General features: G+C 41.8%; 2 protein-coding genes across 8 annotated transcripts in view; both read right to left on the bottom strand.

The window, feature by feature from the left end:
- LOC111146711 (leucine rich repeat containing 6) overlaps nucleotides 1–14,815 on the bottom strand; it is a 73,616-nt gene extending 58,801 nt beyond the window's left edge. The window contains exons 1-3 of one of the 2 annotated variants that reach the window (XM_022502380.1): nucleotides 14,691–14,815; nucleotides 5,059–5,226; nucleotides 1,160–1,237 (exon numbers count right to left, since the gene is read on the bottom strand). In XM_022502380.1, coding sequence (XP_022358088.1) covers nucleotides 1,160–1,237; nucleotides 5,059–5,226; nucleotides 14,691–14,700 — 256 coding nt within the window. In that variant the 5' untranslated portion in view covers nucleotides 14,701–14,815. The remainder of the gene's footprint in view (nucleotides 1–1,159; nucleotides 1,238–5,058; nucleotides 5,227–14,690) is intronic. The other variant, XM_022502379.1, reaches the window with a different exon arrangement.
- Nucleotides 14,816–35,545: 20,730 nt separating this feature from the next.
- LOC111146654 (transmembrane protein 71) lies at nucleotides 35,546–65,680 on the bottom strand. Of its 6 annotated transcripts, none has more exons than XM_022502295.1 (10): nucleotides 65,421–65,680; nucleotides 63,991–64,066; nucleotides 62,713–62,773; nucleotides 60,715–60,924; nucleotides 59,057–59,229; nucleotides 46,506–46,679; nucleotides 42,519–42,594; nucleotides 38,875–38,936; nucleotides 38,713–38,773; nucleotides 35,546–35,662 (listed from the first exon to the last, which is right to left on the bottom strand). In XM_022502295.1, exons 2-10 carry the CDS (start codon nucleotides 64,028–64,030, stop codon nucleotides 35,647–35,649), a joined length of 873 nt encoding a protein of 290 aa, XP_022358003.1. In that variant the 5' UTR covers nucleotides 64,031–64,066; nucleotides 65,421–65,680; the 3' UTR covers nucleotides 35,546–35,646. The 6 variants fall into 6 exon arrangements, with proteins under 6 accessions (XP_022358003.1, XP_022358002.1, XP_022358006.1 ...); XM_022502294.1 differs by having other exon boundaries at nucleotides 65,484–65,538; XM_022502298.1 differs by lacking the exon at nucleotides 46,506–46,679 and having other exon boundaries at nucleotides 63,985–64,066; nucleotides 65,484–65,538.
- Nucleotides 65,681–68,996: the final 3,316 nt, after the last annotated feature.

Genomic DNA, 68,996 nt, shown 5'->3' with positions numbered 1-68,996 from the left:
TGTGTGTGTGTGTGTGTGTGTGTGTGTGTGTGTGTGTGTGTGTGTGTGTATCACATTTTCTTTATCCCAAAAATACATTGGTTCCTTCTTTTGTGTGATAAATTTGAGATGCACTAGATAAATTAAATGTAAAAAAATATAATAATTAAAACCAGAATATAGAATATGTTTATATTCATAAACTATAAAGAAAAAAGACTGATAAAGTTGAGTATACTAAAATGTAAGACTTCTGAACAGTATTAGCATCATAACTGGAACAAAAGAAAAGTAGTCGACTCAAGACAAAATATACATACATAAAGGATTAATATCTTGAATGTATTAGAGCACATTTTAAAAAAAAGATAAATCAATAGAAAAATGACCAAAAAATATGAAATACAAATACTCAATAAAAATCAGAAGGATATGGACATTCAATAATAGTGAGATGCAAATTTTAAAAATTATTTGATAACAATGTCTTCCCATTTAAAAAAAAAAGATTGCTTATAAAAAGTATTAGTGAGCTTGAGTACAAATGTTGTCACATGGACTACCAGTACAAAAGTAAATTAATACAACCTTTTCGGTGAAAATTTTGGCATTATTTTTCAAAAGGTGTATATTTAAACCCAGGAATTCCATGTCTAAATGTCTGTCCTATAAAAAAAAAAAATACACATGCACACAGATTGAATTGTAAAAGAATCCTCATTGTGGACATGCTTATTATAACAAAATGCTAGAAACCACCCAAATGTCCGTCTGCAGAAAATTTGGGAGATAAATCGGTGTGCCACCATTCTGGTAGAGAGCCCCCACATTTCCTGGATATCAAAGAACAAGGTAATTTCATAGACGAAATCAATTTTCAAAACAATACTCATAGTATGATCCCATTGATACAAAGCAAATGAAACAAAACTACCTTCTACCCTTGGGAAGGAAGCTGGGTTAGGAGGGGTGAAGTGGACTTCCATTTTCAAATTTATGTACCTTGTTATTGTTTGAATTTTTATCACAAATATTTTTATCACAAATATTTAAGTCTTTTGTTAATAAACAAAAGACTTAAATATTAATTTGAAAAGTGTGCCTATTAAGTGATGCTGTTTAAATTTAGTTGTAAGTCTCAATTTTAATTCATAATAAAATATCGGAAGAAAATTCTTACCTTCCAAATTTTCAATTTTTTCGATGTTGTTTAAAGCTAAATTCAAATATTCAAGTTTCTTGAGTTTGCCAACATTTTCTAAAATATACAAAAATATAATTAATTAACCTTCAAGATAAAAGCTATTTTTACATAATCTGCTGTGAAAATGATATCAGGAATCTAAGCATTAGTATGGTTATCAAAACCATGTTGCTTTTCACATCTACACCAGGACATTAGACATTGTTGGTTGCCAAGTGCAGCATCATTTCTTCCTCCATCCTTCCTAACAGAACACACTTCTGCTCTTGTCTCTAGCCAGTTCTAACTCCGGGGAGTTTGACTTAACCAAGCTGGGCCAGTGCAATAGCAGGTCCCTTGCAAAGGACAGCTCAGGAACCTAGGCTTCAGCCAGCCAGCCCACAGCCATTTCCTGGCAGCTAAGTGATGGAGAAGAACACATGCACATCAATGCTCCCAGTCAAATGAGAGGCATTGATCTATTATACCCCATGCCTGGGGACTGCCTTTTCCTTTCTCCCGCTGGATGTGAAAAAGGAAGAAAGTTATATCCTAATTGCTACCAGAGTCATCCCGCAGACATGAGGAAACCGGCTGTAGGATGGAGCCCATACTGGGACTGGTAGAGCAGAAAGAAGGAATTACCCAACATTTAAAAACGCTAATAATACCATAGCTAATATTGTCGAGGCCTTATTATATGCCATGTACTTTTCTAGGCATTTTGCATATAAGACATCATTTCATCCTTATAATATCCCCAAGAGGTAAAAATTACTGTTGGCTCCCTTTTACAAATAAGAATACCAAGGTGCAGAGACTTAACCCACTTGTTCAAGATTAAATGGTAAAGCCAGGAAATTTGACTCCAGAGCTTGGCACTAAATCATTACACTACACCCTAAAAGAACAGTTCTTTCTAAGAGGATATGAATGTGGGGAACCCTGCTAGGGAATGTGCATGGAAAGGACCCCTCACTTAAATAATTCTCCTTCTGCCCATTTTTCATTGATATGAGGAAGATCAAACAGGATGGCTATGGTCATCATCACCCTTACCATCGTTACATTTCATTTAAAATTTATAAAATATCATGTATTTGTTCACATAGACCTAAGAATAACACTTCACCTCCGAGCCTCAGTTGACTCATTTTCTAAACTGAGGATTTTAGAATAAATTACTAACATCTCTCTCAGCAATTAGATGATTTTAAGTAATCCTGATGTTTCTAGAAGGTTCTCCAGGCGACACCTGAGCATTCAATCGTCAACAGATATGTGGAGCTCTATGTGCCCAGGATTATGACCAACAGAGTGTGCAGTCTGTACCCTGAACAAAAATATCTACATTTTTATGTTATTATCGTTAAAATTGCCAGCCTACAATAAAAGACCTGTTCCTTCCCCACATTTGTTATATGTATATCCCTCTAAATGTGAAAAGAGTCTTTTGGTAGGAAAAAAAAAATTGTTTGGGAAGGATTTCTTAAATTATCCCTCAAGAATAATGAGCCAAATTGGTCAGGAAAAAAAAAATGGCTCTACAGATAAAAATGTACAGCGCCTGTTGGACGCAGGAAGGGAGTCTGCCAAACCATGGTTCTAGCCCAAACCACCCGGAAGCAGTTCTCACCAATTGCTATCACCAGACCCACAGACTTGAGGTGGACCAAAGTCATCCCCCAGTGTAAGTGGCTCTGCTCTTACCTCTAGGCCTTGGGCTCCCTGGGAAGCCGTTACAAACGCAGATTTGGGGAACCCGCCCCCACAGGTTCAATCAGTGGGTCCGGGATGGGGTTGGAGCCTCACTTTAACAAGACCCTGGAAGGTCCTCAGCTCAGACTTGGTGCAACAGTAAGCTAGCACGGCCCTGCCTCCCACCACCACCTGCCAGCCCATCTGCATCTCCCAGCGAGGAAGAGTTTTAGGAGAGCCAACTATTCGGCAAACTTCTACCTCAATGGCACCAGAGCAAGTGTGAATCCTAGAGAAACACTTTTGCTTGCTAAATGAGCGCCTGCATGCCTATGGGTGGAGCGGCACTGAAAAATCCCATTATTAGGATTAAAAAGAGTGTTTAATTTAAGAATACTTTGGAAGCAAAAATTTAAGCTTTCTCGCAGCTCTGAAAAGGCCTGAAATACTATGCTACTAATTAGTAATTGTGACGGACCCAGCTGTGGAGATTAAAATTTCGGGAACTCTTTTAGATCTGTACAATTAGGACAGCTCGTTAATGCCCCCTTGCATAAAAGCTGGTGGTTTTCTGTAACAGTCTTTTTAATTGAACAATATGCCAGAGTTTCTAATTTCTGGTAAAGTGAAAGATGCCGAAAATAATTATCTGAAGAAATATAAAGAATTGTAATAAATTTTCAAAAAAAAATAATGCAAATTCTAGGCTTTTTGCAACACGAGGACCAATTTTTAATTATCCGCCAAACCAGGGGCAACCACCTCCACAGGGTTTCTTACCCTCAGGGATGAGATCTCAGGGGTATCAGGGATCTCCTATCCCTCAGAGTCTCTCAGGGCTACTAAGGCTGTGGGCGGGGAGTTCTTTCTTGTGGGGCCGTCCTTGCACTACAGGAGGGTTAGCAATGTCTCTGCACAGTATAGGTGGTCGCACACCCCCTCTCCCCCCAACACACTTGTCACAACCAAAACAGTCTCCAGAGGTCGCCAAGCGCCCTGTTGAGAACCACGGCACATCACAAGGGCAAGTTCAGACACAACCTAAAAGCTGACCTCTGGCTCCACTGCCTTGGCCCACAGGGGTTGGAGTTCTTCTGCTTCCTAGACCCTAAGCCCATCCCCTTTCCCCCAGCTCCCGCCCCTACCTCCATGTGTCTAGCCTGGATAAATGACAGGTTTAACAGCAATGGTAGCAGCTATCATCTGAGGGACGGTTTCTCGTATGCACCGCAAGGCTAAGTGACCTCACCTAATTTCACACAATCTTCAGCGGCTGAGGGAGGGATCAGGCTCATCAGGACCTGTGCCTCCTCTTGCCACTAAACTACAGGTTGCTCTTCTGAGTGTGGGAAATGCTCCTGTATCTGGTGGCAGGACACCCTCGGAGTGACTCCATAGGCCTCCCTTCTCTCCACCACTTAATTCTTTGTTCCCCATGGAATTGTGGGGCAGCCCCACCTGGCTGATGGATGAACTGGGAGAAGGAACTAGGCATGGCCAGCCACACCCCTACCCCCTTCTCTGGCTTCTGGGGTCTCAGGGCCCACATACTGCCGAACCTGCATGCGGCCAGGTGGACAGATGAAACTTAGGGCAGTTTTAGGAAGCCCTTTTGGCTGAAGGCTAAGCCACTTTCTCCAAAAGGTTTTGTCAGTTTAATGCTGATGTTTTGATCCGTCTACTTGTCATTTCATTCAAACTGGAGCAGTGAGCAGGGGTGTAGGTGTGGAATCCCTTTGATAACTCATACACAGCACAAAGCCTTGCACATCCACGTTCGCCATAACCACGGCAGAACCAGCCACCCCAGGGAACCTCTAAATATGGTCTAACTTGCACACAACGCTTCGGTTCCATGGACCAATACAAAACTATGACGAATGCCTGGACTCTATTCCACTTTCAGACTTTGACAAAACCAGGCTATAAATGAGCAGGTCAACAATCATGCTCCCACCCTTAAGGGCCCCTTGCGTCTCCTCAATGGCATCCCTAGCGACCCTTGGGCAAGGGGACTGAGCAGCGTGGGAGCCCCAGGAGAGGGTCCACGCACAGCTTCCGGGAGCCGCCGTGTCTATTTCCCCTATATGGCTCCTTTTCACCCAGGTTGTCTTCTTCTAAGAATCATACTGCCCTCCCCAAAGTTCTCCCATTCAAAATGTCAAAGAAACTGTGAGCACAAAATCCTGAAGACTCACCAATTTTTCCAATGAGGTTATTTTGAAGATAGAGGATTTTTAAATCCCGGCACCATGTGTCAATGTGTTCTAGCCTTTCTATTTCTTGCTGATGCAAGGAGAGTTCCTCCAGGGAAAAAATTACACAGTCATTGTGTTCGGCATTCCGTCTAATAAGATCTTCTGTGACTGAAAGAAAATTTGTTACGTATTACATCTCCATCCTGTGCACATCGTGAGATTATTACATTAACAGTTAGAGGTCAGTCCTCCAGGACCCAGGGATTTTCAAAGGGGGGAGGAGAACAAAGAGGTGCTGCCTCCTGCTGGGGACACCTTGGTGAGTCAGAGAGCTTTTGTCTTTTTTTTTTTTTTTTTTTTTTTTGCACAGGGTCTACCTACATTTAGCTGTCTGGACCGGGACAGAATGGGAGGGTAATGACCATGAGAATGTTGATATGGAATCCCATGGTGGTATCACGTTGAACTGGATGAGACCCACTAAGTAGACCAAGACAGGAAGACTTGGACAGAGTGGCAGGGTCTGGCTGCCAGAGGGCAAAACTAGGAAGGCACTGCCCACCATTCAGTAAGGAAAGGTCCATTCATTCAACTGACATTTATTAATCTCACTAAAGGTGAAGAGAAAAGAGAGAAGCACCCTAGATATTGCACTGTGATCTTATACAGCAGCTACCCTGTGGTCTGTCTCCAGGAGGAAGAAAAGGAGCCATTCTCAGGAGGAGGGTGAGGAGAGTCTCTGGCCCTCTGGCAGGAGTGCCCTGCAGCACGGGGGGCTGTCCTGTTAGGGGGGCACCAAGGGGCTGAAGACAATGCCCTGGTCCAAAGTTGGAGCCAAGAGCAAGACAGGAACCCCTTCCTAAGGCACACTCAAGTTAAAGACGTGATAACAGTGGACAAACCCTGTGTTTTCTGGTGCTACTAAAACCATAATTAATTCATTGTAATGTCCACATGTTAGGTGGACAGTGGAACATTGCATGTCCAGCCAGAGAGACAATAAAGATTCATTTATTGCTGCTTATGAGGTGCCAGGCACTGTCTGAAATGCTTTGCGTGTGTTCATATATGAGTATTTACACTCAGCAGATGAGGAACTGAGGCACAGAGAGTTTAAATAACTTGCCCAAGGTCGTGATGGTAAGTGCCAGAGCCGGGTTGGGAGCATAGGAGTCTGGTGTCGACCACCAGCTGTCAGACACTATGCTACACCACCCCAAACAGGAGCAAGGAAGAACGTCTCAGGACGTCTCAGGCTTCCTCAATGGTACAGGTTCCTCTAGCTAAGACAGAGTTCTTTACAGCCCCTCACCTGCCCCACTTCCATGCCTGATCCTGAAAGGGGGAGTTTGCCTTTAAAAAAAAAAAATGTGAAAACAGGTACGAACTCGATCATTTGTGTGCAGCTAGCTGAACCCCTGCTATTTCTGGTGGTAGGAGATAGGGTTGCATGACAGCTCTTTGGAAGAAAGACAGGGGAAGTGTAAAGGTCCAGAGATTCAAATACAGTACATGGGGAATGTCCCTGCTGTTTTAAGCCTTGGCTCAACTAGCTGGCAGAGCTGGCTGCACGCCAGGTCCTGGGGAAGGGCAGGCCAAAGAGGCAGGGAAGGGGGCTAATAGGGCAGTCCTGCCAGCCCCAGCTCATTGGGGGCCTTACTGCCTACTGTTCTCTGCTGCCTCTGGAGGCCATGGCTAGCAGGCAAGCCAGCTTCAGCAGAAAACAACTTTCCGAAAACTAAACCTGTAAGAGAAGGGCATTATAACTACTCTCCACACATCTCACTACCAAAGTTGGTTCTAACAGCTTAAATCAAATGATCATAAATCTATGGGTACAGCCAAGTTGAAGGCACTGCGAAGCTGCTGTGTAAAGTCACATGTATTAGCTGTCTCTGTAATCATCTACAAGAATTCTCTTAGTAAGGATGCGGCAGGGACTGGGGGGTTGGGATGGCACAACCAGTGTTATTTAAGCTACCCTAAGGAAATGCAGGAATTATTCACTACTACAAATAAGACTCTCACTGACCAGCGGGGTATATGTAACTTGAACTATACTAATTCATGGAGTAGGGGGTTGGGTTTTTTATGTCATCAGCCCTGGAGTCAAAGGGACCAGAAGGATGTGTCCATCCAAAGTCCATGCCTTTCCTTCTAGAACACGTCCCAGGTAGAAGAACAAGAGAATTCTCTGCCCAACGGGCCCAAGCCTACCTCCACGCCCGACACTGGCCATTTCTCCAGGTTCATTCCTGAAGATATCCCTACACCCTGGAACATCCAAGGAGTAGCTCTTTTCTGGAAATGTGGATGGGTATGTAGGCAGGAATATCCACCTTCATACAGTGGCTTGAGGGACAGGATAGAGCCAGGAATGGGAAGAGAAGGGAGGGGTGGGCCAGGAGTCAGCTCTCCCCAGATGCCCTGCCCACCCCCCAAGCTCTGGCATGGAACCCAAGGAGTAACTGTAGCCTTTTGAGTTGTCACAAAGATACTCTTGTTGAGGGAGGAAAATGCATTTTATCTGGCAGTTTGATTATAACTTGACACATGAGCATCCATTTTATCCTTTCCCTGGGTCACCAGTTGCCCTGGAAGGCCTGTGGAACATTCATATTGCAGATATAAACCCAAGTTGAATCCCAGAGCAGCTGTCATCTGTAAGTATGGTTCAGTCCGATGTGTTCAGGGGAATTCTGAAAGCATCTTTTTAAAGCATCATAGTGCCCAGCCTGGGACGGCTACGTCAGCATCTGTGCAACCCACTGGGAGTGGCTGGGTCTCAAACACTAAAGGGATCACGGGCCACTCCAGCTCTACATTCTAAGAGGCTTTTCCAATTTGTCCAACCCTAAATAGCCAGCATGTTCCTCTACAGACACCAAATATCCTTCCTATGTTGTCTTGCTACACCTTTCTTAAAATTAAGAAACCTTTTCCACTCTGCTACTTTCTGTGTAATTTGATCATTTTCATGCAATTGTCAACTCCTCCCTTTCAGGGGCATGTAGATATTCGGAAGGAATTACATTGATCTGTATCTCCTAACCACGAGAATTAAGATGATAAAAATCACTATCAGTTAAAAGGGATGGGAGTAGAGGAACCTTTGCATGAATAACTAATTTGCGCGCGCGCGCGTGCACACACACACACACACACACACACACACACACAGGAGAGGAGGGTCAACAGGTGATTCAGCACCAAAGGGAAGCTTGTCCAACAGCAACGTTCTATGCAATTAGGACAGATGAAATAATGGAGATTCACAGTGGAAGGCAGTACTGCAAAAGTCTGGAGCTCCCTTTCCTCAGCTCTTCGAGAGAAACCACTTTCCTGAGCTCTTCTACAGACTCCACTGTGTGGCCCCCCATTTATAGCACTCGGGAAACTGCTGTTCTACGGCACTGCCCACCTGCAATGGCAAACATCATCAAAGAAACAAAGAGTCCCGAGAAAGAAATGTGAAAGACCATCTACGTGGTGGATGGGAATAACAGTGTTCCAATGCTTGTCAACAGGAAAGCATTTTGCAGTTTCATACACCATGTCATCTAGACCAAACTCTCTTTTACTCCCAGGAGCACTGTTCACCTTTAGAAAGTCCTACTCCATATAATACATCACTGCATTGATAAGAAATCATTCCAGGGATTCAAAGCTGCTTTGGAAGCGTTAGGATGTCACCCTAACCCCGTTTCAAGAGAGACGGTATTGCCACGCCTATGAAGTGGCAGAAGAACATGCCTAAGTACTCTATGAAACACAGTGCTTTCACTTCCTTATTTTGGAAAAATTCCAACAGCAAAATCCTGACCCGATCTGGCTCTGAGAAGTGTCTCACCCACAGAGGGCGCTAGCCAAGACCTGCAGGAGTGGACAGAGGCGGAGAAGAACACTGACACTTTAAACACAGATTCATATTTATCTCACTCATTGGAATGGTGCCGAGGAATCCAACCAAAGTTTGAATCAAAACTCACCAGCCAGCCTACGCTTCTTTTCAATGCCGTGGGATGACTGGGTTTTCAATAACTTAAGGGAATGGCAATAAAATGACTCTTTGGGGTGGGGCGAGGAGAAGGGCAGAAGGAGAAGGTTTCTGGAGTACTGGCGGTTGTCAGGCCATGTTTGTTTCTACGAAGCTTTTCAGTGTATTGAGCAAAGTTCTAGAAACTCCCAGAGCCAATAATGAAGTATTCATTCATTCAAGCTTTATACTACTACGTTTTGTAAATAGCTCTCTATCTCTCACTGGGTTCGAATAAAATAGGTAGTGTATATTTAGGGCAGATGTCACAGAATTTGTAAACACCCTGAAATATAACTGTGAAACAGAAATGTAACAGAGATAAAGGGGTGACAAATAGGAGAAGGTCACCTCTTGCAACATTTACTTTTTCTTTTTTTTATTGTTTTCAATGGCCACTTTTAAAAATAGAATTACTCATTCACCCTGCCTTTTGTGACGGACTCGGGTCATCATAACAAAGCACCGCTAGCCATACTAGACCCAACCCAGTGATTCACGTAGAGTGCCATGAAAGAACGTGGGTGCAGGGCTATGGGGCTGTGACAGAAGAACACGGAGAGAACAAGGAGTATAAAGAGGGGAATGATCAGTATTACTGAGTGGCAGGAGGAAGGTCACAAGAGGCACCGCGGAGAAGCCTGTGCTGAGTTTTGAAAGGTGAGTAGGTATTTGTCAGATAAATGGATGAGGAAGGGGTGCTCCAGGCTATGGCAGATGCTCTGTTTACCAGTTTCTCCTTTAAGGGACTGAAGGACTAGTTCTTCTCACTGCTAGGAGTTGTGCCGGCAGACTACCCTCAGCTGCCCACCATCTTCGTAAGTCACGCGGCTGAAAAGACACCTCAATCAACGTTGTGGTCCTTCCCAGGAAAGCCTGTATCCAATGACAGTTGATGTGGGCTCTAAGAGCCCAGCCCTCTCACCCTACTTTGGGAAAATCGAAAGGTCCATTCCCAGTTTAGAGGTCCTTCCGTTTCCAGGTTGGTTAGCTATGGCCTTTGTTAAAATGCATCACAGCCCAGCATCCTTCCCTACCCAGTCTTGCTGCTGCCTTCCCTATCCACTCCACTAACACTCCCTAATGAACCTCCTGCACACTAATCTCCATTGAAAAGTCTACTCCCTGGGGAACCCAACCTGGAAGGGTACACACTGGAAGTGGAATGTGAATGCAGAAGCTAACCAAGATGGGCTTTTGCAGTCAGAGTCTGCTGCCTGAGGGGTGATGGGGACACCACTACCGGTGGGAGGTGGCGCCAGATAGTGTCTGGCACAAGGTAGCTGTGGGATGTTTAACACTTGCACTTGTGTTGCAAAGAGAACTGTGTCAATCTGTCTGGAATACCATAACACAAATACCATCAATTAGGTGGGTTACAAATAAGAAATATTTATTTCTCATAGTTCTGGAGACTAGAAGTCCAAGATTGTGACATGGGCAGATTTGGTGTCTGGGGTGCCTGCTTCCCCACTGATGGGAAGCTCTCATGGTGGAAGGAGCAAGCTAGGTCTCTGGGGCCCCTTTCAGAAGGGCAATAATCCCAAACATTAGGGTTACCCCTTCATGACCTAATCACCTCCCATAGGCCCACCTCCTAATACCATCACTTTGAGGGTTAAGATTTCAACATATGAGGGGTGCCTGGGTGGCCCAGTCGGTTAAGCATCTGACTCTTGGTTTCAGCTCAGGTCATGATCTCAGGGTTGTGAGATGGAGCCCCAGGTTGGGCTCTGTGCTGGGTGTGGTGCCTGCTTAAGATTTTCTCTCTCTCTCTCTCTGCTCCTCCTCCCCACCCTCTCTAGGAAAGAAAGAAAGAAACAAACAAACAAACACACAAACAGAGGGAGGGAGGGAGCAAGAAAGACAGCGGGAAGGAGAGAAAGAGAAGGGAAGGGAAAGAAGGGAAGGGATGAGGAGAGAAGAGAAGAGAAGAGAAGAGAAGAGAAGAGAAGAGAAGGGAAGGGAAGGGAGTGAAAGGGAAGGGAAGGGAAGGAAAAAAGGAGAGAGATTTTGGCATATGAATATTGGGGGACACAAATATTCAACTTATAGCAAATAGGATACTAATGAAAGAGAATCCCCTTGTATGGTGTGACACATCAGGCAGTAGAGAACTATGGGGATAATCATAACTTAAAAACTCAAAGGACAGGGTGCCTGGGTGGCTCAGTTGTTAGGCATCTGCCTTCTGCTCAGGTCAGGATCCTGGGGTCCTGGGATCGAGTCCCGCACGGGGCTGTCTGCTCTGTGGGGAGTCTGCTTCTCCCTTTCCCTCTGCCACTCCCCCTGCTTGTGCACATGTGCTCTCTCTCTTTCTCAAATAAATAAGATCTTAAAAAAAAAAAAAAAACCATTTCTTGATTGGATTATTTGTTCTTTGGGTGTTGAGTTTGCTAAGTTCTTTATAGATTTTGGACACTAGCCCTTTATCTGATATGTCATTTGCAAATATCTTCTCCCATTCGCGACGACGTGGATGGAACTAGAGGGTATCATGCTTAGCGAAATAAGTCAATCGGAGAAAGACAACTATCATATGATCTCCCTGATATGAGGGAGAGGAGATGCAACATGGGGGCTTAAGGGGGTAGGAGAAGAGTAAATGAAACAAGATGGGATTGGGAGGGAGACAAACCATAAGTGACTCTTAATCTCACAAAACAAACTGAGGGTTAATGGGGGGAGGGGGGTTGGGGGGGTGGGATTATGGACATTGGGGAGGGTATGTGCTATGGTGAGTGCTGTGAAGTGTGTAAACCTGGCGATTCACAGACCTGTACCCCTGGGGATAAAAAGATATTATATGTTTATGAAAAATAAAATTTTAAAAAAAAAAAACCTCAAAGGACAGTTGTATTGGGTGTCTGCTGCTGACACAAGTGATAAGGAAAGGCTGGGTATGATTAATTGGTCATTTAAAAAAAAAGCCAGGGTACCATACTGGCAGCATATAAAGAGGTTTGCTTCCTGAAACCAAAGAGTAGACAGGGCAGAGAACAAGGACCAGGACTTAATCATAAGAGGAACATGGACTTCAGGTTCCAGACATGATGGAGTCACAGGGACAAGATTGAACCTCCAGCCTAAAATAACTAAAATCCAGGAAAAAAATATGGAAAAAAAACTGGACATTAGGAAATCCAAAGGGAAATAAGAAAGTATTTTGAACAGAACAAAAAATGAAAAGCCATATCAAAATGTGTGGGATATGGCTAAAACATAAGTTGGAGGAAAATTTACAGCACTAAATGCTTAAAGAAAGGAAAACAGTCTCAAACATTAGCTTCTTCCTTAAGAAACTAAAAACGAATAAATTAAACCCAAAGTAAGCAGAAGAACGTAAATAACAAAGATTATATCAAAACTCAATGAAATGGAAACAGAAACAATTGCGAAAAGCCAATAAAAATACTTTAAAAAATAAAATCAGTAAACTTCTAGCCGACTGAATCAGTGAAAAAAGAAAAGACATAGACTGCCACTATTCGGAATGAAACACATCATACAGATTGTATAGTATTAAAAGGCTAGTAAGAGAGTAATATAAATTTATGCTAATAAATTCAGGAACTTAGATTAAATGGGAAAATTCCTTAAAAGTCACACACTACCAGAGCTCACATGGGAAGACACAGATAAACCAAACAGCCTTGTATCTACTACAGTAATTGAATATGGAGCTCAAACCTTCCCACAAAGAAACCCATGGCACAGATGTCTTCACTGATAAATTCTACCAAACATTTAAGGAAAAATAATACCGAGTATACCCAAACGCTTCTATAAAACTTAAGACAATTTTTAAAAAATTAAGAATACTTCCTGAAATAATTCTACAAGGCCAGCATCACCCTGAGTTCTAAACTAGACAAATACAAGGCCAAGGCTGACCATGGGAGATGCTGTTCTAGACCTGGGCTAACTGATAGAAACTGGGATGTCAGACTCTTGAAACAAGGAAAGCAAGGTAGCATTTAACTTTAGAAGTTAGGTGGACAGATATTTTGATGAGACAAAGCTGGAGTTGTGGCCGGTCGTCCACATCCATGGAGGGCTTTAGAGATGGAGAACAGAACACGACATTCCTGAGGACAATACAGATGGCCGGCCACAAAGGCACAATGCAATCTGTACCAGGATTGATGACTGGAAGGCTAAGGACAATTGCCTCAATAAAAATTCACAATTTCTTGCCGAGTTTCCAGACCTCAGTTTTTGGACCTGAAACTAGGATTGCCACATTTAGCAAATAAAATACTGGATGTCCTGTATTTTTATCTGATAACCCACCAACCAAAAGAGAGGCTGGGTCCCCAAGAGTACAGTATGAGTCCTTTCCAAAAGGACTGATCTCCCTTTACTTGAGTAACAGTGCACTGTGGAAGGGGGAATACCAAATCACGTTGACACTAGCTGGACACAGGGTCTGAGTTGTTATTAATATCTGGAAACACAAAGCATTGCCAAGTATTCTTATCAGAGTGAGAACATGTTAGGGCCGGGTAATAAATGGAATCACGCCGATGTCCAGCTCACAATTCGTTAATCCATCAACAAATGTTGACGAATATGTGGATTGTTTCCATTATTTAGCTACTGTGAAAGCAGGTGCTAGAAATGTTCATACACAAAGTCTATGTGGACAAAGGTTTTCATTTTTCCTTTGTAATGTCTAAGGATTACATGGGTGGGAAACCAAGTTTTCCTTTAATTTTTACTGCTGTTGTTCCAATTTTTTTGTCTCTTGCCTTAGAGAAGAGGGAATACTAGTAAGTATACCCACTTGGGAATGGGGCTTTTACTATTTACAAATCATCTGCCCCTTCACCAGACTGTCACCTCTTCCAGGGCAGAAACCCCATCATCCAGGACAGTCTCTTGATTTAAAAATGTTAATTATGGCACTTTTACAGTAAGTGAGCAATTAGGCTGAACTGTACAAAATTGTCACAAATGAGAGGAAGATCGGAAATGGTGCTGGTAGGCAAATAGTTCAATCTAATATATGTGACCGTTAATCCCATCACTCTGCACAGTGTTGGTGTATTTGTAAACATTTTACACTTTTTACACATTTTACACTTAACCAGGTCAGCAAAACAATATTGTTATTGCTTCCGTTTTGGAGATGAGGTTTAGGCCCAAAAGGGTGAAGAAGTCTCGGGCTCTAAGCCTCCAGGCCAGTGGGTTGCAGAGGCTGGCTCTGGGGCGGGCTCCCTCCAACCCCGCTGAGACCGCCTTCCGGAAGTGCGAAGGCGGCAGCCCGGGGAGACAGGGACCCGCCCGGGGCCGCACGGTGAGCGGGGAGACGCGCGGGCCCGAACCCGCCACTTCCGACGCCAAACCCTGCACCTTCCACCACCCCCTAGCATGAAGCCCCGTGCCTTTCTCCCCCGCCCCATTTTATAGATGAGGAACCCGAGTTTCGCAAAAGCTAAGCCGCCCGGCCGGTTGGTGGGCGGAGAGGCAGAGGGTCCAGGGGGACCCGGGTGCGCGGGCCGGGAAGGGGCGGCGGTGCTGTGTGGCCCCCGGGACCCGGGACGACGCCGGGAAAGGAGACAATCGAGGGCGGCTCGTGGGAAGGGACGCTTACTCCGGCCCATGGCACCTCTTCGGTTCGCGGGCCCGGGAAGCTAGATCCGGACTCTGAGGACTTCTTCTCACTCTCAGTCACGCCTCTGCGCGTCCGCACCGAACCTTGGCGGCCATGGCAACGGGGACTCTACGGCGGCCGCGCGGGGCCAGGCTCAGCCGCGTTTCCCGCACCTCGAAGGAGCCGGAAAGAGAGACTCGGAGAGAGAGTGCTCATCGCGTACACGCAGGCTGTCCCCGGACACCTAGTTCTCTTCCCCGTCCCCTCTCCACCTTCCACAGACTGCTTCCCTTTCCGCCAAATCAACATCACAGGGCTCTCTCTCTTCCCAGTGGATCTGCCTCCCGGGCGTGCCTCTCAGCCTTCTCTAGTCTGTGTCGTTAACGCCCTCCGGAGCCCGGGGGTCCGCGTGTGACCCCCCACTCGCCCCGCTAGCCGCTAGCGGGGTGGCCTTAAACTTCCTTAGCCAGTTTCCCCATCTGCAAGACGAATAATAATAACTTCTAAGGATCTTTGTGAAGATTTTCAAAGAGATGATGTGAGTGAATGAAGGACACTTTTTGAAAAAAAACAGCCTCCATACACAGGGTGGCTGCATTGTTGGATTTCATGCCCTTAAAGTCACAGCCCAACAAGGATTTCCTGCTAACAAGTGTTCCAGAAACACGACCCTCCATCCGCTTTCCCTACCCACCACTTTCTTAGCTGTAAAGAGTGGAAAGTACATCTGCAGTAATTCCCACGACTCCTCCGTCATTTCCCCAGACCCCTCCCCAAAAATGCCTAATAGGTTTTAACTAATTCTGGACTGGGAAGAACATCACTAATTCATCCTCATTCATCCTCATATGGGAGGGCTTTAGTGGATGACACCTCCCAAAAGTTGTTTTGTTTGTTTGTTTATAGCCACCTTCACTGATTTTTTTTTTTTTAAGATTTTATTTATTTGACAGAAAGAGAGATCACAAGTAGGCAGAGAGGCAGGCAGAGAGAGAGAAGGAAACAGGCTCCCTGCTGAGCAGAGAGCCGGATGCGGGGCTGATCCCAGGACTCTGGGATCATGACCTGAGCCAAAGGCAGAGGCTTTAACCCACTGAGCCACCCAGGCGGCCCCATCCTTCACCGATTTTGCCCACACTCACCTGCCTCTGGCAACCAAAATTAATTTTAATTTGTTCTCTGTATCTATAAGTTCCTTTCCTTGTTTTCGTTTTTATTTTTTGTTTTGTTTTGTTTTAGATTCTGCCTATAAGTGAGGTCCTTCAGTATTTATCTTTCTCTGCCTGACTTATTTCTCTTACTATAAGACCCTCAAGGTCCATACACATTGTAACAAATGGCAAGATTTCGTCTTTTTTATGACCAAATAGGATTTCAGTATATATATTTATAAAATGTTTCAAATGACTGAATAGTATTTCATTACATATATGTATAGTCACATTTTCTTTATCCTTTCATTTTTTTTTTTTTGGTGGACACTTAGGTTGCTTTCATGTCTTGCATATTGTGAATAATGCTGCAAGCACAAGGATGTAGAGATATTTTTTTGAATTAGTGTTTTCATTTTCTTCAGGTAATTACCCAGGAGTGGAATTGCTGGATCATATAAATGCTATTTTTTAAGTTTTTGAGGATCTCCATACTGTTTTTCACAGTGGCTGCACCAATTTACTTTCCCACCAGAAGCCAAGAGAGTTCCTTTTCTCCACATCCTCACCAACGCTTGTTATTTCTTGTCTTTTTAAGGATAACCATTATAACAGGTATGAAGTAACATCTCATTGGGATTTTGATTTGCATCTTCCTGATGATTAGTTACATTGAGCACCTTTTCATATATCTGTTGGCCATCTACATGCCTTCTTTGGAAAAATATCTATGTGGATTTTCTGTCCATTTTTAAATCACAAAATATTTGTATTAAGTTGCATGAATTCTTTATGTATTTTGCAAATTAACCTTTTATCAGATATATAATTTGCAAATATTTTCTCCCATTCTGTATGTTTCCTTTTCATTTTGTTTGATGTTTATTTTTCCTTTATTTGCTTTTGCTTTTGGTGTCAAACTCCCCCATCCCACCAACAAAAATCATTACCAAGACCAGTGTGAAGGCACTCACTCCTGATATTTTCTTCTAGGAGTTTCATGGTTTTGTTTTTAATGTATTGTTATTACAAAAGTAATTATCAGCCTCTATCCATTTGCAAAAGAGAGAGAGAGAGAGAGAGCTATGTGTAAAATATTTTCTTAAAAAACTTCTCCCATCCCAATCATAGTAAATAGTACAAAGTCCATGTTCTTATCTTGATATGTGTGTTATGTTTACATTATAAAAGAGGATTCAGAGGGGGCCTGGCTGGCTCAGTTGGTTAAGTACCTGACTCTTGGTTTTGGCTCAGGTCTTGATCTCAGAGTCATGAGATCTAGCCTGCTTCCAGCTCCTGCTCAGCATGGAGTCTGCTTCCCCTCTCCCTCTACCCCTCCTCCTCCTTGTGCACTCTTTCGCTCTCTCTAAAATAAATAAATAAAACTTTAAAAACTAAAAGAAGATTCATAGCGTACTGTTGAGTGTAAAGAAATGTATTTTTTCGGCAGACACCTGTTAAGCATTTACCATTGCTGGTTATTAGTGTTTGTCAGGTGGATACCAGGACATGAACTGTGGCAGAGAGGGAGAAAAGCTGAACAGGGTGGAGTGAAGGAGGGGCTGGGAAGCCAGTCAGTCTGGTAATGGAAACAACTGCGTGGATATGCTTAGATCAGGGATAATGGAGACCATAAATGTCAGGGCAAAGAAACTGAACTGGAAAGGTGGGATTTCAGGTGCCATATCCCCACCTGGAGAGAAGTATTTGGAGTTCCAAGGAGACTCCCAAAGGCACTCAAACCCTAAGTTTAGGTGACATCCTCTGCTCCTGCCCCAAACCCTTGTTCTCATCATTTCACTATTTTTTCGGAAGCCACACAATGTGGGGTGAAGAAAGTGAACTCTGGCATTGGAGACTTGGTTAAAATCCACAGACATGTTACAATGTGGCATCAGACAGATGACTCCACCTTCCAGAGCTAAGACTTCCCCATTTCCACATGGAACCGACAGTGCAGGCAATCTATGGCTATGCCACGGAGAATCTGTGGCTAATGTCTGATTGCTCACGTAGGAGATGACATGCCCTCAGCAACAAGTTAGTTTACCAAATATGCCTATACTTGAACTTGTACATTTGACAGTGAGAGGTTGATCAAGACTAAAAAAGACCTATTTCTGACAGGAAGCTGGTACTGGGGGATAATCCAAGTGGAAGAGTAGTTTCTGAGCTAACAGACATGAAGTCAGGACCAGTAGAAAGGACCTTGGGTTCTGGGTCAGAGGAGAAAAAATGGAGATAGTCTGGAACTCTAGAAATTTCTCAAGACCAATTGCAACCCAGGTATCTGGTATATTGGCTCTAAACTTTTATCCTTACCTTCAAAAGATTCACTCTTAAACTCTCAACCTCACTGTTAAGCTGTCTAGGGATCTTAAGGGCCTTGAATTTTTCTTATGAAACTTAATATCTGTTTCCCATGAAACTTAATATCTGTGGACCTAGGGTATTCTATCCATTTATACACAAGTGAACAAACAATGCTGTCATTCTACTGCATAAAAGTCTCTGGGATATTTTTAAGCACCATGTACTCAATATGGCCCAGTGCTTTGTAAGTCTAAACTAATTCTCACATTAGCTCTTGGAGATAGACAATGTTATCATCTGCATATTGTCAATAAGGAAACTGAGGCCCAGTGAGATTATATTACCAGAATTTTATGCCCCAAACTGCCCTCCATACTGCATCACTTTTTTTTTATTAACATATAATGTATTATTAGCCCCAGGGGTACAGGTCTGTGAATTGCCAGGTTTACACACTTCACAGCACTCACCATAGCACATACCCTCCCCAATGTCCATAACCCCACCCCCCTCTTCCTACCCGCCTCCCCCAGCAACCCTCAGTTTGTTTTGAGACAGAGCTACCTGAAGGCAGGAAGGGGGTTTATTTTTCATCTCTGAATCCTACCTCTGAGCACAATTCCTGATACTAGTTGCTTAATAAATATTTGTTGAGTGATTGAATAAGTCAGTGAGTCAATCTCTCCAAGAGCTTGACATTCCGGATGGATACATCTCATGAATTAAGTAGGATCACCATGGACGTGTCCATATTTTAAGGGGACCTATCAGGCTACTCAGGAAGAGTGTCCCATCCTTTTGGTCATTGGACATCGGACAAAGGTCTTAGGACCTTTCACCAAAATCTAGGATAAGAGCTCCTTTGGGAAACAAGGTCTTGACCAATTTACCACTCTGGTGTAAGAGAGAAGAGCCTCAGATGATAAAACAGAGAAACCAAGAATATCTACTTCATAATTTGTCATGGTCCAGCCTGGGCTGATTGTGCTGTGTTTTTCCTCAACCCAACATCACAATCACTGTGTTTCTTAGAAACAAAAGACCCATGGAGCACAAAGGACAGGTACAGGATGTGCTGTGATTGTTACAATCCACTGACGGAAGGGAAGTGGGGAAATAAATCACAATGTGACAGCTCCAAGAAAAGCGAAGTTCATTTTACTCCAACTGAATGAGACTGTTTAGAGTCATGGTGTGCGTCTTCTTATGCAAATCATTATTCAAAACAGACTTGTTCCTGTGGCTCCTGGAAATATAAACAGATGAGTGGGGCTTCCTGGGGATACAACTACACTATTTTTGTGTGTCTCTAAGTAGGAGAAGTAACTCTCAAAAGTTTTTTTTTTAATTTCTAATAACAGCAAAAAAAATCCTCCTGCTTCTTTTGTGCTGGATAGATTCAAGAGACATTGACCTATAAAGCTATTCGTTTCTTCTTATTTTTACTATTATATATAATTTACTATTTTTATGATGTGTAATTAATACTGTGGTTACGATTCAGTTGTGCTTCTCTGTGTTAATTTTCCTTCAGAAGGAAGGAAAATTGCATTGCCTCTTTAGGACAAGTAAATAAGCCTTCCAAGTTACCAGCACCTCTATAATACCAATTGCTTGCTTGTTTCCCTCCTTCCATCCATCAGCAAATATTTATCAAGTGCCTTCTGTATACCAGACACTATGAGGAGTGATTGAGACAATATATGTAAAACTCTTAGAAGAGTTCTTGCCATGTAGGAAGCATTCAGTAAGGGCTCACTATTCATATTTTGAAAACAAAATAATTTCCTCCATAGATGGTAATCCTAAAGTAGGTACTATTATTACCCCCATTTTACAGATAAGGAAACTGTCTATTTTGGATCAATGTAATGGAAAGATCTAAGAAAATCAGATTTAACAGCGTTGCTTGTCTCAGCGGAGATTGGAGGTGGACAGCATTATTTAAATTGGTCTGTTATATCCATTTGAGGGATGACATCTCCCAGCTGTTCAGCCAAAAACAGGAAATGAGAAAAGAGGTGGGATAGGACTAGTAGATAATGTTCTAGAGCTTCCTTGATCCAAATCTATGGATATGAATTTGTGTTATTTGATGTGAGTTCCTCAAACATGAGACACTCCCACAATCAAATGAAAGTACAAAACCACATCTCAAAATCAAGTGTAAAATGTTTTTGTTTTCTTCATTTATCCCATCTGTTAAAAGATAAATGGAGGTACATTAAAACTTTCAAGAGTTTATTTGAACAAACATGGATTTGAGTCAGGCAGTGCCAAACTGAGTGTCCAAGTGTTCCTCGTTCATAAAAGCTAGTGGAAACGTTTTTATAAAAAGACAGGACACATGGGGTGCCTGGGTGGCTCAGTGGGTTAAGCCTCTGCGTTGGCTCAGGTCATGATCTCAAGGTCCTGGGATCGAGCCCCACATCGGGCTCTCTGCTCAGCAGGGAGCCTGCTTCCTCCTCTCTCTCTCTCTGCCTGCCTCTCTGCCTACTTGTGATCTCTGTCAAATAAATAAATAAAATCTTTAAAAAAAAATAAATAAAAGACAGGACACAAAGCAAGGAAGTCGTGTGATTGGCTATAGCTTAAGCAGCTGCCTTATTTGGGAAAGCCTAACCGGCTGTGGTTGGTTGTCCTTAGGTTTTGACTTCTACATCTTGAGGCATTTATAGGAATTAACTCTGGCTTTGATTTTGGTTTACTTATATAGGCTGTCGACGCACTAGACCCACCTCAGTCTCCTGGCCTCCTCATTTAAGTACTTGAACACCTCCAGTCTTCTGCCCATGCCCATTAGCTTAATAAACGTAAGAGTCGAGGGGCATCTGCGTGGCTCAGTCAGTTAAGTACATGGCTCTCAATCTCCGTGTTATGAGTTCAAGCTCCACACTGGGCTCCACGCTGGGTGTAAAACCTACTACTTGAAAAAAAAGTAAAAGTTGACATTTTAGGAAAGAGTTTTACTAATTTGAATATACTCAGAGGAGAGATACCAGGATATTCTACTCCCCAGTAAGGGTTCAAGTACTGGGCCTTTACACATTTTACTTGACCTCATTGTTTCCTCATCTATAAAATGGAAAAAGTACAGTGCCTACTTGATTGGGTTTCATTGAGGTTTGTTGGAGAGAATGTGTAAAGCATTTGCCCACAATAAGTGCTTGATATTTCTCCATTTTTATTATTTTGTGTGAGGAAAGATGGAGGGCAATGAGGTTGTCTCAAAGAAGACTGCTGGGTACAGCCAGTGGTTAGAATAACAGGGGTCAACCCTGCCTCTGTTACCATCCAAAGAGCCAGATCCATCAGCACACATTTCCACTGGAGGAATATGTTATTGATCCCAGAAGGCTGTTGACCAAGTTTTCACTTGATTAGTTTATTTATTTGTTTCCAGCTCAGGCATTTTGTCATTTTTTTTAGCACTTCCTAGAAGACGAGTGGTAGCAGGTGCTGAGACCTAAAAAAAAATTATAGAAGAAAAAAAAAAAAAGCCTGTATCCACTAACTTAATTTTCTCTGAGAACTAGGTAAACAACAGCTTTGTTCAGTTTTAGTGTTAGAACACCTGAGTCCAGCTCATAGAAAACCACATTATTGTTTGAAAACCACTGAGCTCTACTAACTATGGGCAAAGACGTTAGAAAATGAAATCCACAAAAGTTAGAAATGTATCTCCAAAAACATTAATCCTGCCATAATAAAATCGACAAGGATAAACTTGAAATGAGGCCCCTGGGGAAATTGCAAGTAACTGCCAATTTTGCTAATGATAATAAGTTTATTTTAATTGCTAATATATTCCTAATTACTCTAGATCTAAAATGTTTACTTCGCCGTCAGTCATCTTCTTTGATTTATGTTCTTTGTGAAAAGATTTTGTCATATCAATCAACCCTTTTCAAGTTAGGTGGCAGCTGCTGAAATGATCTCACCTTTCTTGTCACATAGCTTGGCTGGGCACCATTTGTCCAAAGGCAGAGAGAAGCTTCCCTACTAAATCCTCTAGAATTCATAGTTTCCCATTTCAGCTAGAGGAAAGTAGTATTTCTAAGAATTGGTTATATGAACAAAGAGGACTGACACTGTTTATTCCAAATTCTGTTTTTAATCTGATCTTCTATCTGTTCTTTCTGCTCTATCTGAATGTGTGTGTGTGTGTGTGTGTGTGTGTGTGTGTGTGTGTGTGTGTGCATGCATATCCAAATAATTGTTTTAAGAATTTAATGTAGTTGGTGTAAAGATTTCTAATCTGGGTGGGCATTACAGGGTCCCATTAACCCATTTACTCATTTTTTTTTCTCTTTCAGTGATGTGACTTCTTGGTCAGAAGAAAAAATAGCAGAGAAAAGATTTCTTGCCAACTATCTTGGGGACAAAAAGTTTAGGAAGAACAAGCACAGCTTCTGTGAAGGAGTTTCATGGTTTGTTCCCATGGAAAATGTGAAGTCCGGTCCTAAGGAAAACCTGCCCCATCATCATGGCCCTGGTATCTGCTGGTTTGCACCAATAACCAACACCAAACCGTGGAGGGAACCACTGTGGGAACAGAACTGTCAGGGACAGCACATGGACAGCCACGGGACACTAGCAGGCCCAGGCAGAGAGCCACCAAGGCTGTTTGTGAGAGCCACGCTACAGGAATCCCTTCAGTTTCACAGACCTGACTTTATCTCCCGCTCTGGGGAGCGGATAAAGTGTCTGAAGCTGATAGTCCAGGAGAGGAAGCTGCAGAACATGTTGCAGAGCAAGCGGGAGGCTCTGTTCAACACTGTGAGAGAATGGCAGGGCCGGGGACCCTGTGCGCCCGCTTCTGAAAAGAGGCTTCCTGGATGCCTGAAAAAACAGGCCTATTGGGAAGAAAGAAATGATTCAGAGGTCTAAATGGATTTATGAGCAGCTTCCAGAAGTTCAGAGAAAGAGAGACGAGGAGAAGAGGAGATTGGAATACAAGTCGTACCGGCTGCGAGCTCAGCTCTTCAAGAAGAAAGTGACCAATCAACTCTTGGGGAGAAAAGGTCCCTGGAACTGATATGAGATATTGAGCCCTTAGGGCTGGGGTAGAGTGGTGACCAAGGCTGACAAGGTCTTGACCATGCCAGAATGTGTATATTCATCAATGGAAATAGTAAACAAGTAAACAAATACTACGTAAGACCATTGCATGTGATATGTGTTTTGAAAGAAAAAAGGCATGGTAGATTTAGGCTGGAGGATAGCTAGTTTGGATAATCAGAGTAGGTCACATATGGAGTGAGTCCTGAGCATAAGAAGGAGCCAGTTATGTGAAGAACTAAGGAAAGATTGTTCCTAGCGATAGAGAAAAGCAAAAGCTATCAGACTAGGGAGAGGCTGGCCTGCTACAGGACAGAATAAGGCAGTTAGTATGATGGGGAAGAAGCACAGAAAAATGTTAAGGAGGTGGGTGAGAGGCAAATAACTAGGTAGAACCTTGTAAGGTGACATGTTGTTATTCCAAACATGATGGACACAGGAATGAACAGAGAGAAGACCGTGAGGGAAGAGGGACAGAGGGAAAAGAGCCCAGAAGACTCCCTTCCCTCATAGCCCTTGGAAGGAAACAGATGCACCAACACCTGATTTCAGGCATCTCACCTTCAGAACTATGAGAAAAAAATTTCTGTCACTTAAGCTACCCGGTTTGTGGCACTTAGTTACAGCAGCCTTAGAAAACTAATAATAGGATTTGAGAATGAATACTGAAATTTTTATTTGGAAAACTAGAAGAATGGCCTTTCCATGAACTAAGATAGTGAAGATGGTAGAAGGGGCAGATTTGGAGAAGGTAGAAATTAGGAGGTCCATTTGGACATATTAATTTTTAGATATGTTTTAGACATTCAGTGAAAATTTTGAGAAGGCAGTTTGGGTGTATAAATGTGGAGTGGAGGTCCAGGCTGGGGATTTAGTTGGAATGTTGGGTTTTTGTTTGTTTTTTAGTAGAGGTATTGACACTCATGTACACAGATGAAAATACTCTAGAAGTGAGTGTAGATGAAGAAGAGATACCAGGGCTAAGCCTGAGCATACTACAAAATTTAAAGTTGCTGAAATATGGGAAATGAGCAAGAGAGACATAAAACCAGTGAAGTAGGAGGAAAAGCCAAGTAAGAGAATTGCTTCCAAGAAGGAAGGACTGATGAACACTTGTCAAATGTTGCTATAGGTCAAGTACTGTGAGACCTAAGAATTATTCATTGGGTTAAGCATCATTGAAGGCTGTTGCAGCTTTGCCAGGGGCTAGTATGGTAGATGGTGGGGTTATAATCCTGATGGGAGTAGGTTTGAGAAAGACTTGGAATGGAAGATTCTTCTATAATTTTTTGCCCCCGATTCTTTTCTTCCAATTCTATAAAATTATAGAAGAAAAATCTACCAAGGAATTTCACTGCTACTGGGAGCAGAGCAATGGAGAAAGAGAGCAGTTATAAAGGATATGGAATCCAAAGAAGGCTTAATTAAGGCAGGTGTTATTATAGAGCATTGGCATCCTACCACTGTAGAAGAGAGGGCAATTCCTGGAGGAATCTCCATAAATAGATAAGAGAGGGTGGGCTGCAATCATGAGTAGTGAGTCGGCCTTAGATAGCAGCAAGGACTTTCCATCCACAGAACAGGAAGGAAGGAGAGTAGGAACAGATGCTTGTAGGTGGATAAATGTGGTGCCAATGGCTGGTTGTGTCTTCTTAGCTGTTTCTATTTTCTCAGTGAAATAGGAAGCAAGGACATCAGCTAAGAATGAGGCTTGGAAAGGATGTCTTGAAGGTTTGAGGAGAAAGGATAAGGCAGCAAATGGTCACCTGGGGATGGAAGAGTGAATACATAGAATGGGGTAAGATGATTGCCAGGCATCATCATCACACCTTGAGAGTTATGGTTACGAATAAGAAAGGCCTCCTGTATATTTTCTCTCAAGCCATATTCAGAGTGTGGAAAACTGCATAACAGATGGAGCTTCAGACGCAACCAGAGTTGTGGGTTTACCAGGAAAGTACAATGAATGGAGGCAGGTACAAGGGAATGACTTTATGATAGCTCATGGGATCTAAAAGAATTTGATCCTGATAGCACTGAGAAATTGTTGGAAGGGAAGAGGTGGTAAGCCAGAAAAACAGTGATGGTTGAAAGTTGAATGTCCAAATTTGAGATTATGAAGGAAGTAATGACAGGGTCCAAGGTCTCATGGTGACAGCATGTGAGTGTTTCAAGGTAGAAAACAAGATTAGATCAACATCATCCTCCAAAAGGAAATGCAAATCTCTCCGAGGATGGGGACCACTGAACTCCTCTAGGGCATGACTACAATCGGAAAGACAGACATTACCAAGGGTTGGATGAGGATGTGGAGAAACTGGAACCCTCACACACAGCTGGTGGGGATACAAAATGGTGAAATTACTTTAGAAAATAATTTGGTACTTTCTTAAAATGTTAAATATAAATTTACCAGATGACCTAGCCATTCTATTTGTAGGTGTCTACCAAGGAGACATTAAGACATATATTCCCACAAAGACTGATATGTGAGTTTCATAGCAACCTTACTCATAATAGCCAATGAGCAGAAACAACCCAAATGGCCATTAAGTAGTGAATCAGCCAACAAAATGTACTATATCCATATAATGGAATATTACTCCACCATTAAAAGAAATGAAGTAATGATTCATGCTACAATATGGGTAAACCTTGAAAACATTATGCTAAGTGGAAGAATCCAGACCCAGAAGACCACACATTATAGGATTCTATTTATATGAAATGTCTACCAAAGGCAAATCTATGGATAAGGGAAGTAAATTAGGGCTTGGCTGGAGCTGAGTGGTGGGAATGAGAAGTGACTGCAAATGGACAGGGAGATATTCTGGGGGTGACAAAAATGTCTTAAAATTGGACTGTAGTGATGGCTTCACAAAAATTATTGAATTGCATACACTCAAACAAGTGAATTTTATAGGATGTTTATTGTAACTCAATAAAGCTGATTTTTTGAATAAAAAAGAAAAATAAAAGAATGCAGAAAACTGGGTGGCCAAAGCATTTGAGGGGATATGTATGTGTGTATTGAAATCACCAGGAAGAATGACAGGAATCATTCTGGAGGGAGTGACAGCTAAGGAGGTGCTAACATCTTCAAGCAAAGAGAGGTCAGTAGTTGGCTGCATCATAAAGGGGCAGCAGATGGTGTAGTTTGATGAAATGAACTCCAAAACTAGAGATTTTAGGGGAGGAAGGATAGACAAAACCCAGAGGTGGCCATGAGAAGCAAGGAGGACACCCACCCTACTTCCAGGTTCAGTGATACAAGGACTCTGGGAGAGAAAACCAAATTTATAATTAATTGCTACAGTAACCTAGTGAAGTCTGAAGGGAAATACGACATGGGGCCAGACATAGGGCACTACTCTCAGCTCCTCCAGTGTTTAACAGTTGACCTCAACTTACCCTCTTGGACCCTTGACAATGAAATGAGAATAATAATCATTGTCAGTCTCACAGGGTTGTTCTAAGAGAGAAACAAGAGTAAGTATTTACAAGCCCATCTCATGTTTCATAGTAAGAGCTATTATTCTCAAATACTCTCCATTTCTGCTGTTGAGAAACCTGAACTTCAGAGAGGTTAGGTGATTTGTCCAAAGCCATACAGCACTTAAAGAGCAAAGACAAGGGTCTGGACTCCTTCCGTCTTTTATGCTACCTCCCCTTTGCAAAGCCTCCTCTCAGCAATAACACCCCTCTAGGGTTTCTGTGCTGACTCTGAGACAGAAATAATTAGTAAACATTCAATTTTTTCAGTGCCAAGAAATAATCAAATCAGAGAATTTCTAAAGCTAAGTTAGGATAAGCCTTGTATAAAGAAGCATCTTGGAAAATTTAGATACAGTCATTGTTTCCACCACAACTCATGGCCCTCCTGCTCTCTTTCTCTGCACCAGCCACACCATAGTCCTTGCCAGTTCTGTGTTGGATCCTGTCCAGCCATCTGCTCTTTCAACAATTACTTATTGATTACTTTCTAAATTCCAAGCACCCTTCTGTGCCCTGAGGAATCGAAGAATTCCTTACCCTCCTGGAGGTTCTGCTATGGGGGAATAAAAGAGGCCAGAGACAGGGGAAGCCAAAGACCAAAACCAAACCAACCAGGTAATAAACTACATATGAACAAGACATATCATTTCATAAAAGGAGACAGTTCAGTTTCTGGGGGTAGTGGGAGTGGATAGGGAGAACATTCCTAGAGTGGTTAAGAAGGCTTCTCTGCAGAGGTGGTATTTGCCTGATGAGAGGAAGCTGGCTTTGAGAAGTTCAGAGAGAAAATGTTCCTGCCAGAGTGTGGCAGGTGCAAAGGCTCTGAGGTGGAGATGAGCCTAATATATTATAAGAACAGAAAGGACAGCAGTGCTGTGACCATGACATACTGAGCAGAGGAAATGAAATGTGGGACAGGTCTCTTCAACAGGAAAGTGAAATGATCTGATGTACCTTTTAGAAAGATCACTGAAGCTGTTGTGTGGAGACTGGGCTATAGCCTGGAACATTAGGAAAGGAATATGCCAGGTAGGAAAATTTCTGCCTTGAAATAAGTTGCTCCCTGGTCTTCAAATGTCCCTTCCCATTTTCTTCACCTTCCAAGTTCATGCCCCTTCTTCAAGAGTATTTCAGAAGGATGCACAATAGCCAAAATGTGGAAACAAGGTTAATGTCCATCAGTAAGTGAATGAATGGAGGAAAAGAAGTGGTACATCCATAAAATGGAATATTACTCAGCCATAAAAGGAATGAATGCAGATAAACCTTAACATCTTGCTAAGTGAAAGAAACAAGACACAAAATGTCATGTACTGTATGATTCAACTTATACAAAACATCCAGAATAGGTAAATTCATAAACCAAAAGCAGACCAGTGGTTGCCAGGGGCTGGGGGAGGGGGCACTGGGACTGACCACTTAATAGATACAGGGTGTCCCTTAGGGGTAGTGAAAACACTTGGAGCTTGATAGAGATGGTAGCTGCACAACATTGTGACTCTACTAAATACCAGTGAACTGTATACTTTAATTTTATGCTATGTGACTTTCATCTCAATTAAAAATTTTAAAGGAAAAAAACATTTATTCGATTTTTTTTTCTAGCAGACAGGATAAATGTATTCAGACTAACTTCAGTTAGAAGGAGGGATCTATTGGAAAGACACTGATTCCTCAGAGACTTCCAGAAAGAGCTGTACAACCAGGCTGTGTGGGGAGCTGCGGGATACATAGGGGATACACAGCCTTGGCCCTGGCTAGCTCCTGCCCCTCCTCCAATCACCCCCATCCCTGGGAGAAAGAGAATCTGATTGACCAAGCTGTGCCCCACACCTCCATGCTCCCCAGGGTGTGTGGTCTGGGTTTGAGGTCATAGACCTCCCAAAACCCACAGATTGAAGGAGGGAGTCATTGAAAGAGGGGAAGAAGCAATACAAGACAGAATAAGACAATAGATGTCACCACAAACACCCCTCAACTTATACATTCTTTCAAAAGCATCTGTCTCGTCAATGTCTGGGGAGCATCTCCCCAGCTGGCACCACCTGGGCGCTGGGGATGTAAGCGGTCTCTGCACTCCTGGAGCTCACCAGGCTCACCAGCCCTCTGCCAGTGGGCAGAAAGCTGTGTAATGCAGTACAGAGGACACCAGGGAAGGTTTTCTGTCTGTCTCTCTGTAATCCAGGCAGAGGTGGGAACATCACATCCTCCTTAGGTCTCTGTGGCTCCATGGAGTCACCTCTGTCTTATTGCTCATCACACTGGTATCACTGCTTCTTTGCCTGCATCACTCATTAGACTATAAGCCCTGAGCTACACGGAGCTCAGAACTAGCACAGAGGCTGGAAGTTAGGGGGGAAAAAAAAGGAGGGAAGGAAGGAAAGAAGGAAGAAAGGAAGGAAGGAGGGAAAGGAGAGAGGGAGAAAGAAAGGAAGGGGGGGAAAAAGGGAGGGGGAGAAGGGAGGGAGAAAGAGAGTGAATGGAGGGGAAAAGGAGGACACACTGATATATTAGATGTACTAGATTTTAGTTTATGTCCTGCTTCCTTTTTGATAAAGGGTCTTTAAAACTAACTTTTGAATGGCTGTCTTGAACTCCACACTGGGGGTGTGGAGTGAGGTGACTTTCCTACAGGGTGACAGCTGATGGCTGCCCTTTCACTAAATCATAGCAGGGGGCTAGGCCTGTCATCTGCCAGAGCCCTCTGCTTCCAACAGGACAATAGCTGCATGTTTGACCCAGATGGTGGCTGTTTCCATGCCCAAAGTCTTTCTCACTGGGTGGCTTGTTTTCATATCTCATCAACCTTGCAACCAAGACAGTTTTCTTGGATAAACACCAAGATGTTGGCAGTGGCTGTCTCTGAGTTCAGGGATTATGGGTAACTTTCTCTCTTGTTTATTTGAGTGTTGTCCTTTTTGTTTAAACAAAGTGATGGTGAGTAACTTTCAAAATAAAGAAAAATCAAACCAGTCATTTCATGACAACGACGCGTTTCTCATGCCGGTATTGAAGCTCACTTTCTCTTCCTTGGTCTTCTCCATGACAGTAAAGTGAGAGTCCCCTCCACTTCAGAGAGAACCACAAGACACAGACTCAGGTCTGTTGTATAGAAGAGCTTCAGAGAGGCCGAGGGACAGGCCCAATATCACAGGGCTATAACTGGCAGGCAGCCAAGTCACTCTCTGTCTGTCTGACTCCAAAACTCACGTTGTCTTTCCACTACTCTGCCTGGCGTTAAACATTGGAAGGAGTATTTATTCAGCTAGACTGGCTCAGCCTTGGCCCAGCCTCAGACCAGGGCTTGTCTCTTCATTCTACTGCCTCACCTCATCACTGAAAAATTCATGTGGTCCCCGAAATCAGAAAAATGACTTTCACCACTACTACTGTTACTACTAGTAATAGTAATATTGGTAGCTCCACTTGGGAAGAACTTCCTATATGTCTAGCACTGTGTTAAGCTTACATACTTTGTCTGCATGTGGACTCATAATATTAATAAAAATACTGTGAATTAGGTAACAATATTATCTCATTTTATAGATGGGGAAAATTAAGGCTTAGAAAGATGAAATACCTTGTCCAAAGTGACACAACAGAGCCCAGCCCCAGCCCTGGTCAGCCTCCAGCCCAAATATCACGTTGTACTAGTGCTACTTAGCATTCAAAGGACGTGATTCTGCAGACAAAGAAACTAGGAAGATGGGAAGGTGGAAGGCTCTAGGATATGGTACTTGATTTTTTCTTCCACTGAAAAGGAGAAGGAGAAAGGGGAGAAGCAGCAGTGTGGCTGCTGGCACTGAGTTTCAGCTCTCTCCCCTTGCCCACAGCAGCTCCCTTGCAGAATGAACTTGAGTTTCACCCACACAAAAGTATGCCATCCCAGTTTGGGTTGGGGTGGAGGATGTGTCACCTTCTCTCCCCTCAATGCAATCACAAAAGGACATTTTGCATTGAAAATAAAAGTCCGGAGGCACCAGCCTTGGTCCCCTCTGCCCCCACCCCCACTCCTGCATTTCATTTTCTTTGTTTTTCTTTCTTTTAAGGCTACACAAGGATAAGAAAATTTTTGCAGAGTGGTTGCCGGCTTTTAGTATCCACCTGCTAAATTGCTACCCACCCCCTAGGTGCGTCTGGCTCCGTGGCAGGTGTAGCTTGCAGCTGTAGCCCATTTCACCCAGCATGGGACAGATGGACGGGATACAGCCATCACAGTGGGATAGATTTTTTTAAAAATACATGACCAGACCTTCATCAAGGCCTAGTAGGGAAATGTGGCATTGATGCAAAGTATGCCAAGTTAGCAGGTGTCTGCTCTGCTGTGTTGCATGAGCAATAGTGGGATTCCTTTTGGGGAGGATGGGGGGTTGGTTGGCATCCCCTGTGGCACAGGCAGATCATTTTGCATCTGAGTTATTTTCAAGTGACTACAGTAGGTTTTACTTGGGGAAACACTGAGGGGAAATGGCACTGGAGTTTTAATGACCTGAGTAGATTCTGGGCTTCGCCAATTATGAGTTGTGCAACAGGATGAAGCATGCATTCTGAGATCCACCATTCCTCATCTTTAAAATGTGTGTCAGAGTTGGCTAGAGCTCACCAAACATCCACATGCTCCTCTACATTTCCTGGCCTTTCCCCCATAGTTGTGTAACTTTAATACTTAGTTGTGGCATGTAAGGGAAGGGACACGTCACCCCGCAGCCCAAGGCACTTAAGTGGGCAAGCTTCGAGGCCAAGGGCATAGTTAAAAATAATGGAGACCTGCCTGGTCCACATCAGGCACTACATGGGTTTGCCTGCTACAGCAACTATAATATGAAGTAATCCTTGGCAGGACCGTGATGGGAATTATAGATAAGGTAGATACAACATCTAGAACATAATAGATACTCCATCAGAAGAGCAGGTCTTTCCATGAGCGGGGTACAGCTATAGAAGCCTTTACAAGCAGAGATCTTCAAGTAGACCAGATGGTGCTGGGCAATTTCTCTCTCCTAGCGTTCATGTGAAATCTTGGACAAACTAGATTTGAGAAACTTGAGTTACAAGAAGGAAGGTAAAGGTCACAGTTTGGCTCTTTTCATTTAACGTCTTGCCTCATGGAAAGCTTTTCCTAAAGTTAGTATTTCCGGAGAGAGTGCCTGGGGCAATATTTGATTTTCAAGGTCCCATGTCCTTCTCTTTTCATCTTTCCAGGAGTAGTCAATAGTGGGAAAAGCAAGGACTGAGGGGTCACACAGACTTGGGTGTAATACCTAGACCTCTTACTTTGCCCTCTTTGTGCTTGGGAAAGTTATCAAATTTCTCTAAGCTTAGCTATAAAATGGTGGTTTTAATACCTGTTATTAAACCAATAGGACATATGATAGATAGATAGATAGATAGATAGAACCAATAGAATATATTATTGATAGAAAGAGGGAGAGAGATGTAGATTTAGAACGATCTAGATGTAGATCTAGATATCTAGTGATATATATACAGACAGGCCCTGACTTACAATGGTTTGTCTTAGGATTTTTTTACTTTGTAATGCAGAAGTGATATGCATTCAGTAGCAACTGTACTTTAAACCTGTTAATGTTAACCTTCATGGCAGAGGGACTTTAGAGATGTGACTAAATTAAGGATCTTAAAATGGAGAGATTATCCTGGATTATCTGGGTGGGTTTAATATGATCACAAAAATCCTCCTAAGAAAGAGGCAGGGAAGGCCAAAGTCATTGACAGCAGAAGCAGAAGGATGTGTTTGGAAGGAGGAGGAAGGGCCCCGAGGGCCAAGAAAGGTAGGCAACCTCCAGAATTTGGAAGAGCAAGGAAATGGGATTTCTCTGGAACCGCCAGAAGGAACACGGCCTGCTGACATCTTGATTGTAGGCTCCTGCAACTCATTTTGGGGCATTGGACCTTCAGAACTGTAAGATAATAAATTTATTTCATTTTAAATCGTCAAGTCTGTAACAATTTGTTACAGCAGTGATAGAAAGCTTATATGATTAGAAAGGAAAGGTCCAGGATGCAATAAAATAGAACATAATTATAAACTATTCTTCTTATTTCTTTTTTAAGAAAAGATTTTCTTTTTTTACTATCTATTTGAGAAAGAGAGAGTGAGAAAAAGAACACACGTGGGATGGGGGTTGGGGAGGGTCCAAGGGAAGACCAGCAGATTCCCTGCTAAGCAGAGAGCCAGACACAGCCTGGATCCCAGGTTCCCAAGATCATGACCTGAGCCAAAGGCAGATGCTTCACTGACTGAGCCACCCAGGCACCCTAATTATTTTTATTTCTGCATCTGACTTGGAAATCATGAAAATTCAGTGACCCTGTATAAACGTGTGCACAACACAGGGTCACTGTGGAATTCTCAAGGCATGCTCTCCTGATAGAGCATCAAAATGAAAGGCTCTCTATGCACTTAGCTTCCAATTAAATCCCTCTTCAAAGCATGCCATGAATGTGGTTTGAAACCACCCTCTGATAAATTTGCTTACTTGTTAAAAAGACAAATGTATGGGACACCTCCCAGATCTACTAAATCATCATGCAAATCTATTCCAAACTGAAGATGGTGGCAGGCTAACTAATGGTCCCTGAAGACATCTAGGTTCTAATCACTGGTATATATGAATATTACCTTCTAGAGCAAGAGGGATTTGCAGCCAGGATTATGATAATGCTTTGGGGATGGGAAGATTGCCATCACCCCTTGGATGATTAGAGAGGAACTTAAATGTAAATACCCGGGTCCTTTATTTTTTAAAATACTTTTGACTTTTATTAAAGAAAGCATAAAGTATTGAATTGTACATTTTTGATCACTATTATTTTAAGAATCAGTCAAGTCTTCATCTTGCCAGCATGTTCCCAATACTTCCACATATCCTAAATAACATATCTCTCAAAAAATCTTGAAATCTCCGATAAGTAACCTGTTATCACCTTTCAATGTAAACATTAATAATATAATTTCTTGGGCTTTCCCTAATTTTTTTTCTTTTTTTTTTCATTTTATTTGCCTCGTATCTCTTGGCCATTGCCACAAGATCCTCTGGGATACTTTGATGTACTTTTCCCAGAATATTAATTAACTCTCTCGTAATCCTCCAGTCATTTCTGGTGATAAGGGTAGTTGACACTTCAGTGTCTTCCCGTCTGCCCTACTCTACACACAGTCTTTGATGTTCGGGGTAAATCATAATTTTTTTTTTTTAAGACTCATTTGTGATTGCCTAACACTTTTTTTTTTCCCTTCGGGGTAAATCATAATTATAGACGAATACATGTGTCCTTTGGGAGAGAGGTGAAGGGAGATTTCACTGCAGATGAGGAGAAGGTGATGTGATGCTGGAAGCAAGCTGTGTGCCTGGAAGCTGGAGGAAGGAGCCACCTTGCAAACAGAAGCCGAAACTGGCAAGGAAAGAGATTCTTCCCTGAACCCCCCAGAAGGAAAATAGTGCTGCCAACACCTTGATTATAGACTCCAGAGATATGAGACAATAAATTTGTGTCATTTAAAGCCACCAGTTTGTGGTAATTTGTTATGGCAGCTGTAGCAAACTAATAGTGTCCAATTAATGAATTGCAGTCGTGACTGCTCTTTATGATAGATAGATGATGATAGATAGATAGATAGATAGATAGATATAGACACATAGATATACTTTGCTGACGACTTCATTTATTTACTAGTACAGTACTTTTTAAAATCAAATTCACTAAATACAAATAATACAAAGAGTGATATTTTGATATTACCATTTTAAGCAAAGACAATTTTCTCCACACAGGTGTCTAGCTGGAGAATATCATACAACATAACAACTTTGAACTGCAGGCTACGTTTGCCTCAAGAACATATTCCAAGCAAGAGCAATGATAGGAAGCATCTTCTATACTTCTATATCCCTTCAGTCGGCTGAGTGACTGCATTTTTTATGCATTTCATTTTTATGCATTTCAAGGTACTCTGATGTTTTGCCTTTTTTTTTTTTTTTGGCCCTTAAAGATTTTTTTCTTTTATATCTTTAATTTTTTAATTTTTTTAAGGTTTTATTTTTATTTATTTGACAGAGAGAGAGACAGAGATCATAAGCAGGCAGAGAGGGAGGGGGAAGCAGGCTTCCTGCTGAGCAGAGAGCCTGATGTGGGGCTTGATCCCAGGACCCTGAGATCGTGACCTGAGCTGAAGGCAGAGGCTTAACCCACTGAGCCACCCAGGCGTCCCCTCTTATATCTTTATTTTAATCGCTCTTAAGTGAAAGGTAATCATGAGCTCCAAGAAGGCTGAAAATTTTGTAAGGAAATGGCTCAAAAGAAGAATGTGCTTTCCGAAAGAAAACCTCTTTTCTGCCCATTTTCCATTAACCTGCATCTGCTGACACCAACCCCCACCCAGCCACTCTTCGGGGAGAATGACGAATTTTTTTCTACATTGTATTTTATGCTCAAACTGTGATTTATTTATTTTCAAGTTGGTATTGATTACAGAGACTTGCTTACATTATTCAATTAAAGCAGTTCAGCAAGGAAGAGGTGGTTGCGGGCAGGCCCAGGAATCTGCATTGTTACAAGTGCCTCATAGAATTCTCTAAATGGAAATTAATGTTTGAAAACCATGCCTCAGGGAATAAGAGAGGAATATCCACCCAGGAGGTTGTTTCTCTATCACAGTTTATAGTCTGTTCCTTTTCAACTGCTAGTGTTGCAAAGGAAAGACAAATTAATACTATTTTCATGAGCATATTACAATTATGAGGACAAAAATGAGATTTAAAAAAAACACATAACCAAATTAAAATATTTTTTTCTCAATTATCCAGCTCCTCATTCTCCTCCAATAAAACAATTGATTCCAAGCAGACTGCAAATCAGACAATTTCTGGATATTCAGATTGAAGGCATTCATCAGAGACATTCCTAAGTGGTTGTCAAATTTTGGCAAACCTAGATCAGAGAAGAGAGAAAAGAAATGCATGATTCATCCACATAGACATGAAATGTGATAACTACTGCAATCACTGTGTGCATGGGTGCACACGTGCATGCGTGCGCACGCACACACACACTCACAAACTACCTTAAGTAATCATAACTAGGAAGAGTGGAGCTTCAACTTGGAGTAACTTTTATTTTTATCCCAGCTTGGTACTTAGTTAACCACCATTTCATATTGTTTTCTTTCTCCACCTGCATCACTTCCTCTAGAACAGAAATCCTTACAGGGTTTTCCCAATATTTCTACTCACTAAAGTTTATGCATTCATTCACCAACTGTAGAAACACACATTCCGACATGTAAGAGTAGAGGGAACAGATGTTACCCATCTCCTTACTATGACATCATAAATGTGCAAAATGCACCCTGCCGATGCCAACACATCATTGGTAACAAGGGATACCTGCGATGACCTTCATATGAAAGGGACACTTGGGCCAATGATGAGCCATATAGATAGTCCGCAGACTCACAGACTTTAAATTGAACAAATAAAGTGGTTGAATGAAAATCGCGTTATGAGATGAAAAGAGATGGACTTGAGAGGTACGAAGTGTGAAAGAATAGAGCCCTAATCTAATCTACTACGTACAGTGCAGAACAGGTATGGGATGGCTGCACCACTAAAGTTTGTGGAGCTGAATTAAGTGCTTGCACTCCACCCTCTTAGGTTTTCATCCTTGATTGCTAGAGGAGCCTTATGAGTCATCCTTACCTCTCAATTTTAATAACCACATCTTTGGTTTATTAGCTTCTGGATATGTTTATGTGTGAGGGAGAGAGTTACAAAATGTTTAATATACAGACACAGAGCTCTTGGCTGCAAAGGAAGTATTTTAAGAAATGATGCAGCAAATACATACAAATTGATGAATATTCATGGTATATCTTCTATTCTCAAGACATTGAGATGCATACAAGAATAAAATCAATAGTCCTTGTTTTCATAGGTCTTAAATGCAATAGTGTGTGTACAAGAGGCTGGGGAGAGGGCAGCAAATGGGACAAAAATAGAGAGGGAACAAGAGAAGAACAAGGTAAGTACAGACACAAATAATCAAAGGAGGGATCTTATTGAGGCTGTAGATGAGTGTATGTAGGATAGAAATATCATCATCATCCTGATCTAATTTCTTTTAGGAGAGAAAAAACAAGGAGCTCAAAACAATGGCAAGTGCTCTGAAAGCAAGAGGTGACACTATGCCCTACAGGTCAGACTTTGGCATTCCAAGAAGCCTCCCCTTCCTCCATACTTCCTTCCATCCCTCCCAGACTGGCAAAACCACTCTCCTGATGTTCCCCCAGCCTCTGTGCTAACTCTGTACTTGCACTAACCATATTAAATGGGACTTCACTTTGCCCTTTACATGTCTCTTTAGACTCTGAAATCTCAAGGCCTTGGCATAGCAGCCTTGGCACCTAGAGGACATATCTGACAGTTAGGAAATACTCCATATTTTTCTCCTGAGTGCAACTGGACATTCAGCACAGCACAGAATGCATCATAAGTTCTCAACAAAGATTTAGTAGGCTAAATGATGTCACTTTAGAAATCAAGGGGTAAAGATTTTAAAAACCATTTTTCCAAGGTTCACACAGTTAATGTGCAAAGAATTACTTAGAGAGGTTGTTAAAAAAAAGAAGGCCCCTTGGAAATTCTTGGATTCAGAAGAGCTGGAATCAGGATAGAAGCTCTCCAGTTGGTTCTAGAGCAGATGTCCCCATGCCATGCATTGAGACTCTGCTCTCATTACGGAATTCTTAACCAGATGATACCTATCTTTCTGATTAATTGTACAAGTTCACCTTAAAACCCAAAGAGAAGGGATTTGAACAAGTCACACCATCTGACAAGCAACGACAATGTTTTTACTTCTGAAAGTGGAGGTATAAAATGGCTCTTTGTGTGAGTATCTGTCGTTTAGACACTGTTGGTTAGTCCAGTCCTGAATGGTGTGACATCTCAGCCCAGAAAGTTGAGTGTGCATGCAAATTTGTCATTAATGCTGAGTGAGGTGCACTCCAAAGTTTCTGCAGACCTAGAGAGTGACCTGTAGCTGGAGGGAAGGAGTGAGTATCTTAGAGGAATTTAAGTCATTAATATACAAGGGCTAATGAATAAGAATTTCTTGGGTGGCCTCAGGACCCACTTTCCTAACTATGAGGTTAAACAAATCTTAGCTATATCAATGCCTGCCCCCCAGAAACCCTGGAATACAAGGAAACGAAGGGAAACATCAGTCAGAGTGTCAGGAAATCAATACTGGCTACAGTCCTAAACAAAATAAATCTTCATTAAGTCCCATCGTGATTTCAGAATTAACATGATGATTTCATAAATAGGGCAACCTTGTGTCAAGAGCAAAGGCCAGTAAACTAATTTGAATTATAGACATCCATCTGTCTCCAGTCTATGGGAGCTGGCCTCTGGCAGCCATATTGAAGAGAAGGTAATTAGCACAATCCATCTTTTGATGGGATGGTGTTTTGCAGACTGTTTGAAATTCTGAGAACATCTCACCCAGACCCCAGTAACCCTTTGAAGTATGATGAGCTGTGGCAGTTAGCACACAGGGGCACCCTTACGTGAGTGAGAGATGGCAGAGAAACCACACTTTGTAACTGAGACCGCTTCATGGGCAGTTTGCCGGTTATTTGGGAAACTATAAGATAAAGTCCTCTCAGTAAGAGGTATTTATAAAGGGCAGTGCCATGCATCTATAAAAGCACTTTGAAATTACTTAAAATTTCTAAGTTCATGTTATTTATTAAGTCCTACCTCCTTAAAGCTTAATTGTCTATTTTGAGGAATTTGTAAGAATTTAAGAGACAGGATGATAATGCCATTAGGTTTTAGCATGAACAGGAAGTATTCGCAAGGACAAATGATCAGGACCTTTCCTGTGTGTAGTCATTGTCATCTATTACTCAGCAAGAAGCATTCTCAGAGAGCAGATTATAGTCATCTCTGACCAGACGGTGGTAAGTCAATACTTACTGAGCATAGGTGGTGGTTTTGACATAGCTGGCAAGGCCAAGAAATAATGGCTTGGCAGTATCTTGGACAAGAAAGAGAAAATAGTTAAGAATTATTTTTAAATGACCCAAATTGGAATAAAATACAAGGGTCAGGGGAATAATTTGAGAAATGGCTACTTACAGGCAATAATCACCACCAGTGAACATGTGAAGACACTGACTAATATTCCTTCCAGAAACCATCTGAAACAACAGGATTTCTCAGGTTTAGCAAACTGATTATGCCTTTCTAACACATGCAACGTTCTTGTAGACTAAAGGCTTATGATTTACTTTAAGAATTACAATAACTACAGTAATAACAGTATTGTGGCATTATTGAAGGATAGACATGGAGGTCAATGGCAGAGAATGGAAAGACCAGAAGTGAACTCATATGGATATAGTTAACTGAGTCTTATCAGAGGAGAAAAAGCAGTTTGGTGGAGAAGGATAGCCTTCTAAGCAATGGTGTTGGAACAATTGTATATCCACATGCAAAAGATGAACGTCCACACACACATCACACCTCAACACAAAATTTAACTATGTAACTCAAAATGAGCCGTAGTCTGAAATGTAACCACAAAAGTATCAACTATTTAGAAGAAACAAAGGAGAAAATCCATAGGCCAACTGCTTTACAACCTTGCCCAAAAAGTATGTTAAAATTTTGTGGGTTTTTTTTAAATTAAATTTTATTTTTTCAGTGTTCCAAGATTCATTGTTAAAATTTTGGGGTTTTACCGATCTGATGGGTATTGTTTCACAGGGTGGAATTTTTTTTAGAAGATTTTATTTATTTATTTGTCAGAGAGATTGAGAAAGCATCCACAAGCACGGGGAGTGGCAGGAGGGGTGGCAGGCAGGGAGCAGGGAGCCTGACATGGGGGCCTGATTCTAGAACACTGGAATCATGACCTGAGCCAAAGGCAGACACTTAAGCAACTGAGCTGCCTAGGTGTCCACAAGATGGGTCTTTTTAAAAAGAATCATTTATTTATTGTTTTTATTTTCAAAAAATGAATCACTGAAAGAAATTATAAATAAATATGGAAGGGAAAGGAAAATATCACCAAAAAACTCCACTGGCCTAAAGCAGCCATTAATAAATGTTGATGAATACCCTTTTAGGCCTCTCTTTGTATGCATTGAAGTTATTTAATTGAAACTTAACCAATGTACAATAAAGCATTTAAAGTGCACATCCTGGGTTTTCTTTCTTTCTTCTTCTTTTTTTTAATCCTGAACTCCTGTATTCCCTACCCAGATGAAGATATGGAATATTTCCAGCAGCCTCTAACATTTCCTTTGCCTACTCTTTTCCCCAGAGTTAACCTTTCTCTCTCTCTCTCTCTCTCTCTCTCTCTTTTTTTAAGAGAATTAGAGAGGGTTAGGAGGGACAGAGGAAGAGGGAGAAACAGAATCTTAAGTAGGTTTCATGCCTAGTGCGGAGCCCCACATGGGGCTCAATTCACAACTCCAAGATCACGACCTGAGCTAAATCAAGAATCAGATGCTTAACTGACTAAGCCACACAGATGCCCCATTGACTACTTTCTTATAGTTGTAATAATGAATTAATTTTGCCTTTTCTTGAATTTTACATGTATCTGCAATCATACAGTCTTTTATCTGAGATTCATCCATGCTATTACACATATCAATAATTTTTCTTTTAACCAATCTCTTACTTAAATAATCTTTTTAAAATTTTTGAATAACTTAAGATATACAGAGAAGTTGCAAAAATAGCACAGAGAGTTTTCATTTACCCCTCACTGAGCTTTCCCAGGGATCAGTATCTTATACTATTATGGCATACTGTCATAATGTAAGAACCAATATTGGTACTTCCCATTCAACTCCACACGACTTTTGGACTTTACAGTTTTTCCCTAATTTATCCACATTCCACGAAGCCATCCAGGATGCTTCATGACATTCAGTCATGTCTCCTTATGTTCCTCTGGGCTGTGACAACTTCTCAGACTCTCCTTGGTTTTGATGACCTTGACAGTTTTGAGGAGTCCTGGTCAGATAATATGTAGAATGTTCTCAGTTGAAGTTTTTCTCTGATTAGACTGAGGTCTGGAAGACCACAGAGACAAAGTGCCATTCTCATCACATCATATCAAGGGTACATGTTATCAGTATAGCTTATCTCTGTTGATGTTCACCTTGACCATCTGAGTATCTGAGGTCATATTTGACAGGTTTATTGGCTGTAAATTTCCTTTTTTCCCCCTTTCCATGCTCTGCTTTTTTGCAGGCAAGTTTCTAAATGCAGCTCCCATTCAGCGGATGGTGAGTTAAGCCCCTTATTAATAGGGGGGGGCAGGGGTTGGGGAGGTTCATATCTAGAGTAATTAACCTAAGAGGAACATTTCATTAGTAGTCCCATGAAATAAAAGTTTCCATGATCAACTAAGGTTGGGAAACATTCATAGATAACATCTTAACATTAAGTTAAATAAAACTAATCATATTTCTTCCCTATGTTATTTCACTGGGTCTATATTATGCAAATGCACATATGATTTTCTGACTTGGGATACACAATGCAGAATTTTGCAAACTTATTTTTAACCACAAGACCTCCCCCACTTTTTGATCTTTTGGTCCCATTGTAATCTAAAAATATTTAATACTACTTAAACCTCTTAATTATCTGGGACGCTTGTTTTAAAATACAGATTTTCACTAGATCTGAATTAGTATCTCAAGGGCTGGGATCCAGGATTTTGTATTTAAAAACACAACTCCTCCAAGTGATGTGAGGTATTTGACCTTCAAGAGGTGGGACTTGAGAGCAAGCAACACTTGCTTACCAGAGTGCAAACACCCAAAGACCCCAGGTCTAGACCATTTATCCCTGTTTCATTGATTCAACAAACACGGATGAGCCCCTGGCACTGGGGGTACAGAAGTGAAGGAGACACAAAATGTCTCCACTCTCATGGAGCTCACATTCCTTCAGGGAGAGATAGATCATTAACATTTAAACAGGTGAACACATAATAGGTCACATGGTGATAAATGCTCTAAGAAAAGTAAAGTGAGGCATGTGTGGTAGAGAGTGGTATGCTATTTATACAGGGCTGTCAGAGAAGGTCTCTCTGATGATGTGACATTTGAACAGACTCCAGAAAGAAGTAAGGACACACGTTATGGGGCTTTCTAGAGAAGGCTGTACTGGGCAGAATTAATAGCAAGTGCAAAGGCCCTGAGGCATGAAAGCAGTTAGCATAGAAGCGACTTGACCACTGCCCTAGCGACTTGGGCAAGAAAAGAACAAGAATGGCATGCTGGATAGAGGGTAGAACAAAAATGTGCCTATAATCAGGCAAGAGCATTATGAGATCCGAGATTCTGAGTGGGCTTCCCTGGAACCGATACTTTATGTGAGGATGTAACAATGTAATAAGAAAGATGGAGTCCCAGCAGGGACTTCACATGACCTTACTGGGACTTCAAATGCCTTTGAACTCCAAGTGGGGTTACTCAGGTTTTAACTGTAGCAGGGAGTCACTAGGATTTAAGTGAAAGATCATACATAATAAAATCCAAATTCCTAGCAAGATCCACTGGCTTTTGTACACTCTGTGAGATAATGAGAGGGGGGAAGTGATAGAAAAAGAGGCACTTAAGGGGCACAGGCAAAGGAACCGATCTTAACCACGGAGCTACTGAAAAGACATTGTGGAATCGGGTGAGGAAATTATCAATCAATTACAGCTTTATTAATCATGAAACACTGCTGCATGAAAAGAAAATCTGAATTACCTTGCACATGCACAGATGATAAGGAACACAGCCAGCAGAATTGCTGGAAAGGAGACCTCTTGCCACAGACTGGCTTCTAATAGAAAAAATAAAAATAAATGAATTAGAAACCATTGCTGACAATCTTAGAACAACAAAATTACAATAAAATTTCTTTTTTATACACGAAAATACCCCCACAAAACACATTTTCAAATGTATGTCAGCTCAAGCAATTTGCCGTAAGTAGCAAGATAAAATTATCGATGTCATACAGATTCATTCATTAGATAATTTTAGCAAATAATAATTTTTTCTGTCTTTAAGAAATAATTATGCTACACAAACAGTTTCGGGGCTTGCCTTTTACTGTAAAATTTTTACTGGGGAAACATTTTGTGGAATATAAGCTAATGTCAGAAATCTAATTCTGATGATGACGACAATCAAGCCTAAAAGTTATAGACTGCCTTATAATTCACGAAGAGTTTTCACGCCTCCTTGAGTCAACACAACAAACTGTAAAGTAGGAACCACTGTCATTGCTCTTACGTGAGAAGACCAAGACTGAGAGATGATGAAGTCTCCCCAAGGTGACACAGCTCTGAGGTGTCAGAGCCAAGGTTTAAAAACGATGTCTAGCCAGAACACAATGTTTTGCCTGAAATGGGGCAGGGAAAGAGAATTGCAACTTTGCATACTGCGAGTCTCTCGAGGGGAAAAAAAAAAAAAAGAATGTATATTAAGAACTATTTGTCCTTGAAAAACTCTGCTATGAATAAGATATTTCAGTGCTATAGAGCCACATTGGAAATGACAGGAAATCCCCCAGGAATTATAATCATTGAAGTTAAACTAATCATGAACCTGAATATTACTCGAGTGATCTAAAAGAAATCGGAGCTGGCTTAAGAAGAATCACATAAAGATCTAAAGGAAAGGATAAAAAGACCTCAGCTTAATTTCTGCCAAATGCTTCAAAAGCTTAATTTTGCAACAGTTGTTTAAAACTTGGAATGACTCTGTGCTGTGAATGTATTTATTTCTGCTATTTCTGCCATGAATGAAGATTGAGTCAGCTAACAAAACCTACTTAGTCCGTAATGTGGGTGGCGTACTGAAGATTGGCAGTGCAAAATATAGCAGTTGTGAATGATGTCACTGCGAATGTACGGTATTTCATGTATACTGTGAATTCAACAAGTTATTGTGGGTTCAGCTGAACACTTAACCATTCTTCTAAAGTGTGTTTGTATTCTTAGCTGATTCTGATTTGATATGGAATTTGGAAAACATTTCTTTACAGAAACAAGTCCAGCTTGACAGACCGCCAAAATCATTAGACTTGAACAGTGAACAGAGACTGGTTTAAATTCAAATTCTACAAAGATACAATTATGTGATTTGATACAAGGTATTCACTAGTTCATTGCATCAGTAGCCATTTACTTAGTATCTAGTTTGGCTTAGTTCAACTGTCACTTCCTTCAGGAAGCCCTCCTCGATTCCTTCAGTTCCTCTATGGCTCTCAGCTACTCCTTCTCTATACCTCCATTATCCCTCATGCATTTGCATCAGCAACCTTAACATACTGAATTAAAAGTGCTTTCTCTAGATTTCCCCACTAGCTTGCAAAGTCACCGAGAATAGTAAGCATCTAACTGCTATTCTTTGGTGGCATGGGGTGGTGCCCATGGGGAGCCACCTCGCCCTGCTCTTAGTGCATGGTTCACTTGGAGACTGAATTCCCTCCCAGCATCCGATCCATTTCCAGCCATCTGGAGCTTCACAGACTTATCGACAAAGTGATTCATTTTGCCATGTAGATGGGACCCTTCCAGAACCAGTGAAACTGGGCCTCTTATTATAACTCAAGAAGGCTATGATCTCTTTCCGTTAGACTGGAATCTGGGAAGTTGCAAGCACAACGCCATCAAGAAACATCATAGAGTAATAATAGCCTTTTTAAAAGATTTTATTTGTTTATTTGAGAGAGAGAGAGATAGAATGAGAGACAGAGCATGAGAGGAGAGAGGTCAGCAGGAGAAGTAGACTCCCTGTCCAGCAGGGAACCTGATGTGGGACTCAATCCTAGGACTCCAGGATCTTGACCTGAGCCGAAGTGGTTGCTTAACCAACTGAGCCACCCAGGTGCCCCAGTGATAGACTTTTTAAAGAGTAAAGCTGACATAGAAGACAAGAAACAACAGGAGTAGATACTGACAGTAATCTGAAATCCATGCCCAGAATTTTCATTAATGAGCAAATAAATTCCATTACTAATTAATCCAACTTGAGTTGGATTCCCACCCACTGCAACACAAAACATCCTGACGGACAGAGATGATGTCAGGCATGCCTCTATCCTTAGTGGGTAGAAGATCACCTGGACTGCATACTCGCAACCTACATGTGAAGGAAATCAAATAGAATCGGATGGAGACCTTGTCTGCCCAGGGACTTTGTAGTGGGAGAAGTGGAGGAAAATGTTTTCAATAGAGTAAGTTCAGAGGGCTAGAGAATTGGAGGGAAGTGTTACCCCCACCAGCCAGAAGGGGGCAGACAAGGGCCCACAGAGGTGTTCTTAAATCTGGGCCTTGAAGGGGGTAGGGGCCTTCCAGGTACAGCAGTCTGGAGACACATTCTGGACACGACACAGCAAAGCACATGTACAAAGGTTTACCTGACCTGTCTAAACTTGAGTATCCCTATCTATGAAATGGAGAATGCACACTTAATTGGTCCACCAGTTTTGGAGCACCTGCTCTGTACCAGGCGCTATGTGGGCTGGTTGGTATCCAGATGACTGAGACATACTGTCCATCCTCAAGTAACTCACAGCCTGGTGGACAAGACGCAAAAGTAAATATGCAAGCGTAGTAAATATGCAAGAGCAGTGTAGGAAATGGGCATGAGAGAAGGAACCCTTGAAAACTAGATGAGTACCAAGAAGGGTCACTTAACTGCCCCCCCAACCCCCGGAAAACAAGGTGGAACCTCTGGAAGAGGTGACTGTGGACCATCTGGAAATTGTCTAAACAATGAAAGTTGCTCTTTCTGTCATCCCAGCACCTGGAAGGGAACCACAAAAGCCTTGAACACTCACCTAGTAGCTGACCTGGGAACAAAATGGAATGGGGGCACAGTGAGGAAGAATGGTCAGTGAGATGCATATTCATGGTTTTGTGAAGACAAATAAAGAGAAGATTTTTTTTTTTTTCTGTTCAACCTCAGTCTTATGTAATCATAATCTCACATACATTTTGAGTACTTAGGATACAGGACGCGTGATGCTAAGTGCTTTCCACGAATTATTTTAGTCGTGACAAGGTAGGAACTATGATATCTCCATGTACAGATGAAAATGCTGTTTTAGAGAGTTCGGGGAACCGCTTCTGAGTTACAGCTAACAAGTGGGGGCTGGGCTTTGAACCTTGGCAAACTGAGGGACAGAGCCTTGATGCTGCGCTGTGCACAGACATGATTAATCTGATGTTGGCAAACTGGAGGTTGAAGAATATGCTTGTTGAATTTATTTCAGATTTACTCCTGACAGGAAATACCAATACCTTTATATCTTTTGACTTTTCCTTGCCGGAGGCATTGCACTAAAGGGTGCTTCTGTCTTCCTTCCTTTCTTTTTCTTCTTATAGAATATGTCAGAGATACAGCTAAGTATGAAACATAAAATCACAGACACCTGTGTACGCATCACCCAGCTTCAGCAAAGCTTCACATTTTGCCAAATGTCTTCAGGGTTTTTAAGAGAAGAAATAAAACACTGCAAATCCAGTCCTTCTGGTGCCTCTAAGATGACACCCTGAAAGCAGGGACCTCCTCTGCTCGTGTGTCACCTGCGGCTGCAGTGCCCCGGTCCTCCCCTGCGCCCACAGGCAGATCCCATTCCCAAGTGCACCTTAGTCATCTCTAACTCATTCTCTGGCCCTGAAAGGAGGAATTCTTTGGGTGTGGTATAGATTAAAAAAAAAAACAACAACAACAACTCACTTGCACGATCCAAAATGTTCCCTGGGAAATGTTCAGAAGACATCACATGAGACTGAAGAGCCCCATCGTGGGAGTTTTGTCGTGGAATCTGAGACATGGCATGGCTAGAGGAGGGGGCTACATTCGGCTGTTCTGACTCCCAGGCATCAGTCAGGGAACAGTCAGAATCCCCTCCTGGAAAAGAAGAAGGGCTCAGTGTGCGGTGCTGGTGTGTGGTCAGTGACTCTCCAGGTGCAGTAGCAAATGGTCATCCCCATATCAACGCTTTGGGAGTCTGATGGGAAATGGGTCTCTGACTGGGGTGGCATTTCAATTTGTCCTCATCTTTGAAGGCCCCAAAGGAAAAGGCTCTTCAGTGCAGAGACAGCAAAGGCCAGAAGCATGAAAGCCTTGTGAAGAAGGACCATTCCAATATGATCAGAGCAAAGGGACTCACTGGGACATAAGGCTGGAAAGCAAGAGTGAGAGCAGGTCACACAAGGCACTGACTTCCTGGTAGAGGAGTCTGGAATTTATGCTGCAAGCAGTGGAGAGCTGGAGTGGCTCTGAGTGAGGGTGTCACTGGACATCCACACTTCCGTGGCATTTTCAGGTAGATAAAGCATTATGTGGTTTTAGTATATGCTAATATCCAGGTGGCCTTGCAAGAAATCATGAGCTAGTAGCCTAAGACTCATGTACAGAAGGAGACTCGTTTATAGGTTATCTCACCCTTCATCCCTGAGTGCAGTGGGAGTTGTACAGATGGATTTGAGAGATGTGTGATGAGTATATGAGAGAGGCTCATGAGCCATGAGGGAGAGGGAGAGAGAGAGAATTTCAAGCAGACTCCCTTCGGAGCAAGGAGCATGACTCAGGGCTTGATCTCTGGACCCTGAGATCATGACCTGAGCTGAAATCAAGAGTCTAATAATCGATGGACTGACCCACCCAGGCACCCCAGCTTCTCATCTTTATTGCACCAAATGATAGCAGAGCCAACTCCTTCTATTTCTTATTCATTCATTCAGCAAACATTTACTGGATGTGATTCTATATGAGGAACTGACCCAGCTGCAAGGATACGATGGTGAAGACGATGTCTCGGTCCTCATGCACCTCATGTTCTGGTTGAGGAGAAAGAGAATAGCTGTGAAGGCCATTCTCCCTCTGTAAAATACCTTGAGATGCTGGATAAAATATAATAAAGATCTCAACTTTTTTTTCATTCAAGGAGGCTGTGGTTTGGAGAGGGACAGGTATACACACCAACAATGAAGATGCTATGGGGTCATTGCTACCATGAAGGGCAGCAGAAGGCATCCAGGGAGAGTCTAGGAAGCAGTGTCTGAGTCCATCGGGGGAATCCAGGCATACTTCACAGATGAGATGGTGCTTACATGAAAATTGGACAAGTAGGAGTTCTTCCAGGGAGACAGCAGGAAGAGGGGAGGGCAGACAGAATAAACAGGAAGGGAGTAGGAGAAGGAGCAAGGGGAAAGGGAAAAAAGAAGAGGAAAAGAAAATACATTAACTCACGAGAGAACATGGGGGAGGGTGTTCCCTGAATAGCAAGTGCTCCTATGAGCTTAGACAGGAGGGCATGTGAGTGTGGGTACTCTTAGGAGATGATCTTGGCTGGACTGCTAAGCAGGGATCTGATCACGAAGGGCCTCATGGGTCACACTCTGTTGCTAAGATACATTCCCAGGGAATTTGGAACATGAGTGTAACATGAGGACTTCTCTGTGTTGAAGTGCTCACTCAGCAATAAGAGACTCCCATCCCCATTCCAGGAGCAGGGAGAGATTGTGGAACCCCCCCGCCCAAATACATGGGGTCTTCATATAATGGTGCTCCTTAACTGGAGGAGATTTCTGCCCCCAGGGACATCTAACAATGTCTGAAGACCTTTTTGGCTGTCACAGATTTGGGGGGGGGGGGCAGGCACGGCAGGGGAGGGAGTTGCTACTGTCATCCAGTGACTAGAGCCCAGGGATGTGGTTAGCATCCTGTAAGGCACAGGGCAGGCCTCACAGTGAAGGATCGTCCAGTCCCAAGTGTCAGCAATGCTGAGGTTGTGAAACCCTGTCACAGAGAGAGCAGACCCAAGTGTAGAATGAATCTTGATCATTAGTGCTCTGTCAGCAACTCTGGTAAGCACTTACAAGCAGAGAACATCTGTATTTTCCTACATTTTCTGTATCTTTCTGATTGCCCTTACTCTTGTCAAAATACCCTGCATTCTGCCTTCATAGGGCAAATCATAATTTATGATGTCATAATTATTTTATAAACACATTCTATTTAATACATAATTTGTGTGGTGTTTGTTTAATACCTACTTCCCTTATGAGACTAAAACCACCATGAGAAAAAGGCCACTTCGCCTGCCCCAGCCCCAGACCCCAGCAATAATGTGGAGCTTGCTGTTAGCACTCAGTAAGGTATGCTAATACATAGAGAGTGCAGGTAAGGGGGCAGGGAGGATGAGACATGTGACGCCGTTCTAACAACTTGGGCTGCTGTAACAGCATCACAGCAGCCGTAGAGACGGGGGGGGGGGGGGGGTCACTGCTCAGCTTTGTGGAGGCTAAAGCTGATTTGAGTTTGAGGCTTTAAGCAGGGAGAGTGGCCTCCTAGCCCAGGCTGGTGGGCTGACTCTGCATGTGGCACTCCCCTCCCACTCAGCCTGGATACTGAGCAAATGAGCTGGTGCTTTTGGACCCGGGAATTTCTGCCAGCCTTGCAGTCTCCCTCCCACCATCCCACCCACACCCTGCGGCCGCTTGATAAAAAGCGGTCTGCAGAAGCATCCCTGCTGGTTGCCATAGAGAAAGGAAACAGCAGAAAGTAAAACACAGGGATCATCCAGTAATGACCATGCGGCCCAGGAGGTCCTGGACCATGTGATTGCAGCACCAATCACAATGGCCACGCTCCCAGAACAACCCAACCCAAGCATTCATCTATAGATGAAGGAATAAAGAAAATCCTGCCATTTGCAATGCCATGGATGAACCTGGAGGACATTGTGCTAAGTGAAATAAGCCAGTCATAGAAGGACAAATACTGTGCAGGTCCACTTACAGGAGGTACCTAAAATCCTCAGTCACGGAGGCAGAGAACAGAGTGGTGGTTTCCAGGGGCTGGGAGGCCCCAAATGGGGGATTACTGTTCAATGGGTATAAAGTTTCAGTTACACTTGATGAATAGGTTCTAGAGATCCACTAAGTAACATAGTAGCTATATGTAACAACAGCATTGTGCTCTGCAACATTTGTAAGGAGAATGGATCTGGTGTAGATTGTTGTTACTACAAACACCCCCCCTCCACACACACACACATATGCACACAGGGACACAGGGAAACTCTGGAGTGCTTGGATATTCCTATGCCTTGATTGTGGTGATGGTGCCACAGGTGTTTGCACCTGTTCAAATTCATTGAATTTACACATTAAATATGTACAGTTCTTTGTAAATCAGTTATATCTCAATAAAGCTGTCAGAGAGAGAGAGAGAGAGAGACAGAAGCCTATCTGGTCAAATTCACATGGAAGTGAGAAAGAACTAAGAACTCTCATGGCTGATTATTTCTTGAAGGGTGACGTTTCACTAAAATCTGCAGAGCTGTGGATGGGATACCTGTGAGAGCAGTGAAAATGTCTCCAAGCTTGACTGCCTTGTTGAACTCAGAGCTTTGCCCTGGGAGCTGCATCCCTGTAGAGTACTGGAATCTTATGCAGAATTTTCTAGTAGAGATGGTATTAAAGAAGGAAATTGTAAAAAAAAAAAAATCTTAACATTAAAAAATGATCAAAGAATTTTCATCTGTGGGAAGACATGGTTTGTCCCCAATGTACACTTTCCCTAACTGACATTTAATTTTTGTCTCCAACCTTGATAATAAATGAAAGGATCCTAATGCAGATAACATTTCTACAAACAGCTCTGTTGTATTACATTTGAAGATATTAATTCTAATCTGTTTCTCCTGATGTATTTAAATTCAATCTAGCTTACTTCCATTTTAAAAACGGTCTGTTTCTTCTAAGTGTATTTCCATATCCTTGCATATAAAATGGGCATTATTGTTTGCTATGGAGGGAAACACAAAGCCATATACAGAGGCTGCCATCGAAGATATTTATAGGAGAGGCATTGGCTCTGGAGAAAACCATAGACCTCAAGCTGGGAAGCCTTGTCTGAGGTTGTCCTGCCTTTCTTTCCTTGGGCTGGCAGAAGTGAAGTGGGCAGTCCTGACCAGTCCTCCCTGCAGGAATGTTTTATCTTCTTTCACGATGACTCACAGGCCCTGGGAACGTCTCCCAAACTGCAGTCTCGGGGTCTGGGGAGCTGCAAAATGCCATGGCTAAAAACTGATTGCAGCTGATGAGGAAGGTGTCTAGACACAGCTGCAGAAGGGGTGAGCTAAGGATAAAATAGACAACCAAGAAAAATCCTTTTTAGTCTGAAAAATGAGGCACGAGAAAGTCAGGGGAAGTAAGTTTTGATTGCATCCCTTGCCCAGAGAGAAAACAGCAGAACAATTTAATTTTGAATTCTTCTTGAGTCTTCTAACGAGGCAACATTTCCAGAGAAAAATAAATTGCTGATAAAAGTCACGGGGCCTTGGGTAAATCTGGAAAATAAGAAGTCTGGGGAAGATTTGATTACAGTTGACAGCAGAGATGAGGGATTTCAAAGTCCTGTGTGCACCCGGTTTGCCTAATTACTGATTTTGGGGGGGGAGGTGGTTTGATTTGTTATATTTAGAAGATATTTGGAAACCATGGGAATTTTAGCAAGATATCGCATACTCGTATAGCACTCGTGTGGTCCAATTGCTTTACAATTGTTTGGACATGTTTCCAGGAGGAAACTATGGGAAAACTAGATGTTAATTTCTGAATATGTGTAACATTGCCTTTAGAACACCGAGTCCCAGACTTCTAACAACCAACCACCATTTTCCTGATTTTTGCTGTATCCCAGAGACTGCCTACTCTTAGCCATCTTTAATATTTTCTTTAAGTTGTTTCATTAAATCTTTTACTTTGAAGGAAACTTTATGTCAATCACTTAAATGCTGCAAAGAGAAAGTAAATGTAAAACTGAGTACAATGAAAATGAGACTTTATTTAATTTGCCCTAAATACCAAAAAGCTCTGAGCCTGTTCTTTGTTAAAAGAACTTTGTGAAAACAAAAGACTAGCAAGACTTTAAGCCTTAAAGTACCAAGATTCTAAACTGAGCCTTTCTCCTTGGTTATGTCGGAAGGGCTGAGAGAATTGGAAAAGGGACCACAGCTTCTCTGTCACTGTGAGAAACGGTGTTCGTGACTGTTTTTTTTTTCTTTAAGATTTATTATTCATTTTGAGAGAGAGAGCATGAGCGGGGGTGGGGAGGAGCAGAGGAAGAGGGAGAAAGAGACTCTCTGCTGAGCAAGGAGCCTTACATGGGGCTTGATCCCACGACCCTGAGATCATGACCCTAGACAAAGGCAGATGCTTAACCAACTGAGCCACCCAAGTGCCCTGGTGTTCATGACTTCTATGTCCTAGAGGGGTCGGCCACCCCAGCCCACACTTCTGGAAATGTTGCTGTAGAACTGAGAAGAGACTTGCCGCATATATTCAGGAAAGCCAGCCTATAACCAAGAGATGGAAACTTCCAAAAAGCACCTGATGGGTGAACACAAGCAAGCCACTGCTGCAGCAGCATTGCCAGTGAGAAAAAGAGTCAGCCTTAAAAAAGTCATGGCAGTCCAAAATAGGCAAATCCATGGAGACAGCAAGCGGACTAATGGTTGACAGGGTCTTGAAGTGGGAAGGAAGGATCGGGAATAGGTAATGACTGATCATGAGTGTGGGGTTTCTCTTTGCGGTGGTGAAAATGTTCCAGAATTAGAAAAGGGTCATAGTGGACTGGTGCAGTCACTGCAGGAGACAGTATGGAGGTTCCTCAAAAAATTAAAAATAGAACCACCCTATGATTACTTTACTGGGTATTTACCCAAACAATACAAAAACATTAATTTCAAAAAGACACGTGGACCTCTGTGTTTATTGCAGCATTATTTACAATAGCCAAGTTATGGAAGCAGCCTAATTGTACACCAAGGCATGAATGGATAAAGAAGATGTGATACACACACACACACACACACAATGGGCTATTACTCAACCATCAAAAAGAATGAAATCTTGCCATTTGCAACAACATGGATGGATCTAGAGGGTATAAAACTAAGTGAGATCAGAGAAAGACAAATACCATATATGTATTTACTCATATATGTATTTTAAGAAACAAAACAAATGAGCAACACAGAAGAAGAGATAAGCCCAGAAACAGACTCTTGACTGTAGAGAACAAACAGATAGTGATCAGAGGGGAAGTGGTGGGGATGGGTGAAACAGAGGAAGGGCTTAAGAGTACACTTATCATGATGAGCGCTGAGTAATGAAGAGAATTGTTGAATCACTGTATTCTACACCTGAAACTAATTTAACACTTTAGGTTAACCATACTGGAATTAAAATAAAGTTTTTAAAAAAGTGATCAAAGTTGCACAAACTACCATGTGAATATATTTTTAAGAATCACTGAATTGTACACATTAAAATGATAGATATCATGATTTGTGAATTATATCTCAATTAAAAGGTAATTAGTGCTCCTGATTACTGTAGACATTTGTGCCCATCTACCAGGGATGCCAGGAGTAGGTAAAATGACCTCTACATTGCCTTCTGATTAAGATTTCTCATGTAACTCATTTATGAGAAAACTTTTCAAGGCTACAGGACACTTGAATTGACTTCTATATTAAGCTGTATACATTAGCCATTTCTTTATATTCTCCTCTTCTATGACATGCTCTTCTGGTTTCCTGCCTGAGAAATCTTCCCCAGAGAACCTTTCCTGGGTATAGCGTAGTGAGCGTATGTTCAAGACTCTTGGGTTGGAATTTGGACTATGCTACTTATTAGTTTTGTGGCCTCAGGGCAAGTATCTAATCTGCCTTGGTTTCCCTCTCTATAAGAGAGATGAGGATAATATCCTTTCTATGTTGTTACAAATGATAGGACTTCCTTTTTAATAATGCTGATTAACATTCCTTTATATGTATATACCATATTTTCTTTCTTCATTCATCACTGATGGGCACTTGGTATGTTTCTCTATCTTGGCTCCTGTAAATAATGCTGCAATGAACCCGGGAGTGAGGATAATATCTCTTTGAGATTTTGATTTCAAATCCTCTGAGTACATGCCTAGAAGTGGGATTCCTGGATCATATGGTAGTTCTATTTTTAATTTCTTTCTTCTGTGAAACCTTTACATAGTGGCTGGACCAATTTACATTCCCACCAACAGTGCACAAGGTTTCCATTTTCTTCAAATCCTCATCAAGATGGATGGGCCTAAAGGACATTATGCTAAATGAAATAAGTCAGACACAGAAGGAGAAATATTAAATGACTTCATCAGTCCAAGTTTCATCTGTGCAAGATAAATAAATCCTACTCATCTAATGCACAGCACAGAGGCTATAGCTGACAATGCTGTGTTGTGGCCAAAAGTTTGCTAAGAGTGTAGGTCTTAGGTCAACGTTCTTAACACAGGCGCATGCACACATGGGTAATACTCCTTCACAGACACTGAAGAGAGGGGATGTACATAATACGGAGTGGCTGGGGGACACCTAGAATGCTCAGGTAGTTAAGTGTCTGCCTTCAGCTCAGGTCAAAAGCTTGGGATCCTGAAATTGACCCTCATGTGGAGTTCCCTGCTCAGTGGAAGTCTTCCCCTCTCTCTGCTCCTTCCCTTGCTGGTGCTCTCTCTCTCTCTCTCAAATAAATAAATAAAATCTTTTAAAAGTACATGGGTTGGTTGGTGTAATGTTGGCCCATGATACTCATTATGGTTAAGGGAAATTATGACTGGACCTTCTGTTCATCCTCCTCAGTTTCTTTAACTCCCCTTTCTGCTCATTCACATTTTCTGTAAATAAACCCCTTTATTCCAGAGACCTCTATAACAACTTCTTCTATTGGCTTCCAAAGCAATATCTTTAGGTCCTTTCTTGTTCTGCAGTGCTTTTGTTATGTTTCCAAACCTCCCCGGCTATCTTACTACTTTCCATTGGTGCCTCAAATTCAGTTCATGTGAAATAGAATTTGTTATCTCATTTCTTGACTCAAATCTGTTCTTTATTTTTTTTTTGATGCTTTAGAGCTAATAAGTCCCAAGCAGAACCAGCCCCTATGCAAGTATGTACTTTTCACAAATTAGTACATATCACCCTCACAAATAATTCTATGTGCTACTAGTATCTTCTTTTATATGTGAAGAAACGGAGGTTAGGGGTGTTCATTAACTTGCCTAAGAACACTCAGGCTGGAAAAGATGGCTTCAGAACTTGAATTCAGACCCATTCAGCTCAAATGCCCATTCCCCTCATCACTCTGCCAGTCCTGTCTTCCAGTTCTTCGTGATGCTTCAACATTTCCTGCCTTCCCCCAGTGTTCTTTGATTCTTCCCACTTCTCATGGCTATAGTCACTCATTCACCAATCTGTCCATTCGGCCTTGGAGAATATTTGTTAAATCTCTTCCTTCCTCTCTACTTCTAGATGTTCCTTTGTCTGCCTGTTGGTTTTAATCGCCCCTGAGCTCCCACTTGTCACCCTTCATCCAATCTTCAGTTCATGTTACTGTCAAGGTAATCTTTGAAAATTCAAACCTGATTATGTTATCGCCCTGCTCAAGAGCCTTCTAAGATACTTTTGATTGAGTAAGGTAAAATCCAAGCTCCTCAATATGGCACAGAAGGTTCTCCAAATATATCTTCTGTCTGTCTTTCCAGGCCCCACTTCCCTGCCTCCTTCTCTTCACATCCTGTTTATACATCCTTGTTATTGTGGGAACTAGGATACACTCCATTTAATTAATCTTTTGTTTGTATAAGAATTATGTCTTCATTTAACAAGTACTTACTCTGATTTTAAATTTAAATTTATCTAGTATACACTCTCACACACACAAGTGCATTTAAATACTGGTGAAATCCTAATCATATTGTGTCAATGTCAATTTCCTGGGTTTGATAATTACTGTATATAGTTGAATAAGTTGTAACCAGTGAGGGAATATGGATGAAGTGTATGCAGGCCTTCTCTGTACTATTTTTAGCAACTTTTCATGAATCTATAATTCCCACAACTTAAAAAGTTTTTTTTTTTTTTTTTAATGAATGTAGCATTGTGTTTTTTGCCCAGGAAGAAGAATGAGAAAAATAGTAAGACATGCAAGTACTAAACCATTAAATTCTTATATGGTTGTATTATATGTCTCCTCTTGCCTGCTCTTTGAGCCTGGGCTGTGGGGTATATGTTGGATTTCATCTTGGAAAGAAAAGTGAAATCCTTTCTGGCACTAGAACAAAGACTGGGTTTTTGAACCAGACAGATCCACATTGGATTCCAATTCTGCTGTTTATAAACTAAATGAACTTGGGCAAGACACTTAACCCTGAGCCTTACTTTCACCATAATTATAAAAAATTATGATCATATGATCTACTTCCTAGGGGGTTTGGGGATATTTAAACAAGATAATGTATATAAACAAGGTAAATACTTAAACGGGACAGAACGTACTTAGCTTATAAATAAACACGCTTGACTTCTTTCTCTAAGGTTACATCAGCAAATCCTGTTGGCTCTTTTTTTTCTCCTATTGGCACTATCTTTGAAATGTATCCAGAATCCTCCTGCTTCTCACCTCTACCTACTTCATTCCAGCTACTATTATCACCCCAGTGAGTCACTCCAACATCATCTTAACTGATTTCCTTGCTTCTGCCCTACTACCTATCTTACCTTTAATCTGAACACAGCAGCCAGAGTTATCTTGTCAATGTATAAATAGAATCTTATTCCTCTGATTAAAATCCTCCAATGGGTTCTCCCCTTATTCAGAGTAGAAGGTGAAACTTTTGAATGGGCTTTCCATTGTCCCTGTCCTTCCCCACTTGCACCCAGCTACATACCTCTGAGATCCTATCCTCTCTCCTCCCCTCTCACACTCAGCCCTGGGATGCTCCTAGTCCAGACCTTTGTGCTGGCATTTCCTTTGCCTGGATTTTTCCTCTCCTAGATGCTTTAGTTCCACTTTGCAGCCAATGCTCAGAAGTCATTCTTATGAGGTCATCTTAATCGCCCTACTTAAACTTGCAATCCCCATCTCTTCCTCCTCTGTTTTTTCCCACACCACTTACTACTTTTTTTTTTTTTTTAAGATTTTTATTTATTTATTTGTCATAGAGAGAGAGCACAAGCACGCAAGCAGGCAGAGGCAGAGAGAGAAGCAGGCTCCCACTGAGCGGAGGGCCCGATGCGGGACTCGATCCCAGGACACTGGGATCATGACCTGAGCTGAAGGCAGTGGCCCAACCAACTGAGCCACCCAGGCGTCCCACCACTTACTACTTTTAACCGGCTATGTAACTTACATATTTTCTGTCTCCCCCCACAGGGATGCAAGTTCCATGAGAACAAGTTTGCTTGCCACTATGTCCCAGTGTGTAAAATGGTCCCTGGTAGATAGCTGGCCCTCAATAAATCTTACAATTGAATGAATGAATGAGTGAATGAATGAATGAATGAATTCCAGCAGAATGAATAACATAAGCACAGCCACAGAAGTGTGGAAGAACATGGTCCATTTAGGAAATTGAAAAAGGATGACTGTTACCAGAGTAGAATGTGTGTGGGGGTGGGGGGAGTCTTTCTCCCTCCCTTCTCAGAAAGCATCTTGAAGGATCCTCAACCCCAGCCTCCATTTCCTTACCTCCCACACTCTTCACCCTCTACCCTCTGGTTCTCTTCTCTTTTTTAAAAAGAGAGTTTTATTTATTTATTTGAAAGAGAGAGAGAGAACACGAGCAGTGGGGGAGGGGCAGATAGAGAGGGACGCAATGGAACCCGATGTGGACGGAGCTCGATTCCAGGACCCCGGGATCATGACATGAGCCAAAGGCAGATGCTTAATGGACTGAGCCACCCAGGTGCCCTTCCTAGTTCTCCACCACCAATAACTTCAAGATCAACAAATCCGGTTGTCATCCTGTTTAACCCCTGAACATGATTTGTCACTGATAATTGCTCCATCCCTCTTGAAGCCCTATTTTCCTTTGATTCTCATTTCATAACACTTAGTCTTCCTCTCACCTCTCTGGATACCTCCTCTCAATCCCTTTTGCAGACTAATCCTGTCCTATTCACCCATTCAAAATGCTCCCTTCTGGACTCCCTCTTTGCCAACTCTACCTTCTTCCTAATATGTCTCAGCCATTCAGTGGCTTCAGAGGCGATTCACAGATGTGTAGCTTTAACTCACACTGTCCCTTGGAGCCCCAGATTGACTTGACCCTTATGTCGCAAAGGAACTTCACCTCAACATGCTCCAAACCATGCATGTGGTCTTCCCTCACCCAGCAAACCTACTCCCCAGATTCCTCAGACCTAGCCATTTTGTCTCTTACCTTCCTCCTTTACCCAGAGAAGCCCCTCCTATTTTCTGGAAAACAGCTCAAATGCCACTTCAATGGGGATGACTTTCCTGAGTTTCTGATTGTGTCAAATCTCTCATTACATCATATATTTTTCTCCATGGCATTTACCACAATTATTTTATATTTGTTTGTGCAATTATTTGACAAAGGTCTGAACCTCACCCCCCTGCCCCAGCAAACTAGAGGCTGGGGTTACGTTATTTGTATTTACTCTTGTGTCCCCAGACCTAGCACAGATGGTAGGTGCCCAATAAGTAACCACTGTTCTCATTCTAGTAATAAAAATAATTGTAACTACAAATCACTGAGTCTCAGGGATTGAAATATGCTTGACATTCATTGTCCATTTAATCTTTAAGATATACTTTGAGTTCCTATCATTGTGTTTACATACATATATGTGTATCTATATACACATATTTAAATATAGTAATATTGTATTCTGTGTATTACATAATATGTATACACAATATCATGTATATTTAATATGAATATATATGATATACATGTATATATAATACATACATGTAGCATGTATTTCAATAGGAATGTATGAATATATATATTATACTCTGCATATGTATCTTGTTTTTAAAATAAGGAAACTGAGACATAGCAGAGTTAAGTAACTATCTCAGTGTGCTCACCCAGGGACTTGGACCCCAACTTCAGTGTCTTTTCTCCATCTATATCCTGTATAGACAAGATACACTGAAGATGTACAAACACATATTTCAGGTATTATCAGCTTAATAATTTACACATTTAAATTAGGCTATTTTGCATAATACATGACATGAATACATATGTAATTGGATCATGTAAGTAGTGTGGAGAGAACTTTAGGTGATTTCTTAAAAAAATGTGGCCCATTCTTTCTATGCAATGATGGTCTTCTCTGGAATTTATATTGGTCCGGGGACACACGGTTGCTGTTGCCCATTTGTGAATGATATTTCACTGTGGAAAAGGAGATTCAGACTCACCAGTTTCATTGCAATGCTGCATGTCCAGCCTCCTGACCTCCTCTAACCAGGCGTCCTCACTTAAGGAAGAGTCAACATCGCCAAAGATGTTTCCATGCAGCCAGGATTTAGAGGTACCGAGGCTGAAGAGATTAGAAAAGGAACGGCGGACTCTCTTTTTCTTTCTAAATATTCTGGAGAGAAATGGAGGAATGAAAGTAGCATGATGCATAATGCATAGCAGCCACGTTTGGTTCAAAACCAAGAATTTAGTGAAAGTGATTTGATGCATAGAATCCATCTCTGTAACTCGGATCTGTGAAGCTCATTTCATTTGTTCCCTCTGTTAATCCCACAGAAGTTTCTTAAATTTCTGTGTGTTCCAGGTGCCTGGATCAGTATCAAAGATGCTGAGATACAAAATAAAACCTTTGGTACAAAAAGCTCACAAACCAGTACAGGAGAGAGACAAGAACTATGCAGATGAAGCTAATGACTTCGTAGAGCTTATCCCACACCAGATGTCTTTCTTTATGGTTGACATAAAGTAACTCATATTATCCTTGGAACAGCCCCGTGAGGGAAGTACTATTGTGACCCCATTTTTCAGATCAGGAAACTGAAGTACAAAAGGTTAAGGCACTTGGCTGAGGTCATGTATCTAGTAAGTGGCATAACTGAGAAGAAACCCAGGCAGCCTGGCTCCATAGTCCCTGGTCTGCATTACCATGCTAGGTAGGGGATGTGTGCTCCAGCGGAATTAACTGGAAGCTGCTCTGAGAGCATCAGGAAGGGTGTTGCTGATCAGGAGTCAAGGGAGGTTTCTGAGGATAGGAGACCACTGAGCTGCAGAGGATGATCTGATCCAGTCATTGAAGAACAAGTAAGTCTCATATTGGCCCGTGCTAGGAAATGAGGCTGGACAGGTAACATGAAGGCAGGGAATGAAGAATCTTGAATGGTTCTCCATTATAGTAACATTATGTAAAGAGTTACAGTTTGATGTTAGGGTAAAGGGAAACCACTGGGTATGTCAAGGGAGGGGCTTAGTGATGACACGCATGTGATTTGCATTTCCGGAAGATTTTGACTGCTCACCCATCCATACTACCAGCAACCTATCCTCTACACTGTAAGAATAAATCTGGTCATTCGTCATTTGTCAATGGCTCCTCCCTACCTTCAGAACAAAAACAAACACCCTGAGCTGGACGTGAAGCTTCTCTGTTCAGTCTGTGTCTGCTCAGTCTTCCCTCCTGCCCCTCTACCCTGAGTTGATTTCTGCCAACCACCTGCCGTTTTCCAAATGGTGCAGGGTCTCCCAGGGCATCTCTGGAAGTCTCACTTGCTACTTTTATTTTAGCTAACATCCTATATCTGTCAAGACTCAAATCAATCTTCATTATCTCTAGGAATCTTGTTTTAACCTGTTTCCCCAAATAAAATGGGCTTCCTTTCCTCATCTCCTCCACTGCATTCTGTTCAGACCCTGACCCCAACACCCATACTGCTTCAGCACGTTTGTTTGTTTTCACATCAGCAGTCCTTGCCCCATATTAGTCTTTGTGCTTCCACGATAATGAGCTCTTAGGAATCATTGCTAAATGAACAAATGAACGAATGAATAACTAGTGGGTGGAACAGACTTCAGATTCTCACATGTAATATCCTCTACTTACCTAACTAAATTCTCCTTGTAAAGAACATTGGTCTGGGGTGGGTTCAGAGTTACATTGCCATCTTTGTCACAGAGGAAACTGTCTTCTGTCCAAGTGTAGTATCCATTGGAGAGGAGTCTGGGACTTCGGCGACAGGCAAAGTGGGAGGCTGTTAGATCTACAGAGCAGCATTTGAAGGAAGTGTCACCATCCAGGAAATCACAGGCAAAACTAAAGGGGGAAGAAGGAAAGTCCTTTCCACTTCTATCCACTACATCCAGTCCCACAAAACCACATTTCTAGCCACTGTGAAGGAAAATACCTCTTAGCATTCATGGCTACCAGTTACTTCTGCCTCCCTAAGAATGTCACTTCTACTCTGGGCTATATCTCCTCACTAGTGAGAGCAGTAAGTGACAGGGCATTTAGTGCCTTTTTCTGTTTTAAACATGTTGATGAAAACTTTCTGTCTAATCAGTCTTTTCACCATACGATGCAACTACACCCTTGACATTAATCCATTTTCTTGGATGGAAAAATTGCAAAACAGCCTATCTGGGATGTTGGAAACTTATAGTCACCACCCCTTTTCTTTGAATAGCCTTCCAGTTGCAATATCATTATTCTTTCCCTGTGAGTGATAAATTTCAACCTTGCAGCCACCAGGCACAGAAGAGTTACAGGGTGAAGACGCAGTCAAAGAGATCTTTTTGGCCTTTGCCGATTTCCCTCTAGGTCAGCTGCACAAACGACCATGCAGTTGTGATTTGATATCCAGGAAAGTCTCCCATTCAGTTGTGAAAATCTCCATGTGTGTTAGGTGTGAGAAACAACCATATGCCTGTTTGATTGAAAGGCCACCTCATGCCACAAGCTCTACGGAATTTCTGATAAAGTTTTATTTAATTTTTATTTTTTTAAGATTTTATTTATTTATTTGGGAGGGAGAGCATGAGAGACAGAGCACAAACAGGGTGGGGGGCAGGTCAGAGGGAGAAAGAGAAGCAGACTCCCCACTGAGCGAGGAGACCTGGATCATTACCCCAGCCTAAGGCAGACACTAAACCAACTGAGCCCTCTGGTAAAGTTTTAAATGTAGAAACCTGTCCACAATTAATACATGCACTAAATTTAGTAAAGTACTATTTTAAATGGATATTATTTGTTGAAAACTTACTATGGGCCTGGCTCATACTTCATGCTTTATCTACTTTTCACAAACCTCCCCAAAAACTAAGTATTGTGATCTTCATTACACTTTAGGGGAAAAAAAAAAAACATGAGATGCAGAAGGACAAATAACTTGGACATTTAATAATAGCTGGTGAGTGACAAGGCTAGGATTCAAGCCCTGGTCTATTTAACACTAAAGCATGGGCTCGCTCCACATGGCCATCTTGTTCATCCTTGGTTAATTCATTTGACAGTAGCAAGAGGCCTAGAATTTACAAATAAGGGCAGGTTCTAACACCAAGGCATGATTCCTTTATACCACTGGCACATTTTACAAAATGCTAGAGAAAACATCAGTGAGATCTGCATAAGGAATAAGAGAGAAGAGACAGAATAAAAGAGAAAAAAATGAAGGAAGGAAGGAAAGAAAGAAGGAAGGATGGAAAGAAGAGACTTCATTACAGAACTTGAACAAAATGGTAGACTCTACATTTTTTTTGGAGAATGGAATCTGGACAGCTCGGGCATTGGTATAGAATATTGTTGCTCTTATAAACTGAGATAGTAAAGCATATTTAGGAGAACATCAACTTGAGAAAAAGCAACAATTCATCAGCCTCCAACAGTTTCTCCACTCTCCAAACAATTCACATGTGCTCCCACACTCAAAGCCACCCCCTCCAAATCATTATTAGGTTAGGCAAGTTTTCATTTTGCATGTACATGGGACTAAATATTTATGCCCATGCCTAAACTGGATGAGAGATAAAACTAATATTTTTAAACCAGTAAGACACATAGGAAGACACATGATTGATTTGTCTTGAGAAAAGTCCCATAAGATACCTTGGGAAAACACATGTGGGAGACAGCTCTCCAGTATATCTTCTCTCAGAGCCAGAAGAACCTGCATCGACAAAGAGGAGAGAAGCACAAATTTATCCCACCTCCCCAACATGCTTGACTGCAAATAACGGAGGCGTCAAAGAAGGTATGAATAGCTCCAGGCTCAGCAGAGATTCCAACTGGTGCAGGCATCCAGTGAATCAAGACTAACACAACTTGTCACCAGACCCTTACGGGGAGCCAGAAATAATCGAAGGGCTTCTATCTTCTGTTTCTTCTCTCACTCAACATCCTTTAGAGGTTTCTGAGTGGAGGATGAGGCAATAATAAACCATTAGCATCAAACTGACTCATGAAAAGGAGGAAGAAAGCATCTTGTGTGAAGCTGTAGAAAACCTGAATCAATGAGCCAACGTGCTGGTTATTTTAGCTTACTCAGTAATTTGAGCGATTCAATCATCTGCCCAGGCTGTCTCTCATTAGGGCATTTTAAGTCACTTTCATTGTAAAATAATGAGCAGAAGACATCAGTGGAGGAAAAAAATTAAGTTTTGTTTAGTTTTATATAAATGATTTCCAATGTATGAAGCCTGTGAATATTCTCAATGAAAAAAAAAATCATCCATTCATTCAACTCACTTTAACCAAAGGCATAGCAACAGATTTCAGTTGGGCAAAGTGCAGTTAATTAATATTCTAAACTCTAAAGTGGGATTTTATACAGTAACATGTGAACACTTCTAATATTTTCAGTGAAACTTGATTCCACTGCGGATGATTAATATCTAAGACAAAGTTTAGGCTTTCAGATGGGGCTGGTTGATTTGTAAGGAGTAAATTGTAGGTGTGTGTGTTGGGGGAGGGGTTAGAAGCAGGGCTTGGGGAGAAAATGACTAGAGGAAGGAAGAAACTTGAAACCACTACCATTTTAACAACGCCCTTACTTCCTGCAAGTAGCTATCAAAATCATTCAGTATTTTTTATAGACAGTTTGCATCTTAATAGTAGCTGATAAACAATCTCCTTTCACATTTATGCACAGGCATCTAAAAAACCAGTGATTTTTTTTTTTTCTACTAGAAAGACAAATACCACATTTCTCTCAAGGAAAGAAATGAAGTCAAAATCATTGCCAAAGTGAACACTGGCACTTACGAAGCACAAGCTACTGACAGATGGTTAATGGTATGAGTATCAGCAAAATCAAAGCAAGGAAATTGCTAAAAGAAGTCTAATCGTTCAAAAGATAATTGCGCATAGCAGTTCTCCTACATTTACTTGCCACTGGTGTTGACATCATTTGAGATATTCCGTACATCTTGGGAAGCCTGCTTGTTCAAACTTCACAGATTTTCTGAAAGAGCCATGAAAAAAAGGTGGATTATATATTAAAAATAGAAAAATCGTGCCAAAACAGATGGCATCTACTAATTGCACCAGTCAGACTTGTTTACCAAATGACACAAGATTTTGGACTGAAGGAGGAGACTGGAACCAGTGACCACTGAGATTGTGTCTGCATCTACGGTTTTGTATTATTTCCCATTGTCTGTCTGAGTGCATCCAAAATAATCTTGTTCTGTAAATAAGAACAGCATTTTATTTGAGAAAGCTAGATTTATGCCGTTGATCTGTCCTCAAAATAAATAATGCAAGTGAATTATTTGATTAAGAAATCAGAAAAAAGGTTGGGTTTTTAGAGCCCTCTAAATAAGGATATTTGTAGTTTTGTCACCCAATGCACATCGCCCTCATTATCAAGTTTCAAGCAATGCTTGGAGATTGGTGTTGGTCTTTTGTGCAACGCCTCAGACCACTGACAGGTAGTCATAGCAAGGGCTGGCGGTCTTTCATAGACACTGTCAGCCTGGACATTCTCAAGCAGTACAAGAGTGCACTTAAAATAGCCTACCACCAGGCAGATTTCGAAATGCAGCTCTCAGGAACATATAAATTTACTTTCTCAATTACAAATTTAAAATACATCTAAGTGTGTAAATTATGTAGACTTTGATCATATACACTCATGTCATAGATCTATCTGCTGTAGACTATGACACTTTCTACACATCACTATCCTATTAGCCTTGCAAGGTAGGATTAAATTCTTTCCTAATTTACCACCTCTTTCCACGTTTTTAAAATGTGATAACTGGTAATGGATTGTTTTTGCGGCTGTCATACATTAAATCAAGCCAGGATAATCCTACAGCTCCAAACGGATTCTTTCAATAAATTAGATGCAACACCTTTTCAAAAATACAGATCCTAGGTATAGAGACCTTTAAAGAAGTCAGGAGAAATTTCTGGCATTCATTGGAAGATCTCTAAATCAAAGCATACATTTATAGATTTTTATTTGGAATATAAAATAATATTGCTTGCACCATAATATAATAGTTTGCTACCATCCTTTTGATTTTTGATCAATACCATCTTAAAGGTGCAGCCCAAATTATACCATGTTAGCTTTCCCCAAGTGTTACGTTTGATTTTAAACCAACAAGTCCTGTGGCAGAAAGCAAGGTTTTACTGCTATCTCTTACAAATATTTATATCAAGCTACAGGCAGTATACTAACAGTTAATCGAGTATTAGTAACACTAAAAAAGCCTTCAGTAACAGCTCTAAATCTTTTCAAGAAACAGATTCTGTCTACCAGTTCCATCAAAGTAACACATCCATCCTGCAAAATAATCTGTCCGTACATGTTCCTTCCAAAGGGAGTTCCCACTTTCTTCTTCTTTGTGATAAATAGAAAAATTACTGACATGCAAAGTTTCCTCGGGTCGACGGTGAAAAAATCCAGGACTTAGCAGTTCTTCAGCTGAAAATCATGTCAGAGTGTTAACAGGTGCATAGAAGTCCTGCAATGAAGAGCACTCTCTCCTCCTGACAGACGCCTGCGCGCATCAGCGTGTGCAGGCGTTTGCAGAAAGTTTTGTCTTCAGTGGCCTCTTGTTCTTTTGGCTGCTTCCTAGAATAAAGGGGCATGTAGTTCTTGAGAAAGTCAGCTTTATAACTGCTCTTGTTTTCTTTCAAAAACAGCCTGCGTAACCAGAGACTGAAAGGCAGGATGAGGTCACACTTCCTGTTGGGCTCTCATCAGTGGCATTCACACCCAGGAGTATGGTGAAGACTCAAAATAGTTCCCTGGACCGGCAACAGGCAATGTGTAGCTCACAAATCAGGCCAGCTGGATGTAGCCTGGTCACTCGAGGGATGCTTTTCTGAGCTACCTCATCACCCTCGCTGTGAGAATATAAGAACTGCCAGAGAAGCAACACTTCTTGCTTGTCATCCTCTGACCCTTTCCAGTATAGTAGCACATAGCTGTGCTCTGTCCAAATCAATTAAGCTTATTGGTGATAACGCACTGATGCTATTAAATTCAGCATACTATTCAATACCAGGAACTGGATTTTGTGAAAATGTCTGTAGTGGCAGTACGTTGATTCACCAAAGGTTGAGATTTACAGGAACCTCTATGGGTGGCATTTTACATTTTATATTTATATTTTAGCTCAACTCAAAGAATTTCCTATCGGTGGGTTCCTAAAAATCTCTACTATTGTAAATGATAAAAAATATATATATGTTCCAGCAACACCAAGGTGCTTTGGATATGGAAAGGGTGTGGGTTTAGGAGTTGCACAGACTGAGATTCAAGCTCTGTCCACCTACCATCTGTGCAACCTTGGATTTGTGACTTAACCTCTTTGAGCTGCAATTCTTTCAATTATGAGTAATAATACACATTTTGCAGAATGCCTTGGGGAATGAAATAAGATAAAAGAAATGAGAAATAGGTGAATCATCCGCTCAAATGTCCAAGATATGTTCCTTATTTGCTTTCTGGAAATCAGTTTTTCTTCTGAAGCCCCAGTTGGTCAGCCTGGCAGTAAAGTTAATTTCATTCTTTCTTAAGGTTCCCTTTTTCTCTGAGGTTATGCCAAAGGCAGGATCTTCTGTAGAACACGCCCCGAGCTGCAGAAGGTGTTGGGGGAGAATGCATCTATTCTGCGGTAAACAGTTTGCAAAGATGGCCCTTGAAGAGCCTTGTGTGATCCCCTCTCCTTCAGTGTGGGTTGAAGCGAATAACTTGCTTCTCCTGTGTAGATGAGACACAAGTGATGGGTTGCACTCCCACAATTAGGTTGCAAAAGACTATGGCTTCTGTCTTATTGGCCTCTCTATTAACTTCTAGGCTTACACAATTTGATGAAGCAAGTGACGGTGTTGGAGAAGCACACAAACAAGAATCTGAGGGGTTGTCTCAAATGACAAGGAAGGACTGAAACCCTCAGTCCAATAGCTGGGAATCCAGCCAACAGCCACACGAGTGAGCTTAGGAGTGGCTCTTTCTCCGGGTGAGCCTTGAGATGATGCTAGCTCCAGCCAATACCACGAATCCCTTTTCCCGAAAGGCTGACATCAAAACGACTTTAATTTTTGGTCTATTCTTTTACTGACCTGGAACACATTGGGAACTCATTAATGATCATAATCATTGCTCATTTTATGGAGCCTTACTATTTACCAGGCACTGTTCTACTTCCTTTACATATATTAGCACATTTAATCCTCATACCCACTCCATGCGGGAGGTTCTGTTATTATCTTCATTTTACAAATGAGAAAACTGAGGCACAAAGAGTTCAATTCTTTGCCTAAAGTCACACAGCCAGTAAAGGGTGAACTTGTAAATCCACAATTCTAATCTTGGATTTTTAGCCTGTAAGCAATAGCGATCACCTCAAACCTGTTCGAGCATTCCCTATGAACCAGGCACTGTACGAAATACTACGCTGTATGCAATCTTGTTTAAACCTCATGCAGCCCTAGGAAATATTATCCATGTGCAGGATAGAGGGTTAGGAGTTTAGATAATTCTCTCAGCACTATGAAGGGTCAGAGCCAGAATTCCAGCCCTGCAGTTAGTTTCCTCTTTGCTCTCCTCTCCTCAGATCCACTTGTTGTTTCCTTGCTATTCCTTAAATGCCAGACTTGTGTCTGCCCCAGGATATCTGTGCTCACTCTTTTCTCTGCCCAGAATATTCCCCGATAGTTACAGAGTGTTCCTCCTCACCTCCCTTGACTCAACTGTTTTGGTCACTTACTAAATTACCCTCCACATAATCTCCTTATTCTTCCTCCTGCTTTATTCTTCTCCTTAGTACTTCTCACTATGTCATATACTCCAACATTTATTTTTTTGTACTGATAAAAATATTCTTCAGCCAGACTGTAAGCTTTATGAAGGCAGAGTTTGGTCACTTTTCTTTATTTCTGTAGACCCAGTATGAAAAATACTGCTTGCCATATAATAGGTTATCCATTAATATCTGTAAAATCAATGAATAACTGAATTAACGTCTAGGTACAACTGACTGTAGCGCTTTTATTCTGCTGGCTAGAAATCAGTGTTTTTAAAAGGATGTCCCACAGAAGGTCCAATTCTCCACTATTAATGGAGGAGATGTGAGCAGAAAGGGAAAATGGTGAGCAGTAAATTTAAGCCTGCTCTCACTTGGAAGTCCTACCCAGAGCAGCTAGCAAGACAAATAAATAAAAGGTATTCAAATCAGAAAGGAAGAAGTAAAATTATCCATTTGCAGATGACATGATCTTATATATAGAAAACCCTAAAGATTCTTAAAAAGAAAAAGAAACTGTTAGAACTCATAAATGAATTCAGTAATGTGTGGTTTTTTTTTTTAGGATTTATGTAAGATTTCTTGCAGCTAGAACTCCTGTCTTAAAAATGCTCTAGATATGTCCTTACTGTTTGCTCAGGGTTCATATTTGAATGATGGTGGGAATAATTTTTTTTAAGAGATTGAAATGGGGAGAGACAGACTGAGACATGGCAAGTCAGGAAAGGAGGGAAATGGAAAGAGACCAATTAGCTTGTGAAAACCCTATCATAAAACCTAACTAGGAGCTCGCATTCTTGGTGGCAAAGACAGTCTCTTCAATAAATGTTGTTGGGAAAATTGGACAGCTATATGTAGAAGAATGAAACTCAACCATTCTCTTACACCATACACAAAGATAAACTCAAAATGGATAAAAGACCTCAACGTGAGTCAGGAATCCATCAGAATCATAGAGGAGAACATAGGCAGTAACCTTTGCGACATCGGCCACAGCAACTTCTTTCAAGGTATGTCTCCAGAGGCAAAGGAAACAAAAGCAAAAATGAATTTTTGGGACTTCATCAAGATCAAAAGCTTCTGCACAGCAAAGGAAACAGTCAACAAAACAAAGAGGCAACCCACGGG

This window comes from Enhydra lutris, unplaced genomic scaffold, assembly GCF_002288905.1.
Source record: "Enhydra lutris kenyoni isolate GAN:26980312 unplaced genomic scaffold, ASM228890v2 scaffoldscaffold14, whole genome shotgun sequence".
Classification (NCBI taxonomy): Eukaryota; Metazoa; Chordata; class Mammalia; order Carnivora; family Mustelidae; genus Enhydra; species Enhydra lutris.
Note: the sequence above shows the minus strand (reverse complement) of the source record. Positions and strands in the feature narration are given on the sequence as shown.

Coding starts and splice junctions, on each gene's coding strand:
- LOC111146654 (XM_022502295.1), bottom strand. CDS start 64,030: ATGTACGGAATATCTCAAATGATGTCAACACCAGTGGCAA. Junction 60,925..62,712: donor CCCACATGTGTTTTCCCAAG/GTATCTTATGGG, acceptor TTCCCCCTTTAG/TTTTGCCTGTGATTTCCTGG. Junction 38,774..38,874: donor ACTGGTGGTGATTATTGCCT/GTAAGTAGCCAT, acceptor TTCTTGTCCAAG/ATACTGCCAAGCCATTATTT.